A 72,076-nucleotide genomic window follows, 5' to 3' on the forward strand; every position below is an offset into this window, starting at 1 on the left:
GAGTTAGGTTGCGGTACAAAGACTCTTGATCCAAAATTTTAAACATATATTTATTTACATTATATTTCAACTATGTCATCTTAAAACTAAAGAAAAAATATATAAAATACGTATTAAAATGTATCTAAATATTTAAGTACAAAGCGCAATAACTGATATACGAATCTTAAGATGTACTCTGCATTTAATTTCTTGTCGAGTGTCTGTGACGCTCGTAGATGTCTGGATCATCAACATAGTCTGAAGGGATATCAGTCCAACCTTCTAGTCAAACTGCATCGTACTCTCGAATATTCATCATCCCATAAGGCATCCTCTCTGGATTGTAAGACATCTCAGACATCTCGCTAAAATTCTGACTCTGAGAAGTATCCTCGAGATGATGGTACGGTTGTGGAGGAGCCCATCCAAATATGCCAGTAGCAAAATCTGATCCGTAAGATGCTCCAGGCTGCATAGGGTAGTAACCACTAGAAGATGATACCTCGGATGCACCATATGCATATGGATCATAAGGTGGCTGTGGATAATAGGATCCATAATGCGAGGATGATCCAGATACATCCATGGATCCTACTCCACATGCAAGATCGTCCGCAGTATATATATATAATTAAAATATATGTAAGTATAACAAAATACGATAGTTTAATGATAATTAAAATAATTATATATAATTTTAAAATAATTTTAATAATTATTTTAAAACTTATAAATTCAAAATAAATATGTTATATGCTTCAAATAATATTTTTAAATTAACTAAAATATAACACTATTTTTATATATTTTTTATTTTATAATTAAATTTTTTAATTTAAATAATTAAAAAAATAATTTTTTAATTTCAAATATTTGAAAAAAAAATTGAAATTAGATTTAAGTAGCTTGAATCATTCTAAACATGATTCCCAAACTCTAATTTTTTTCCTAAAATTTATTTTTTTTAATTTTTAAATAAATAAATATTTAAAAATATTTAAAAAATATATAATTAACGAAAATTAACAATTTTGGTGTCATCGTGTAGATTTTTCAAAGATCTATCACATATAATTAAATCATACCAAAATCATAAGATTCTGGCATGATTTTCTCCTATTTTTATTTTACCTCATTTTTATCCTATTTCTAACAACAAAAATAAAAAAATATTTACTAACAAAATAATAGATTATCTTACCTCCGGTCAAAGATCAGCCTCTTCTCAAATCACTCCTCCAATTTCACGAAATTTTGTCTTTTTTTCTAATTTTTTGGAGGTCTCAACGATTAAGTTGCCCATGGCCATGGGTGTTCTCTGAGAACTCTTAAAGAACACCGAAGGCCTAGTGCTTTAATAAGCACCAGGCCCTCCCCCCATGTGAAGTGGGCCACGCCCATTTCTCTCCTCCCTCCCTCCCCCCAACCATGTGAAAAGGCCCCCACCTCCCCCCCTCCCCCCTTCCCCTATGTGAAATGGTCCCCTGGGCGGTACGGTTCGGTTCACCCCGAATCGACGGCGAACTGAGTTATATCTCCCGGTTCCGGGCGGTATGGGCTCGAACCGCACCGAACCGGATGGTTCGGTGCGGTTCGGGGTCATTTTCCGAAAAACAGGTCCGAACCGGACCGGTAAGGGACTGGTCCAGCTCGGTACGCCTCGTACCGGGCGGTTCGGCCCGGTACGGCAAACCCTGCTTCATTGTCATTGCTCTTTTAGTCTCTTCTTCATTTATGGGACTGTGTCATGAATATGCTCGGATGAGTTATATATCCTCTTCTACATATTTGTAATTAACATGTGTTTTGAATGCAATATCTGTATAACATATGCTATAGAAACATGTGTCTTGTTTGCTTTAGATTGTTGTATGTCATTTCAACTCTATCAACCAAGATCTTAGATAAATCTTTGACATGTAATGCATCATAATCTTCTTCTTTACACAAACAATTCTGAAGTGCAAACTTTATGATAGATTGCCCAGCAACTACCATCATGGATTAGAGTATCTGTTGCTGCAAACGCCATGACATTATGTGTTATGCTTGATCATGTGTCAAGACTTATTTACAAAAAGAAAGTTGGGAGGGGGGGTGGATGTTCAGTTGCTGAGAAAAAGAAGAATGCTTTTCTAGCATCTTAATGTTAGGATCGGAAGTGTAATTCTAACAATCAATCCCGCATATTAGATAGCAGGCTAATATCCACTGGTGTTTTACTGGTTGAGGTGCTGGTTAAAGAGAAAACCCAAATCATAAGGTCCTATTGAGTGCAAAGAAGGAAGCTTTATGACTTGCATCAATAATAGATAAAGAGATGAAGACCCTGTCAACATGATGTATAGCATGCAATGAAGTTCAAAATAGGAAAAGGTCTGCATTTGTATAGGAGGACCATTTAAAAAAAGGAGAATATAAGAATTTACATTTGAAGTTGTCAGAACAGATACAGAAGTGGTCTTGTTGGCAAGGTGGCAGTCTTAGTAGGGCACATTGCAAAAATGGCTTGCTTACTACATGTAGATTTGATTAGGCATATTGGTCTTTTTTTTTTTTTTTTGGTAAGAGCATATTGGTCATGATTGTGGTAATTCTTACATCAATTTGACTTTTCCACTTCTTACCACTACTTGTTACTTCAATTGGTTCCATTTGTTTCTTTAGCAGATTTTCTCTTGAAGCTAATCCCATCTTCCAAATTTCTCACCTTGATGCCCTTTTATCAAGGCGTCCTATACTATCCTCTGTACCTAATTTCATTTTGGGCTAAACTATAGACATATGCACATATTGCAAAGTATTGTTATTTTATTTTACTTTAATGATTAATCAATGAGAAAAAAATAAGGAAGGATTTCAGATTTGGATAAAACACAAAGTATTTGTCCGACTTTGGAATCTAAATTTGCTGGCAATGTATGATGACGAGCTTGCAGTGTCAAATATTGATGATTAACACAAAAAATGAAATCAGTACAAGAACTTTGACATTTCACTGATTTCACTTCAAGTTGAATTGACTAAGAAATAATAATTGAGTGGATGCTGATTTCACATGTATCAGAAATTGGAATAAATAGTATGGACTAAAAGAGTCAAAAGCATGAGGAAGGAGGATGTAGAATATCGAGTGGATATGATTTATCTGGTCATTAGACATGTTGGTTTCTGCTGCTCATATATGCAGTTGTGTGGGGTGTTGCTGGTTCTACGAAGTAGAAAGTAAGGATGCAATATTCTTGCTGTCCCTCATGTAAAGCACATAATTGACCGTTTTGAACTGTATGATATTACTTTATGGGAACGTGTAAAAGATTAGTTGGATGTCTTAGCTATGTCCATATGTGCCAATTTCAGAGTTGGTAATGTCTCTAAATGTCAATGCTAGAGACCTAATGCAGTTTCCATATACACCCAATAAAGTAGGGCACTGTATCTGCCTCTTCTTTTCTCCAGAAAAAGGGGAAAAAGAAAAAAGATGTCTTTGCTGTGTCCTTTTTGTCATGATCTGTTACATTTCGCTTCGTCTCTTTCAAATAGAGACTGCCCTACATCCACCACGACTTCAGCAACAAAAAATACTAAATTCCCATCAGATTTTGCTTCTGATGGCTTTGCATTTGTTGCTTACTCTTTCTGTATTCTTGCATTGATCAAGTTGCTCGTTGATACTTCTAGGCAGACTTTGATGGAAATGGATCGTTAAGCTGCAAATTAAGCTAAACCCAAAGGAATATGCTCTTTGGTCAATGTTAGTTGCTTGAGGAGTAATTAGATTTGTAAAAACATGCTGGCCTCCTCTGATGAAGTTCTTATTCATCAAAACTAGATTTGCCTTTAGAGTTGTTTTATACATAGAATGGGTATAGTTGTTTTGATTTCTAGAGTTTTTGTCTGAATTTAGTTCCTCATATTTATAAAAACTTCTTCATCTTGTTCTTTCTAGTTTTGCATGGTAGTGTGGACCAGCTGCATATGTTGACTACTTATCCTGTATGTTATCATTCTAACTCATCAGCACTCTAATGCCATCATACTGAGTGCTGGTTGAAATTTTCGGGTGAAAACTTTGTGATGGTTGTTCCAATGATGTTTTCTACCACTTCTAATGTTATGAACTTTCCCCTTTTTTTTTTTTTTTTTAATTTGGAGAAGAGGTGAATAGAGCAAAAGGCAGTGAGCTGGTTCTGTGGCCACGGAGGCTTACAACACCACCACCTCGGTTGGAGGAACTCAGTATCAGTCCTGAGAATTTTATTGAAGACAATGTACGTCCAGGATGGTTTAGTGCTACAACCTTTTGTTTATTTTCTTAAAATAATTCATGAACCATCACTTTTCATTTTCTGATCCTGATTGTCATCGTTTTATGCAGGAAATATGGCATTGGAGAGTAATGCAGTATTGGAAGCAGATGAAAACTCAGATAGAGAAGGATTCTTTTAGAAATGTAATGGATATGAGGGCAAATCTTGGTGGATTTGCAGCATCCCTTGCAAATAAAGATGTGTGGGTCATGAATGTTGTTCCTGTCACTGAATCTGGCAAACTGAAAATAATCTATGATCGAGGTTTAATTGGGACTCTTCATGACTGGTATGTATTTGTGCATGAAAGAAAAATGATCTAATAACATATTTTATATCGTTTTATGTCAAAAAATAAAATGTATTTTATATGGTAGTTATTGTTCCAAAACCTGATAAGTTCGCTGAAATCTTTAGTCACGTCGATGAAATCAATTGTGAGTTTATATGCAATCACAATGTCTTGAAGCAATGCTGATGAACACTCACATAGAGAAGCCTCAATTATACAATGCAAAATTAAGGATCCATAATTTTGATCATGGTCTACTAGAGTTTAAAATGCCTAAAAACAAGAAATTGATGCTTGATGTTCTGGTACCTATGGATTTCAGTACAGGTAGAAGCAGATTTTTGCGCTCTGATGAATAGCTTCTCTTTTACTCAGATTCCTTCAATATGACTGGGGAGAAAAATATATAAGTTGATGAGAAAATTGCTCAAATAGTCTGGGCTTTTTCATCATTTTGTTCAGCTTACTTAATATTTTGATTATGGTAACAACATTTGATATTCTTCTTCATATGATATAGGAATACACAGACACAAGCAAATATTGCTATTTTCATCAAAGAAAAGAAAATTCATGAAACATCTGGAAGCACATGACTGTAGTGGTGTCATTTCTGTTCAAAAGAATGAAGTATCCAGACCTGACCCGAATTATGCTTCTAGGCATGTTTCCTTGTTTGCCAGATTCATGAAATTAGTTCTATAAATGTTTCCTGTCAGGTCATTTTCAACTTCATGCCATGTGAAATTCTTGAATGCTTGTGACTTGTGTGGTTTTCTCTGCTACCAGATTGAGAATTGAATTTATTGTTTGTTATATTGTTAGTGCATGCCATTTCTAATTATGATTTCTTTTATCCAAATGCAGGTGTGAGTCCTTTTCTACATACCCACGTACTTATGATCTTCTTCATGCCTGGCTTGTGTTCTCTGAGATAGAGAAACAAGGTTGTAGTTTGGAGGATCTTCTCATTGAGATGGACCGGATGCTGCGGCCTTTTGGGTTTGTCATTATCAGAGACAAAGTTCCCGTGATAAATTATGTTCGGACATTCTTGACAGCATTGAAATGGGATCTCTGGTTGTCGGAAGTGGAACCAAAAGTTGATGCTCTGTCTTCAGGTGAAGAAAGGGTTCTGATTGTGAGGAAGAAGTTGTGGAAGGAGGATGATGAGATATTGTAGTGTTTTTGGACATGGTCAACATGTTGCTTTCCTTTTTTCCCTTTGTTCTTGTTCAGAGACCGGGTGGGAGGCTAAGTTATCTGAAGCGCTTTCTTCCTTGTATATCTTATCTTAAGGCTTTCCAGAGACTAGGTGGCTGCCTAGGTTTGAAAAGGGCCTTGCTTTCCCATGTATCTTGCAGCCTTAAAGTTTTGTAACCGCCCCTGCATTGCTCAAGTGTATAATATTCTTTTGCAGCGCTTGTCAACTTCTCATAATTATCTGTAGTATAGTAATATAATCAAGGTAACAGAAAGTGTTACCAAAGCTCAATTCCTTGTCTTCCATTGGTGATATTATAGCAGTTAAAAGTTGATGTAATATTTATCATTCAACAAAATTAACTTGTTTGTTTTCTGTGATGAAAATCTTACATTGCGACAAATAATCACATTCGAATCTTCAAATACTGTTTATTCTTGTTGTGTTTTCTTTATTGTTCTTTTGGTAGAAGATTGTATTCAAACTTCAAACAAATGCCTTGTAATTTATTTGTTTGTGTAATGTATTCTTAAATCAAGCTCGATATGTCTCATTCTTTAGTGGACACATATATTGCAGTAATATATCTTCATCATGGGCTGTGAAGTACCAAGCACCATCAAATAGTGTATGTATATGACACCGCGTGGTGGAGTGCAATACTTCATATTTACTAGACTTGATATATCATATAATGTTGATTATGTGATGCCATTTGAGTTGATATAAAGTTTCTTTTACTTTCTTGAGAGGGTCTTCGACGAGGTTCATATGACTGAAGGATCTGTGTTTTTCCAAACATTTTTTGTAGAGTTTTTTTTATGCTGTCTCTTATGAGGTAATAGTTTGTTCCTCTGTCAGACTACTGGCTTTGGCACTTTATTCAGATGAAAGGAAATGCGAAGAAACAGCCCACAGCTGCATGTTCTAATGCAAAGACAGGAGGTGCACTTCACAAATGGAGAGTCAATTGATTCGCAAGAATTGGGAGCGATGGGATGAACAATTGATTCACAAATATATCCTCGTCTCGTGAAGCTGAATTTATTACAAAGTTGTTTGCAGCACTCGTCTTCTTCAAGATCATATTGTGTGGCATTCCGTCTCTTCTGGGCAAATTACGGTTCAAAGTTTTTATCATGTATCATGAAATTTGGAGAAGAGTTCAGCTAACAATTCATCAAATAAACCTCTTTTTTTTTTTTTTTTTGTTCAATTGTTCGTCAACCATATTAGCCTAAGCACAGCTGGGGGCTCGGGAGGCAAACCTTTCGCGGGATGTAACTCACAGGCAAGACGCTCACGGGTCCTGCGTCATTTGGAAGGATGCGCTCACGGGTAAAGACAGTTGCCCTACGGGTGGAGAGTTTCGATACCGTAGGCAAAGAAATGGTACAAGGAGAGCATCCCACCAAATCAGCAGCGTCTCTTTTTTTTTTTTTTCTCGGAAGCAACATGAGGATGGTCGGACTGTCACGGACTGCCGTATCCAAAAGGGGTCGACCCTTCACCTTGTCCTTGTCTTCATGGTGGTGGGAGTTAGAGCTTTATACTTCCTATGAAGCAATGATCTATAAGAGTTTGGCTGGTTGCTTTTATGTTTGTACTCTGTTATAAACCAATACTACGACTTTTTTATGCTAAATAATATAACCTTTATGTCTATCTATATTTGGAGATGGTGTCATTGAATTTCTTTTCTCATTATGCATTCTAAATAGGGAAGCATTTGGATAGAATAAACTAGTTTGTAGTTTGACTTATGGTCATGAAACTAGCTTGATGTTATTGCTGTGGAGTTGGGGAGGGTGAGATTCCATACATGAATTTGTTGTCTAACATGTTATTCTTATAACCCCAACATGGATTGCTTCTATTTAGCCATTCCTTTTTACTTGGCTGCTTCTTTTCTGAAAACTGTATTTTTTTGTGTCAATAATCAATTTTTATTGATCCTATTGACGTTTTTTTCTTTCTTGTTTCCATGTTTCCCTGAGGTGTTGGAAGTTTCTTGTTGCAAACTATGCTTCATATTTTTGCCAAAGTGGCTGAGACTTTCTGGTCTTGTGATTTCGTCGTCTTCTGTATGAGTTTTCTTTGGGACTTGACGATAGCATGCCTTGGGGTCGCAATATTTGTTTTGTCTACCTACTTACCCTGGATGCCTTTGGACATTCTCAGGATTCATATTCGTTTCATCAAAATGTCAATGACCATCATGCCTTCCTAATTTGATCAACTTCATATTATCAAACCATCCTGAGGTGTAGTTGCTTCATAGTGTAGTAGTTGGTTTGCCGAACATGGCTGTTCATCTCCCTGTTTGCTGCTATGAAACTTGTTTCCTGGTGATATCCATCATCCATGGCAGACTTCAGTGCGAATAGTTGGGAGTCCTTTACAAAAATAATTTTTTAAAAAAATTATTTATAAAAATAATATAGTTTTTAATTTATTTACCTAAGTAATACAAATCCTATAAAACACCATTCCAAATGGCGTTTTATAGTGCCCACTTTACCACCTCTTTTCCACGTGGACGACGAACAAAAAAAAAAAAAACTCGCCATTTCAAACGATGAGTTTTTTTTATTTCTCAAAAAAATAAGAAAAAAATAAAAATTATATTTTTAAATTTTTTTAAAAATAAAAATTTTAATTTTGATTCAAATAAAAATCGTCATTTCAAATTAGTATCCTCATTCCAAATTACTTTTTTTAAAAAATATCTAAAAAAAAATAGGTGTAAAAAAAATAAAAACACCATAAAAAAAGAATTTAAAAAAATAAAAATTGTAATTCTAAATTTTAAGAAAATAAAAATTTTAATTTTAATTCAAATAAAAATCATTATTTCAAATTACAATTCTTTTTTAAAATTAAATTTTTAAAAAAAATATCCCAAAAAAATATCTTAAAAAATTAAAAAAATAAAAATTACCATAAAAAAGAAAAAATGAGAAAAGAATGAGAAAAAAATAAAAATTTTAATTTTGAATTTTAAAAAAATTAAAGATTTTAATTTTAATTCAAATAAAAAATATCATTTCAAATTACTTTATCCATTTTAAATTAATTTTTTTAAAAAAATATACCAAAAAAATTATCTTAAAAATTTTAAAAAAATATCAAAAAAATAAATAATATAAAAAATATAATTTTAAATTTAAAAAATAAAAATTTTAATTTTAATTCAAATAAAAAACATCATTTCAAATTACTTTCTCCATTTCAAATTAATTTTTTTAAAAAATATCCCAAAAAAATATCTTAAAAAATTAAAAAAATAAAAAAATATCATAAAAAATAAAAAAATAAAAATTATAAAAAATAAAATTATAATTTTTAATTTAAAAAATTAAAAATTTTAATTTTAATTCATACAAAAAATATCATTTCAAATTACTTTCCCCATTTCAAATTAATTTTTTTAAAAAATAATCCAAACAAATGAAAAAAATACTTAAAAAAAATGTCATAAAAATATAAAAAGGTTAAGAATGGGAAAATATTATAATTATAATTTTAAATTATAAAAAAATAAAAATTTTAATTTGAAATAAAAAATAAAAAAAAATAAAAAATGCCATAAAAAAGTGAAAAAATGGGAAAAAAATAAAAATTATAAATTTAAATTTATAAAAAAATAAAATTTTTTAAAATTTTTAAGAAAATTTTTATTTTTTTTATAATTTAAAATTTTAATTTTAATTTTTTCCCATTTTTATCATTTTTTCTATTTTTATGGTATTTATTTTTTTAGGTATTTTTTTCTTTGTTTGAAATATTTTTTAAAAAAATTAATTTGAAATGGAAAAAGTAATTTGAAATGATATTTTTTATTTGAATTAAAATTAAAATTATTATTTTTTAAATTTAAAATTATAATTTTTATTTTTATTTTTTTCTTATTTTTTTATGATATTTTTTATTTTTTTTAATTTTTTAAAATATTTTTTGAGATATTTTTTTTAAAATAATTAATTTGAAATGGAGAAAGTAATTTGAAATGATATTTTTTATTTGAATTAAAATTAAAATTTTTATTTTTTTTAATTTAAAATTATAATTTTTATTTTTTTCTCATTTTCTTTCATTTCTTTAATTTTTTATGATATTTTTTATTTTTTTAATTTTTTAAGATATTTTTTTTGGATATTTTTTTAAAGAAACTAGTTTGAAATGGGAAAAGTAATTTGGAATAATATTTTTTTGAATTAAAATTAAAAATTTTAATTATTTTAAATTTAAAATTATAATTTTTATTTTTTTCTCAATTTTTCTTTTTTATGGTATTTTTTATTTTTTTAATTTTTTAAGGTATTTTTTTGGGATATTTTTTTAAAAAATTAAATTTTAAAAAGGGATTGTAATTTGAAATGATGATTTTTATTTGAATTAAAATTAAAATTTTTATTTTTTTTAAATTTAGAATGATAATTTTTATTTTTTTTCAATTCTTTTTTCTTTTCTTATGGTGTTTTTTTTACATCAATTATTTTAAAATATTTTTTTAAAAAAATAATTTGAAATAGAGATACTAATTTGAAATGACGATTTTTATTTAAATCAAAATTAAAATTTTTATTTTTAAAAAATTTAAAATTATTTTTTTTATTTTTTTATTTATTTTTTTAGAAATAAAAAAATTTATCATTTGAAATGACGTTTTTGAAAACGTCATTTGAAATGACGAATTTTTTTTTGTTCGTCGTCCATATGGAAAAGGAGTGGTGAGGTGGACACTATAAAACGTTATTTGGAATGGTATTTTATAGGATTTACATTACTTGGATGTATAAGTTAAAAATTATATTATTTTTTATAATTTTTTTTTTAAAATTATTTTGATAAAAAACTTGAATAGTTGGGGTCAGTTTTATTTTATTCATTATCTACTTGTCATTTGTAGCTTCGTGAAAGCCATATTAACTTGTGCCCTTCCTTTGGGTGCCCGCTTACCGAGTTGGTGATGTAGAGAGCCATCACTTTCTTCGATTGGCTTTGAGTCGGGCTTTGGGCCCCGTCATTGCCCCAATAAAAATTCAACCCCGGCTTTGATGTCCTCAAAGCCTAATTAACTTGGTCCTACCCACTCCCAAACCCAATACCCCTTTCTCCCATGCCACCACCTGTCTCCAGCCCCCTTTCTTCGCTTAAATCTCTCCCTTTACGGTCAAAAAAACAAAAAAAAAGGGCTACTGGCTTTCGGGAGAATTTGGAATAACATCAACAATATTCCTTCTTCTCTTCCCAATGTTTGATTTTTATTGGGGTTCATTCATCCTCTTTAATCTCTTTAACTGATCTTGCTCTCTCTTCCAACATGTTAATTCTTTTATCTTCATTAATAAAAGCTGGGTGGCTCCTTTGGCCTCTCTTTATTATCCCAAAAAAAAAAAAAAAAGAGAGAGAGAAAGAAGTCTGATCGGTCCTAACCCTTTTCCAACCCTAGCCATGAGTCTAGTGTTTTATCTTTTTAATAAATCACATTCATCATGCATGCTAAGCAGCTAAGGACACTGATAGTTTAGCCCAGCAAACGTGGCACTCAACCTAATTTGCCATCTCTAAGTTCATTTTCCACTCTTAGATCCGTCCAAATGTTTGCAATCAACAGAAAGAAAGGACCCATATCCTTAACCTTTATTTGTCAAGGAAAGCATAAGAAGACTGATCTCAGACATCCTTGTAACAACACTGGAAGGATTCAAATACTTGCAGCAGCGTCAAATATTTTATAAGACCGGCAAGGTATCGGCAACAAATATTTTATATTAATTCTGCTTCTATTGTTCAATTGCCTTTTCCGAATGATAGAAAAAACATAACATAAAATAAAATAAATAAAAGATACAAAAAGATGAATCTTTCGTCCGGTTCCCTCGTCTCTATGGATTCCGCAGGTTTTTGCCCTCCCAACCAGCTTCTGTTCTTCGGTTCTCTCCCACCTTCTCCTCCGCCACGCACGGCTGCCCTCTCCTGCTTCCACCTGCCTTTTCCCCTCTCCTTCCCCCTCTTCACCACCTCCATCCCGTTTCCCCGACGAGAAAGGCTAGGCTGAGGATGCTCTGTCATGGTGGTATCTTAAGGTATGGGTGGTACTGGACGTCGACGGCGCGCAAGGCCTCGGTCGCACCCTCTCCGGCGGGCTCCGGGCGTGCCGGTGCCCGGACGAGAATGGCATCGGGGTAGGTTTCGGGCTCGAATCGAGGCTTTCGGTTCTTGCGGTGAGCTTCCGAGTCCCTGGCTTGCTTTTATAGGCAATTTCTTGAATGATGCATTCGATGGTGGATGGTTCGAGACATCGACGCGTCCTTGCATGCATTCAATACGAAGGATTGAGATGGTCACGCGTTGCAGCTACCAAAAGTGAGTCATTCTCGAACATTCCAGTGGTGGTGGTGATAATGATGCGCGGTTAAATTGGATATGGTAGAATCTCCTGGATGCTGATATTTAATATGCTTGTGAAATTGTAGATATGGTGTTTATATTGTGGAAAGGAGGTGGTGATGGTTTAGCAAATCTTTCTAAAGATTTTTTAAGAGTTGACCCAATTGTTTATGCTTCATGGAGTTTGTGAAATTGTTGGCCTGTAGAACTTTCATATAAAAGATGCATAGAATATTAATTGGTACAACTGCTTCACCAATATGATCTAAGACCTTGAAACCAGAACGAAGTGAAAGCAAGGTGTTTGATGTTGGATTTTATGGTCCTCAGTGGTGGTAATAGAATTATTCAGTTTGAGGCAGCCAATATGAATAACTGTTTAAAAACTAAATATCTATATAATTAATCTAAAAGATTTTAATATTTCATTGACAAGTATTTGATCTAATAGTTGCTTTATTTTAATTTATTCAAGTTACTTAGTAATATTTTCTGATTTGATTTTATAATTTAAATTGCTTGACCAATCCAAACAAAAATTCTTCGATCAGTTCTGCAGCTCATTTGCTTGCAAGGATATGAACTACTTCTTATGTTAATGTACGTGTACCATCATGACAAGTACAACAACTAACGAAAGTTAAACCTTTCTAAGGTAATCACGTGTTCATATTGTCGAAGTGATATTATAATAACTTAGCAGATTTTGTCAGGCCTCTCATATATTGTTATTGTATAAATTAGTAAACAAGACATCATTAGGGCAACAAGATTTTTTTTTTTTGTTTGTTTTTTAATTTTTTTGTGGATAGTTATCTACCATCCTCTTAAATCCACAAATAGATTTACCATCCGCTTTTAGTTCAAAACCCTCTTTTTTTCTTTTCTTTCTTTCTTTTTTTTTTTTTGGAAGAGGCGGGGGGTTGGTTATGTGCCTAAGAGTTGGGAAAAGATCCTGAATTGTAAATCACTGCTCTTTGCTCTGCTCATTAACTTTAGGGGAATTGAGCGTCACTTCCTCTGTAGAAGAATTATTGAATAGAGACAACTATACAAATTTATGAAAATTAATGTAGTTGTTGCATAGAAGTTGAATCTCCAATACCTAAATCTCTAGAAGAAAGACCACAAGAAAAGTGTGAGGTGATGATCACAAGAACATTGAGAAGATGTGGAATTTGATGATTATCTTGGTGGATTGCCTATTGAGATGAATCAAGATATCTATTTATCTTGTTTGAGATTCTTAAAAAAAAAAAAAATCAAAAACTTCTTAATTAAATGATCAAGGAAGAGATCCTTGTAGAAGAGAGATAGACCTAGGAAGTTCTCAAAATATTAGATAGAAATACCTAATAATTAATTTAGAAATCTTGAGTGACATGTTCATCCCAATATATCACAACATCACAAATAATATAGATTGAGAAAACATGGGCTAATATTTGTAGGTATATCATATTGTTGATTGCGCAATATTAATGCAAACTAAGTTTTTGAGATAAAAACCTTATGTGGAAGGGATATATAAAATGTAGAGGTTTATGCCATCCAGGGAGGAAATTCTTTAAGCAACCTGTTTACCTCGTCTAGCTGTTGGTCTCCTTTCTTTCCTTCTCTTTCTCTCTGCTCTTCCTCTAGAAGACCTTCTTTGCTGTGTAAAAGGGGCACAAGGTTGATTCTGCCATTGAAGCTTGGTCTGTGGCTTTGAGTTAAATGACCAACACTATGTACATCTCAAAGCTCCAAAATGGCATGCTGAGCTCTTAAGACCCGTTCAATGGTGGGATGGGTTCTTTAGGTATGGTTGGCATGGAACAACAGCTTGATAATGATGATGATGATAGCTTTGAGAACCTTGATTGAACCCTCTTTGGTGTGCTCTAGGTGTGTTGGTGCCCAAGTATGAATGACATTTGGGCATCCAGCTTCTAGGTATAATGGCTGGTGCCAAGGCCTCTGGTCCTTGGTTGTGCTTTCAAACCCTCAATTGATTTTTATAGACATTTCTTGATGATGCATTTATTATTGAATGTCAAGGTTCGAGAATCATGAACGTTGGTTCATGCGTGTGTAGATTTATGGTTGTGCAGCTATCAAAAAATGAGTCATTCTCAAACATTCGAGTGGCAGTATTAATTTCGTGCAGTTAAATTGAGCAGGTATTAATTCAGTGTGGTCGAATTCGTGGTTATCATTCTTAATTTCTTTTTCAATTCTAAAAATACTGTGTACATGTAGAGAGGAGCTGGTTGATTGTTTAGCTCATCTTTGAGGTTTGTTAACAGTGTATTTGCTAGTAATGGTTGATTAACCATCTATGGTTCGTAGAATATGTAGCACTTATTATTTATGGGACTTTCTGATAGAAAATACAATTTGCTCTAATTGATAGAACTCCTTGCTACCATACACGAGTACTGGTACTCCTTTTGGGATGATATTGTATCAACACATTGTATGCACTTCAATTGTGTCATCATCCTTAGGTGTACCATGCATCGCGATGGCATTGTAGCATGCTAGTATATGCCATAACAGACTGGTATGATTCTAGAGTATGGTAAGGTACTAGAATGACTAGTATTGGTACTTGAGCCCTGGCTTCAATAATAATATCTTTAAATGTAATAACATGACCTGAGCTATCTAATGCGCTTGGAAAGCACTGGTTTTACATCATGAAAACAGTCCTTCCATCTGTCAAAGATATTTTTGAAATAAATTGAACTTCTATAATAGTTAGAGTTGCTGCCATCCTTGTTGGATATGTTATGAACCTATTAAACTACATGCAAGTGGATTGTTTGCAATGTGAGCATTGAAATGATTTCGCGAAACCAATTCCACAAGTTACAGATCCTTAGGGAAGTCGTGGATATAACAATCTTACTATATCTCAGTAGTTAAATTTGTTCTCGCAATCTCAGTTACCCCTTTCTGAACCTAAGTCTAATTTGTGCTTGTTTTATCTTGACACTGTATTTGATTCTTTGTCTTTGTTTCTTCTTAAAGTTGTAGGATATCATGCATCATGCAGTAGTACGGTATGAAGGAAAGGACAATGCTTGTTCCTTTCTATGAGAAGAGTAAAGGAAGAGCTATTCTTTAATTACTTGGTTGGTGTGATTTAAACCACCCTCCAAGATATTTTTTTCCTCCTAATTTCCTTTTGTTTCGCCATGTTTTCCCATTTTTGAGTAACTAAGTTTCGCTCATCATTGTAAGTTTTTATGTTTCTTTCGAACATCAATTGATACCTTTTGGCAGAATAATTCTTATTTGGCGAAAAGAGGACAAATTCATTATTGTCAGGATTTTTTCCACAGGTGACATCTTGTAGGACCAGGTCACCAAACTACTGCAATGGCTAATCTTTCTTAATTTTATCAATACCAGAACTCCAGATGTAACACCTATTGGTACAGTCATGCTTTTCCCAGCTCATACCAGACTGCAAGACAGATACTGTGTTTTAGGAATTTGCTATATGAACATGATTTTGATAAGAGTCAGATTTTCTGCCTTGTGAATCTTGTTTTAATGCTTGGTCCTGAAGCCTGATCGCCGATGAAAGTATTAAGCTCCTTGGCATAATTCACATTGTTGATATACTATTTTCATACATCAGAGGACATGACTATCATGTGATTTATAAGCTTGATAACTCCATGTTTCAATGGATGAATCTTCTGTCATGGTGGCAAAAATCATAAGACACCATCATGGCTTCTTCGCTTGTTTATAGTCGAAATGCTAGATTCAACTGGCTAATACTAGCATGTGCTGCAAAAAGTTCCACTGCTGAGTCTGCAGTAGGAGCAGCACGCAACCTGTCTCTGCTCCATCTCAACCTCTGCTAAATGGAGTTATGATTTAAATTATTCATGGATCCACTGTACGATCAAATATTTCCATCTAGTCTTTCATGGATGAGTCACTCTGCTGCGCAAATTTATTAGGTTTCATAGACGTGCATATGTAAAATAAATGTTGATGCATACCTAGTAGCTACCATGATACCAACCAGGTGCTAACAAGGTTATCATGGCCTCTATTGTCCTTTATTTCTTCTTATAACCTGCTTATTCATATGTATATGTTTGTCGCTCTTATGTGTGTGTGTGTGTATTAGTGATTGTGATCCCCTTGTTATCCAAAACAAACCACTCTCATGACCCTATTTATGCCTCTTCTTATAATTAATTGTACGCAGTAGCTGCTTGCACGTGTTTTTGAATGAGATTGTTTTTCCAATTGAAAGGACTCTTGTTCTGCAGAAAGGAATTCTGTGCCGCGTTAGAAATAGAAATGATGAGAATTTAATTAAAAGAAAAATAGCAAAAGAAATGAACTTCCTGACTTACCCTTGACAGCCTATCTTTGAAGAAATTATTAGTGAGAATTGTTCTACTACATGTATTTTGTTATATCATTCAATAAAAAATCATCATATTATTTATTATTACAAAATGATTCACTGTTATTCAAATTTGATTTAAAATTTTAAATAAAAAAAAGATTCACTTTAATCATCAACTAACAGTTTTTGCTGGTTTGAACGAAAAAGGTCATCTGTTTTTTTTTGGATGATGCGATAATTTTTTATTAGATGATCTGAGATATACGTAGAAATAAAAATATTTAAATCAATAATTTTTCTTATATTAGAGTCTGCATTTAATAACTTGGAAACAGGGATGAACCAAGAATTTTGAGCTGCAGCAGGATAGGAGGAAATCCTCATCTGATTGGGATATTTGTCACAGGTTAGGCATGGGTGGGACAGAGAAGCAGTTTAAAGAAATAAACATGCTATGGGGTCCAAAGTTTTGGACATATCACGTGATCACCGCTGGCTATGTTTCCAAATCCTTGAAAACTTTTCTTAATCCTATCTTTATTCATCCACTAAATGTCCTTCCCGAAGCTTTTCTTAACTCTCCCCTTTGTAGGATTTTTTTTTTTTTTTTTTTCTCGCTCCTGTTTTTTTCCTTTTTTTTTTCGAGACCCAGTCCACCCGATGTCTGCAACCCACCGATCCAAACCAGAGACTAGCCGTCGGGCAGATTGAGACAAAGCTTGTGGGACCAGTTCTCCACTGCTTCAAAGCAAAATCTGACACCACTCGAAATTGACCCACCGCCCGCTTCCGTAAGTGGCAAGGGATGATATACCATCCATGCCCGGTGGCCACCTTGTCGGAAGTTAATTCTGAGATTTTGTTTTATGAACCGGCTCTAAATCTTGGGCATCTAACTTAACAGTACGCCAACTCTGATTCAATCCTCTGTTGTCACATATGTCCTTCAAGCTACTCGAGTTGACACATGGATGGAATCCATTGAAGGTCAGACTATTATTCTTTTTTGCTTTTGTGGCTCATAAATCGTGGGAAAGAGCTTTGGCAGGTCAGTTGTGTGCACAGCTGACCAAAGTTGCCCAAGTCTACCAGGCTAAGATGAGCTAATAACTCAAACACTGAATGATCGTGTGTATTGCTCTCGTTCCTGCTAGTCTTTGGTGTACTAAGATGAGGTTTTTGTGTGCACATAAACGGCTCTCTCTTAAGCATTGCTTCAAATTTTCTACCATATAATTTTAGCTATCCAACTAAACAATGATTGGTTGCAATACATGGCCGGCTCCACTTTCCATCTTAGCACAATCTTAGTGTCATCCCTTTGTTCTTTCCGAACCAAATAGGCAAAGAACACTCGTTCCTTAATTAATGAAGAACAGTAAGGATGGTTACAACTTGTCAGTGCAATGTGATATAGCACCACAGATCCCCCTAGGTATTAGTCACACAACAACAACTTATTATATTCTCTGGGAGCACTGGAGCTAGCCGGTCATATATGATGCTGGTCTTGGCATCTCACCCAGACCAAGTAACCAATAATTACAGAATAAACAAACAAAAGTATAATTAAGGATAAGACTGTGCGACCTAAAAGCACCAACAAATCATTGAAGCACCGTGCGGTCGCATCAAACTTTGCGACTTCGAGGGCCTTATTTTGAGAAAAAAAATAACAAATCACTGGTGAAGTGATTTGGACATTTATCTCTCTAAAACTTGATTTAGTAATAACTTGATTTAACCCCGAATACTGCTCTTGAATCGATGAAGAATGCAAGAAAGGATCGAACAGATTTTCGCAACCGAGTGTCACCTAATATTAATCACCTACGAACTATCACGGACTCCTAAAAAAACCATGATCCTGATGTTCTGAGAATATATAAAAGAGCAAAAGAAATATTTCCATGTGATGATGAGAGAGAAAGGCGGATACATAACAACCAAACCTCTTCGTTTATTCGTTCACACGAAAACAAAAGCGCAGAACTTCCAATCTTTCACAGCCTGTGAGAAAGATTTAGAAGCATAGGAAGAGGGCTAATCACAGATTAAGTTTCACGTTAAGCCAAAAAACCAAGAAGAGCAAACCAGCAGTACAAACCAGAGGGTTTTGAAACATGCTCCTAAGATCCAATATCAGTCCTCAGACACAAAAGCGATATAAACAAAGGAGAGGAGAAAGTGGGAGGGAATTTGTTAAAGAAGAGAAAGGAAAGTTGCTCTCCTAAGCGGTCTCGAGGGGTTTGGAAATAACCGAGTTGGTGGTGGACTTGTGATCACCTGAAGACACGGACTGGGAGCGGCGCATCCAGTTTGAAGAGAGGGAGCGGTGGAACCGGCAGCGGAACGAGCCCTCATGCGTCGTCGGAGAGCAGAGGCATTGACCGCCGCCGCCCCTCGGCGAAGGCAGGGACTTGGTGTCGATTTCCCTCTTGTTTCCTTCGATCTTCTCGGTACCGCTGGAAGCCATCTCTCTCGGTCCCGGAGCCGGTGGGTGTGGTGCAGGCTGTAGAATTCTCCTTTCTCCTTGTTGCCGTCTTTCTGGGTCCCTTTATGGAATGGTGTTTTAGATTGGATTCGTCTGTTGATAATTCCTAACCATTTTATTTTCTAAAACACTAGCCGTCGACATCTTTGGAATCTAACGTTGCCCCATCCTTTTCTTATTTTTTCCATTATTTATTTATTTGTTTATTTATCGGTACTTATCCCTTTTTTTGGTAGGAATCTATAAGAATTAAAATAAAAAAGATATTTATTTTGGCTGGCAACTTGATAATCCACTCTAATTCCTCTATAACACTTGGCAAGCATATTAATTAAGTATCTGAAAAATAATATTACTTTATTCATTTCTGAAACAATTCTATTAAATGGATTTTCTTAACACTTGAAAACGTATTTCCCATATTTATAGGCTTTTCAAGCCTCGTGTAACTTGCTCTATTATTATGAAAAATATTTTGAAAAAATAGGAATGCAATATTTAGAAAACTTAGGTTAGGACTTCTTCCCCAAACATTTTTATTCATATTATTACTGAATATATGAATTTATGCAAATTAATCATATGTATTCTCATATGTATATATGGAGCTTATGTATATATATGCTGGGTTTTCATTGAGCAATAATACCCAGATAGACACGTCTACAAATTAATAGTCCTCTCATATTCTACAACTACATCTTTAGTCATTAATTTTACTTGAGTACATTAATGTTGATTTGGCTTGAAATTTTGGCTCCTGGGTAGGGAAAAAGGATGTATGCGTAAATTCACCTACATATGGTTGATTTCCTGAATGAGTTTGCCGACTTTATCTTGAAACGAAATGCTTGATTGTTGCTAATATAGCATTTACTATCAAGATTTTCTGGACCCAATTACTTACATTTTTGCTTCTTCAGAATGAACAACTCATAATTGATGGTTTTAAGGGGTTCCATACGAGGATCTAGAAAATTTATTCAGATGTTGACACAGCATTAATATGTGGCCTTGCCGCACAAGTGGACCCACGCATACGCATCAGAGTAGAGGATAACATTAAAAAATAAAAAGGTTAAAATTATTAGAGGATGCCAAAGAGAATGGTAGTTCGTGATTTTGCTTGAGATTGCATCCAGGTGTCCCAAACTTGCCCCATACGGATCTTCTATGGTGTGCGTCAGCACTGCAGGATGTGGTATACCTGTGGATGGCATCCATCACAGAATGGATAACCACCAACGAGCACCATTGATGTGTGGCGTCCATCACAAGATGGACCACCACCAACGACGAGTGTACCGTGCATTGCACGGCCTGCAGCCATGCGCGGCCGTCCGTATTGTGATGGACGCTATCCATGGGCGCACTGCACCTGCTGCAGTTGGATTGATTTTTCCCACCACAGGATTTTTTAGATGCTCGAGAACGGGACAAGCGTCCAGCAGAAGGGATCCTCCCTCAGTTGGGCCCATGGCCTGGCCTGGTCTCCATCCGCTCCCTTCGACCAAAGTGGCAAATGCGTGTGAATGCGTGGATGGAGATGAGATCTCTAAATTTCTGATCTCCTCCTCCTCTTGTTCGTAACGGCCGTGGCAATTATGAACCCGGGAGTCGCCTTCCAGAAGTCGTCATCCGATTCCCACTACTCCCCACGCTTCCTTTCTTCCACCTTTGCTTGCTTTCTTCCCCCACCCAACCCAACCCACCATAAATATCACTGCATTGGCGGTAACGATATGTGGATCCCATGCATGGACTCTCCTCACCTCCGGTTCAATGGCCGCCTTGCTCCACAAAGACATTCTTCCCGATATATACGTATGTATATCCTTTTCTCTGATCTGTGTTTGTTTGTCGATAGCTGGCAGACCAAGTCAGAAGCTGCTGCTGATTATTATTTAAAGGTTAAGGATAAGCTCAGATGACTCGCTAGGCGGAGGGAGTTGGAGAGGCTTGGATTATAAATTGTTTTTTTCTCCCTTCATTTATTACCACACAAGCACGATTAAATTAGAATCCTGGACGTTCGAATAAAACAAAGGGTGATGCTAATGGAGGTCCCAGGGGTATTTGTTAACGCGTCTAGGTCATCTCAGGTTTGGGTGCGAAGTGTAATAAATGAACTATGAAGAAACCTGTCAATAAATTTCATTTTTATTTGTCATATAATGACTCTGGAATGGTTGTGCAGTTACTTTATGGAAGTATAAAATTTAAAATTTATTAAATTAGGGAGACCTATCATTAAATTTTACTCTCAATGCTGCATTCGTAGAATGGTTCCGATCACTGGGTGAAAGCATGAAATATAGGTCTTCTTATTAATAATAAAATACAAAAAAATCTCATCAAATTTTATTTTTCATGCTTCTTATAATAACCATGTAATGATTCCATGATCAATGTTATAACGTAGGAAGGAGGACATCATTAGTCCTGCAATAGGGATCCTAACTTATATAGAAACAGACCATCTATTCTAATTGAAGTATTTTTTGGATCGAAATTTGTAAAAACAAAATCGTGAAACTCAATTGACTAAAGCGAACAATATATCACATACCATGAGCCCTTGGTCATAACAGTGAGACCTAAGATAGAGGATCACTCTTACACTATAGGATAGAGAAGACAATACCTCATATACCGAGCAATGAGCCTTTAACACAATAGTTACTATACCAAAACTTGAAAATTGGATAATATTATAATAAACGTATTTTGAAATAATTTATATTGTGAGCCCGAAATGAATTTGTGATCACAATGGAGAAAGACATTGAGGGTCTATTTGGATGGTTGGATTTAAAATTTCATAGAATTCATAGATTGAGTCAATACAACCATCAAAACATATTAAATTATAGACTAAGCTATAACTATCCAAGGCTATTTTTCATGTGGATCATCCTAAATCTCATAGTCTACAGCTATCTTTTATCTAAGATTTTTTTCTTTCTATGAGATTTAGATTGGTCCACATGAAAGATAGTCTCGAATAGTTGCAGTCGTAGACTTAATCTAGCCTATAATTCAATACTTTTGATGATTGATCCATAAATCTTATAAGATTTTGGGCTCAAGCAAATAAATAAGTCCCAAGCCTGATTTCACGTAATAAATGATCCACAAATTGCTGTTTTACTATTGTCATTTTTGTATTTTACTTAATGTTGCTAGCATATCTTTTGCAATCATTATATAAAAACACAAATCTAACACCGTCATAATCAATAAACCATAGAGGGACCTGCTAACCAATTTTATTTTTCTTTTTTCATATGGTGACTATAGAATGATTCCATGAATAAAATTTCTGTCCTAAATCAAATCATGTCCTTCAAACTTAAACAACATCTAATTTAGCGTCCAAAGGACTTGCTATATGAATAAACACCTAGTTTCCTCATGGAATCCTAAATTACTACTCGTCTACTCTTACGCGCTTAAAGTCGGCTGTGCTTGGCGACTTCATCTTTGATGGAATATTTTAAAAGAAAAATTTAATATGAACCAACACCTAGAAATGTCTGGATAGGATAAAACAGAAGATTAGACAGAGTTTGGGGCCCTACAATAGAACTTGGGATCATAGCTGTTGGGTATAAAATACCCATAGCCGAAATCCTCAGCAGAACAGCTTCGCCCGGACTCCTACGGGAGCCGAGCTCCGCCATCGACAGCAGAACGGCTTCGCCCGGGCTCCTACGGGAGCCGGGCTCCGTCATCGACAGCAGAACGGCTCCGCCTGGACTCCTACGGGAGCCGGGCTCCATCATCGACAGCAGGACGGCTCCGTCCGGATCCCTACGGGAGCCAGGTTCCACCCGGACTCCTACGGGAGCCAAGCTCCGACCTTAGTCTCCGACCTCAGTATCAGCTGCTGGAGCCCGACTCCATCCACGACCTCGACCGAAAGGGGGACTCCTCCCGGACTCCTACAAAGGCCGAACTCTGACCACTGTCGAGCCTCGATCAACAGATCCGCTTCCCTTGGCAGATCACGATAACAACCATGATCCTGTTCCACTTCCTGTAGCGGATTTCGTGCGGCTCCATCACCCCCCGCGGCGGACCCATTACTCTCTGACAGGCTGTGTCAACAGCTATGATGCTGCTTCGCTCCCTGCGGCAGGTGCTGCACGATCCCACTACTCGCTGACAACTAGCGGCAACGGACGCCGCTCCACTACCTGCAACAGGCCCTACGTGGCGGGCTATGACGATGGCCACGTGTCTGCTCCACTATCTTTCGCAATCAATTCCCCTGACCATGGGCGGCCCACTACCAGGCGGTTACAAACGTCGCCATCAATCCGTTGCCTCCTCCGCCTATAAAAGGGGGATCCAGATACGTTATTCTTTAAGCTCATTCTTCTTTATCTCAAAACTCTGCTAAATTCTCCGTTCGAGCACTCCATTCTTGTTGAGGCAGAGAACTGACTTGAGCGTCGGAGGGTCTTGCCGGAGCAACTCCACCTCCGGTTTAGACTTCCCTTGCAGGTCCCGGCGGCGACCGCGGCTTCCCCGACTCCAGCTTCTCCGACGCAAGCGGATTTTTGCACCAACAATAGCCTAGTCAAATCTAGTTGCTTCACTGTTTCATGCCCAAACCTATTCCAGATTAAATAAGAATAACAATTTTCACAAATTGGAACCTAATCACAATTAAAATGAGGTTAGCAGTTTTTAAGCTAACCGTGGAGCCTGTAATATATGGACTGGGCTGGACGGGTTTGCTTTATTCTGAGACACATGTACAAATCTAATTTTATGAACGGGCGGCCCATAGAAACATCATGGACGGCCTGATTGACAGTATCTGTGCACTCGGGCGTCATCAAATGTCGCACGACATCAAAAGCTAGAGCGTCAAGAAACCCTAACCCCAGGCGGTCAGGCCTCAATCTCTCTCTTCAAGTCTCACGTTTTGCCCGGACTCCTTCTCGCCACCTCTGAGAATTCTCCATTGGAAATTTTTTTTTTTCTTCTCTCTCTTTTTCCTTGGTTTTTGATCGAAGAAGAGGATGGCTTCTAGAGTTTTCTCGTCGATTTCTCGGAGCACCATAGCCTACCGATTGATCCTGGCTTCCTCTCGGCAGGAGTCGCTCCGGAATCTTTTCACTGGCTTCCATTCTCTGAGTGAATTGCCCACGATTTCTTCCGTCAAGGTGAGATTTTTCTGACTTTTTGGGGTTTTTCTTTTTATTTCCAGTCTCTGGACGGACAAAAAATTGATCTCGTGGTGTCCTTTTCTATGGGTATCAATTTTATGTTAATTGCTGGCTTTCGGATTTAACGGTTCCAGCAAGGGGATGCGTATGAATGTGTTTTAGATGTTTCTTATATAGCTTAGATTGGTTTTTACCGGATATTATCTTTTTGTCCTATTAGGGTTTAGGGTTCTGTTTTCTGGGCCTCCAATTTCTCTGTTAACTTTTTTTCCCTTTGTCCTGGACCTTTTATGTTTTCTTGATATAATTTTAGATTCCTGTTTGATAGTTATGCCTATGTAAACGGAGGGAGGAAAATAGTTTTATGCAAAGCTTTTTATTTAAACGTCTAAATGCACATATTTAGTAACTTTGACAAACAATTAAGGTGACACGGTCTCATGCTATACCTTTTCTTTGGTTTTGTTGTTCGTTAGGCATTGTTTGCGTCATAGCTTTTATCTGAAGCTCATAGATCACGATGTAATGACAACAACTTGGGATTTGCATATAACTCACCTGGTTCTGCTATGGAATAATCTTGTCGGTGCTAAGAGGACAACATATGAAGTGATTTGTGTATGGGGTATGCAAAGAGAAGCTATGGCTTTTTATCCAAATAAAAATAAAGCAAGAGTTAGTGGCTCTACAAGTGGTAGGTTTGAGAGCTCATAGCATTTTGCAGAGATATGGGAAATTGTATCTATTGTCAGTGTTAACATTTCACAGATATATAGATTTTGACTTTCATACATAGTTACAATTGATTTAAAGATCAATGCCACATGTTTTCGAAGATGACAAAGATAATTTACTTGAAGCTGGTCTTACCTAAGTCATAAACATGAACAATGAGTAAAACATAAGCAGTAGCTGTCCATCCACCCCGCAAAAGAAAAGTTCATGACACTATGCATTGCATTTCCACACTTTATGGATTAGTAACATATAAGGTCCTCCAGTACCAAGGCTAAAATTCTACTTTGATAGGAATTTGTAGTCAACACTGTTCAAAAGGCTTCTAATACTTCTAAGGGACACTTCTCGCCAGTTGCCACTACACCACAGATATCTCCCATGTAAACTAGATGCTATGATGAAAACTTGCACATTCTATGGTATTTAATGAATTTTATCATGACAATGTAATTGCTAAACATGACTCTTTGAAGTGGTTGGATTATATCTTAGCTGTATGCCATTGCAGTATGCTAGTCAAAATCTTTGTTAGGGCTATTATATTGAAATTTCATGGTAATAGTTGTTGTCATATTGCTCATTGTTTTTATTTGATATTTTGGAATTGCATTATTACTACTGCGACATCCTAAAGCATCTTTTCTTTTCTCCCCCTCCCCCTCCTATGCCAGGATGCTCCCTGCCGGTTGAGTCAAATTTTGAGACATGCAGCTCTCACGGATTCTATGTTTCAAAGATTTGGCTTTGCATCCTCGGCATCTCCACAACCCACTAAGGAGGGAAACCAGTCTGTGGACCACGGTAATGCTTCGCAGAATACATCAGAAATTGGAGCTAATACTGCATCTACTGAGGCTACTGATGATTCTACTGCTCAAGAACCAACACAAGATGCAGGTCCTATTTCTGAAAACAATGATTCAAAGACCAAGTCTAATAAAAAGAGGAGGAAGAGTATTAAACGAACTGCCTTTTCTGATTCAGATGCAGAGCCTGAACTATCTTATGATGACTTGGTAAAGCTAGTTGCTGAGAGAGAAGAGTTACTGAAGTTAAAACAAAAGGAAATCGAGAAAATGCAGGATAAGGTCTTACGCAGCTATGCTGAAATGGAGAATGTTATAGACAGAACAAAACGTGAGGCAGAAAACTCAAAAAAATTTTCAATACAAGTATAATCTTTGTTCTTTACCCTTTCCAATACAAATACTCCCAATATGTTTATTTTTCCTTTATAAGGGATTTGTATCTGTTAAATATGTTTCTTACTATATCCTGCATTTCAAAAAATATTTCATATAGAACTTTGCCAAGAGCTTACTGGATGTTGCTGACAATCTGGGAAGGGCTTCATCTGTTGTCAAGGAAAGCTTCTCAAAGATCGACACATCCAAAGACTCTGCTGGAGCCATCCCTCTCTTGAAAACTCTACTCGAGGGTGTTGAGATGACTGAGAAACAACTTTCTGAGGTAATGTTCTGCCATATTTGTTTACTTATATAGGAATTGCTGATCAGATTTAGTAAATCACTATTTAGAGCAGAAGCTTCTAGTACTTTTTACTTTTCCTTCAGTAATCACCATGCATTTTCACTTTTTGGGGCAATCATATTTTATTTTTCTGTGGAAATCATGAAAATATTCATCTTTTGGTCTCTAATTGCTAGAGAGTTTTCTTACGTACCGATCAGCATTTATGACATTATATGCTGTGCCCTCTTCCTTTCTGTAACTATGATGGTAAATATCTGGATGGTTGCTGGCGTTGTTACAACAAGCAAATGAAATTATCTTTTTTTCCCCCCTTTCACTGAATGGATTAATGAAATTAAAAGTTGCAGCATGGACCAGGTGTGAAGGTGTTTGATGTTGGTTTCTTTATAATTGTTGTGAATATCTGGAAAGGGCCTTGAGATCCTTTGGCATATCATTATTTTTATTTTTTTTTTTTGTGTAATAGAAGGGTCAAGATGGGGGTTCAAGATCCCAATCAGGATATTGGATTAGAGATTGTCTAGGCTTGGTATGTAGAATTTAACAACTTGCTGTACAAGTAATTATTTATGTAGAATATAATATTGAAATGCTATTTCCATGTTTCCAACCTATGACACCCAAATCATAATGTAGCAATCATATATTTCATCTAGGTCTGCTCTCACAAATTTCTCTTTATTAAGCTGTCAAAAGCAATGTTTAGAGATCCTGTAGATCCGCATGACCGGTCATGCATGTCCTATACTGGGTTGGGTCACCCAAAAAAAGTATTCTTGAAATCTCAATCAACTTGGCTCATGCAGTAGAACCGTTCAACCCTGAACAAGCCAAACCACCTTTCCACCTACTCGGGTTGAGCCAAATTTTTTTAAAAAAAATGAATAAAGAAGTGGGAAGGGCTTTGGTTTAGATTTTTTTTTTTTTTTAAATTATTCCATAGTGTATATTAGTTCCTCCAAATCGTGGAGGTTACCATGGTTATGGTGGATCGTCAAATGGGCAGGGTCACTGGTGGAGTTGGAGGATGGGTGATCAAGCAAGAAGGGTCCTGGTTGGATCTGGGTGGTGTCGAATCTTGTGGCAACAGAGTCTAGGTGGCTGAATCTTGCAAGGTCAAAAGCATGAAGGCCATTACTTGTAGTCTTGGAGGTAACAAAGCCTAATATCTTCATCTTTGAGATGAAGTGCCTTAGATCCTGCAATTTTCCATCTCCGTCTTCTGATTTAGCAGTAGTGGCAATGAGACCATGATAGATTAGATACATGCCTCAATGGTGGATCGGTGGAAGCAAGAGCGAGGGAGGGGGTTTGGTAGAGGAGGTTGAGGCAATTGGGGTGACAACAAGAGCGGAACATTTTTTTTTTTAAGGGGGGGGGAGGGGGGAGGTGGTATGTGGGGTGATTCAATTGTAGATGCTTTGAGAAGTGGAGAAAGAAAATATGGTGTGTGGGGTGGTGGGTTTCCCTTTGTTTAATTGAAGTGGCTGACCTGCGGTCAAATCGGAACCTGTGACCTGGCCAACCGGCTCTGTTTGAGTTCACCGGGTTTAGAATATTGATCAAAAGTCCCTTAGTATCACATGGGAGTCATCAGGCATCTAGTTTGCCATGCAAAGGGATATGTTGTTAAGATTTCTTTTGACTAAATATTAAAAGAGTATTGCTAACTTAGTTTCCTAAAGAAGACATGCCTTGACCTTTTTTTTCCATGGGTGCCAATTACAAAGATGTCATCTTCTAACTTTATTTCCTTGTCTTTCTTTTACATTTTGGACCTTTCTTTCCTGTATTTGTTTGCCTCAGAACACCCAAGCAAGCTTAACTTTAGCGATAGCACACATTTACATGGTTGCATGTATGTGAATATATATATTGTATAGATATATAGTCATATATAATTTAGATCTTTACATGCATGTATGTGACAAAAAGCCTTCCATTTAATGTCCTGGACCCAAGCTCCAGCCTTGAGTATGATGGTAAGAATGCTAAGCAATCTCTACTGCATGACCTAAGGCAACAATTATATTTGTTTTTTTTTTACTTATATTAAAATTTTATGAACTACAACATTTCTTTGGGGTAGTTTTATTTGTTTGCATTGACTGTACTTGTCTAAAGGCATGTGGAAAAGTTCATTTATTGAATATTAGGAAAACATAATGATAATACAGACAAAACAGTTCAAAAATCTATCAGGTGGTTTTATATGACGTCTGTAATTTGGTCAGTTGCTGGGGGTGCTTGAGCAATAAGCTAGGTCCATCTTCTAGGTTTGCCTGGTCATTTTGGCAAGTTCTACTATCATGTCCAAGTAGATATATAGATGACAAGAGCCAATCTGACATGGCAAGATAGATTGATGGGCGCTTCTAGGAAGCTTAAACCATCTGTCAAGAATGATACCATCCAACAATTTAAGTCTTGGTACTGGGCCTTGTGCCGGTACTTTATCAGTATGTTTCAATATATTCTTATATTGATGCATGGTAAACCATAGGAGTTGGCATGGCAAATAGTACCGTGCATCATTATGATGGGGACATACCAAGTCCCTGTACAAATATTACAATCATATCAGGTCGGTATGGTATGCTTGGTACTAGTTGGTACAGTTTGGTATGTAAAATGCTGGTCATTTATTACTCTAGGGATGGGATTGAATGTAATGCTGTAGGGACTGCATGCTTCTAAGAATTGAATTTTTAACATCTAGGTATTTTGGATGGAAAGATGCCATATCCCTGTCAATTGAAGTATTAAGAGCATCTCATTGTTATATTAGTATAAAAAAATTATCTGAGATTTATTGTTTTATAGTAAATTGTTGGGTTCTGCTTTGGTTACTTGTACGGAAAGTGGGAGGACACTGTTCAAAGATGAATTTTGAGGTCTGGCTCAGTTTTAATTTACAATGTGGATATTTTAAGCTAATTTCATTTGGACCAGCTAATATATGTTTCTGATGTTGGAGTTTTTCCTTTCAGAAGAAAGATCATACATTATGTGCCTTCCTCTCGTTTCAAGTTGTCATATTTTATCATTATTCTTATGCATTTCTATATGATTGTGCTTAATAAATTTTTTTTCATAAGTGATAGAAAGTCATTTGATGTTGACCCAGATTTGTCAAGTATTCTGTTTTTTTACTAAGTTGTGTGCATTAGATCTTTTTTTTATTGCTTAGTGGCTTATCAATATTCTCTTCTTTCAGGTGTTTAGGAAGTTCGGGGTGGAGAAATATGACCCAATAAATGAGCAATTTGATCCAAACAGGCATCTTGCAGTTTTCCAAGTACCTGATGCTTCAAAACCACCTGGCACTGTTGCTGCTGTTTTGAAGGTATGCATTGTATACATGTACTTTAATTTGAAGCAGCCGACTTGGCAGTATGATTTATATACCAACATAGGTGCATGTGCTGTGTTGTAAAATGAGTGAAATGCACAACATGTGCACTATTAAGCCATTTATACAAGGGTTGATTAAAATATAATATTGATACCTGCGGCTAATCTATGCTGGAGGAGCGTGAGAGTAAACAAGAGATTGACCAAAATCTTGAAGAAGACCAATGTGTGAAAGATGAGCATCATAGTATTAAACATTTGAAGTTTGCCCTTTGTGCTAAAAATTTAGCATGGTGGTCCTACTCATGTTGCTAGAGCCTGCTGAGGTCAGCACTAAATAAATAATACCATTTTCTTTTAATCCCCCCTTTTTGATTATAAGAATATAGATGGCAATACCTGTCACTGTAAATTAAAACCTTATTCATCTATCTAGCTTGCTTTGATCTTTCAATGTTCTGAGTCAGGTTGCTGAGTGTTAACGCTGGTCTAATCTCTGAATTGGGGATTGCACCAACGAGCACACCCCTCTACTTAGCAAATAGTGGTCCTATATTCGAGTCTTGGTGGTGCATTTTCGGGTATTTGAACCTAGGTAGTTACAGTGTGAGTTGGTCTCCCTCCCTTTCTCTCTCTCAAAAAAAAGGCTGACCTTGTTTCCTATTGCAATCATAATATTTGGGGTTGGCTAGTGCTGATATAATTATTAATACAAATGAAATTATCTGCTTGTTTCTCTTAAGCCTTTTTCTCTGGCAGCAGTTATAATTTTCTAATTTTTAATACACATGGAAATGAAGCTTTGTCATAGTTTGGTGTCATAAAAAATGCGCTAAAGCATCAATTTTTGTTATCTACGGTCATTGTAAATAAGACTGGAGTTATAGGTCCAAAATTTTGTTCAAGATGTGGAGGGTAGTAGATGAAGCAGAGTTGTGGCTTTGCCATGCTGCATGATGGCTTGTACACGTGAGGCTCAGGGAAAATACATGTAGGCAATGAGTTAGAAAGACAGGTAACAAGGAGGGTGTGCATGTGCCAAAAAAAAAGAGGGTGTGCAGATTCATCAGATGATTTAGTACAGGCTAGTGTCTTTGAAGCTGATGCATGGCAGACTTATAAAACAAAGTTAGATATCTATAGCAATGGAAGCTTGGGATGGTTGCTGATAGTGGATAAAGTGGTAGAAGCCCATTTTTCATGTTACTTTTATGAGCACAAAAAAAAAAACTAACAAGGTTCATAGGTAGAGGACCTTGGTTTTGTGTGGAATAATTATAAAAGAGGTGGGGTGATTCAGGACAAGTTCAATGGTAGTTTTTAAGGATTTGAAGAAGCTAGAGAAGCCTTTTAAAAAGAATAAAGAACTTAGAAATCAAATTTACCTGTAATCGTGTTCTTGTGTGTTGAGACAAATACTTCAGGGTAATACAGTGGATCTGGGTAATATATGTGGATGATATACAAATTGTGTATTGTATATCACTCTACATGCTAAAAATCGCAAATTGGCACTCTGAGGCGGAATCTGCTGTAACGTGCCATTGTACTGTGTCTTCAATCAGAGGTTGTAACCCAAAATGAAGAGGAGACTATATTCAGCCAGTTTTCTTAGTAAGTGCTGAATTAGAGCTGATGCGTTAACCACTAGAATATGTTAATCTTTGATTTTGCTGTGTTGGTCTTTCTATTATGGCAATTCTTAAGTCTGACAGCAGAATAAAGTACTATAGGCATTAGTCCTTGTTTTTTGATGGTTCCAAGTGCCAAATTGGTATTCCTTTTTTCTGATTGCACCTCCATGTTTAATGGGGAGCCATGAGGATGTTGGTGGTAACTACCATGCAGTTTCTTCTTCAGTGTCTTTGTGCTTATAAGTTCTTTAGGAATTAACTATTTCTCCTCATCTTGGTTCATTTGATTGCTTCAAATAGCACCCTTTCAAGCATGTTCATCATATATTTGATTCGGTTTGAGTTTAGTGAAGTGGTTCATGACCGTCCGTATATTTTGTTTGTGATCACAGGCTGGCTACATGATATATGATCGCGTCCTTCGCCCAGCTGAAGTTGGTGTAACTCGAGCCTTGGACAATGAGACAGATCAAAGTTCCAGTGCATGAGCTGTATTCTGCGCAATTTTCCTGTTATGCGTTATCCGATATTTTGTATAACCTTATAACCAATAGCAAAAACCAAGTCAACTTGTCATAGATCAAGTTCGTGACCTTTTAGGGTAGCCTGGAAATTTGATTGGTGCTTTTGTTTTGAAAAAAGAGAGAGAAGCTGCAGATATTACAATGAGAATTTGGACTAGAAAAGCAGACTCAAGAGATCTGCCGTTTTGTCCGTTGTTTGGAGAGTAATCATCAGATCGTGACGTTGATATTGCAAATGATATTTAGAAGTTATGCAGGGTGAAACAGGCATAACCCCCTTTTTTAATACATTTTTTTTATCATGTTAATATGAAATTTGATTTAGATGAAATGGATGGTGGCTAATCTAGTTATCTCTGTGATACATTTTGACCCTATGACCAGAAAAAATTAGCAAAAAGACAATTTGCAGATCAAGGTGGGGGTGATATGGATACAAATTCTTTTAAATTAAATATGCTAAAATTTATTCTCTCTCCCTATGTGTGGGTGTTTGTGTGTCCCAACGTGTGATGGCGTGCATGTATAAAAATAGGGGGCATTTCTCTATCTGGTGCCCCAAAGTGGATGGTGGAGATTCTTGTTAGGAGCGCTATTTATCAATCCAGAAAGCAATCGAAGTGGCAGATATCAATCGAACGGGCATGCTTCCCGTGGTATGGATACAACCGGCAAAATCAGTAGAGCTCGTTACCAGGAATTTCACCAGAGCCTTTTTCAAAGAATTTACAAATGCTTGAAAACAAATATTCCAGGTCGCATGAGACAGTCACAAATGGAAGCAGTGGGACCGAGCCAAAGTAGAAGAAAATGCTATTTATTTAGTCTTTCAACCACTAATTAATTATGTTGAGCAGCAAAACAGCCTTCTTCCCCTACTTCGTGTTTCATCGTGCAGAGTCATCGCGGCGAGGCGTGCAGGTCGGGCTTTCACCAGTCTCTTGGCTGTAGAGAAAGTTACAAAGTCAGCGATCGGTATTGCAGGCTCTTTTTTAAAAAAAAAAAAAAAAAAAATTGTATAAAGAACAAGGCTGTGAATCATACATACCTATTTCATAAAAGAGCTCATTAACATTTTGTGCTGTCTTCGCTGAAGTTTCGATAAAAAATAACCCATTTTCTTGAGCATATAGCTCGCCTTCCTGAAATGTAGTCGAAAGTATCATGCTGTCCTTAATTGTTACATATTATTAAAAAGATGCAATGGCAGTCCTACATAGGTCATACACCAAAATAATGACTTCTTAACATTTAAATATGCATTGCAAGACTATTAAAACGTAGTATCTCCCATTGCCATTCATCGGCTAATCTAGAATATCCATTCTAACCACATAAAGTAATATGATTACATGGATGAAAAGGCATTCACTCTTTGCTGGTATTTGAACCCGAGTATCTAGGAAAAAGCAGAATATCTGATGGAAGAACAGGGGATTAATCTACTTTCATTGGGACATTTCATAAAGCTATCATACATGCTTTATTATCAAGCCATTTTAAAAAAGAGAGTATATATATGGAAACATAGCTCTCTCCAAAAGGGGATAAGGTTGCATATATTTGACCCTCCTTAAACCCGCAATGGCAAGATCCTCGTGTAGTGGGATGCACTTATATATCAACCAAGTATCCTTTCTAATATTAACTAGTCATGTCCATGTTCCAAACACAGGATTAGAAACTAGTAAGGCCAAGGAACTACTTTGGATTACTAATACTCTAAGAAACAAGATAAAACATGGCTTGCTTTCTTAGTACTAAGTAATTCATCTTGCTGAACACCATGGATTCAAAAACCACTAGAATGGGATAGTATGATCGGCACCGGCACAACGCTGGGACACAAATACCATCTATAATGGTATACATCAGTGTTACTGATCGGGCATTCTATGTTTATGCATAACGGCAGTATTGCATCAACAAATATCGATAGGTACTGATGAATGCCAATATTGCACTAGTGGTACCAATGCCATACCTCCATGTTGACAGAAAAAGGATACAGAGTTTAAACCCCATTTGGCTAAGCTTTTGGAGGGCCAAAAAGTACTTTCTGATCCTCTAAAAGTATTTTGGATAGTTAGAATAGTGTTTAGTAAAAAAAATATGAAAGCTGTTTTAGTTTTATTAAAAAGCTGAAAATATCTATATGAGAGAAACTCTATTTTGAAGCTTCTCCCAAAAATACTTTTTAGGTTATATTAGGAAGCTATTTTAACTTTATAAAATTTTATTTTTTTGATGAAAATATCCATGAAACAATCTCATAACTACGTTTATATCCCTATAAAATATAATGTACGAAACAACTTTTAGGAACTCTAACACAGAAAAAGAACTCTAATCGTCCTCAGCTCCTTCCTTTCATCTTAGGATAGGGATATTTTTTCTACACAAAAGGAATCCTAATCTGTCTCGGCTTCTTTATTTCTCTACACAATCAAGGTATTTTTATTTATTTTCTATTGATTGTTTATGATTATAGATATTTTTTTAAAGTTTTCTGGATTTATCTCTCTTAGCTATCATTTTTTTTTGGATTTTTTTCTCTTTCCGTGATTGTTTTTTTCATTCCATATACTCTTCATCTCACTATTTTGGCGTCTTTCCATCTTTTCCCTTTTTTTATGCCTGTACTCCATCTATCCATCTCTATCATTTCTCCCTATGTGATGAGAAGAGGAGTCTACAGTCCAAATCTTGCATAATTTCTTTCTCATTTTGACTGGTAGCCATCCAATTGTTTTAGTATATATCTAGTATATATGAGATAGAATGTGGAATATTAACTGTGAGTTTATTCCTTTTTAATTATTTTTTTATTTTTATATATGAAATAAATAAGAACCTACATGATAGAAAGATGGAGCCTAGAGTCCAAATCTTTCGTGATTCCTTTCCCATTTTGATTGGAAGCCTAGGGTCCAACTTTTTTTTGGTATAACTCTAGTATATATGAGACATGATGTGGAATGTTAACCACGAGCCTATTTTAATTGTAAGTCTATTCCTATTTTAATTATTTTCTATTTTTTATATATGAGAAAAATAAGAACCTAAGTATTAAATAATCATATTTTGTTATAAAAATGGAAAGGATGTAGAATGCTATGGAAAGGACTATTATGGTTTGATCATCAAACACATGTTAAAGTTCCACGGTACTTTAAAAATGCAGTTACCAAACAACAAACAGCTTTTTCTAAAAGCTCCACTTCCCAAAAGCTCTATTTTCCAAAAGCTCTATTTTTAAAAGCTCCAAAAACTCTACTGTCAATAGTAATCTCAAACAGGGCCTTAGTATTGCTATTTAGAACCTTGCTGAACACCATCAAGTCTGATAAAAGGAAAATACAATCTTACTTTTAAACCTGTTGCAGTCACGGGTCAAAGGGTCGGATGGCTCGGATTAGTCCTTTTAGTCAAGAGGGAGTGTATGTGCATGGACAGGAGGTATTTCCACAGACAACGTCAATGTTATAGTCAAGGGTCAAGGGGTTGAATGGCTCGAATAGTTGGGTAGACTCCGCGCTCGCATATGTGAGATATTGTCTGCTTTGGCTTTGACTATTTTTTAGCTTCAATAGGCCTTAGCTATGGACTTCGATAGGCTTTGACCATTTAGAGCCTCACGATTTTATCCTTTAAAAAGCACCTCATATGAGAGAGAAGGTTCCAATCTATATAAGCATACTCCTTCTTGACTCATAATCGATGTGGAAATAAAGATGCCATCCTCCCATAACATTAGCCCTCCCAGTCAAGAGGGAGTATATGTGCGTGGGCAGGAGGCGTTCCCACAGACGGCGCCAATGTTGCAGTCAAGGATCAAGAAGTCGGATGGCTCGGATAGTTGGATTGACTTCGCACCTGCATACATGAAGTATTGTCCATTTTAGCTCTGACCATCTTTGGGCTTCAATGGGTCTTGACCATTTGGAGCCTCATGGTTTTATCTTTTAAAAGACACCTCATATGAGAGAGAAGGTTCCAATCCATATAAATCATACTCTCTCTTAACTCACAACTGATATAGAACTAAAGATGCCATCCCCTCACAACAAAATCTATCCACCAAATAATAATTAAAAGGAAAATTGATAATCGACCTTCATTAGGACTAACTTTTTGTCCGAGATTGAAGTGATTGCATTAATCTCAGTTCTATAATACTATCCAACAAGTGCTATGAGTAGCTCCTATTGGTTGGCATATTAGTTAGTCTCCAAGTATCAAAACATCTTGGATTTCTATTCTATCTGAACTGAAGGCTCTTACGAAACTCATTAAAAATACATATGCCAAGCAGTCTCAGAAGTAATAAAGTGCCTCATGAAACCATGATGAAAAATTATTGTGCAGATCTACTGAATGGCATATAATATTACTTGTCACCAAGGTCAGTTCTCTTTGTTAATCATTTAAAAAGTTATGGATGCCTCTCTTATGTAAAATCCAAACTCCAGTGGTTCCCGGTCAGCACTTTTAAGCACCATTTTTTCATTGCAGTTTTTCCTTCCTTTTAAACTTAACTGGTACCAAAAGAACAAATTAGAGTTAAGAAGAGTAAAGAGTCAAATCTATGTACCTCATTATCCACCTGCCTCTTTGTTTCCAAGTCAGCCTTGTTAGCCACCAATGCCATCACCAAACGTGGATTCCCTATAATGGAATCAACTACCATTAAAAATGGAGTACTTAGCAGAAAGATAATAACTAATTTAGTGAACATAAATAGGTAAATTTAGTAATATTGGCAGTATGTGCATAAATTCAAGAATGTTAAAGACAGCATATCTACAATCATGGAAGATACAGGATGATTAACCTTACTTCCTACTATATTTGATACATTAGGCAGCCTGCTTCAGTGGTTGCCCTTTATTCAAGGATGGGTAAGATCATTAATTAGTTATATTGATGTTCTAAATGTTTAAGGCCCAGAAAACATTGTAAAACAGTACAATTGCATATACACAGCCCAAGACAAGCTACAAAAGACATTATTTGACAGTGATACACACACACACACACACACTACTGTTTTACAATGTTTTCTGGGCCTTAAACATTGAGAACATCAATATAACTGGTCACTAATGATCATTACCCATCCTAGAATAAAGGGCAACCACTTGAGCAGGCTGCCTAATGCGCACGCGCGCACACATATGTATGTATGTTATGAAACAAAATGATTGCGTTGCTTTTCCATATCCAAATTGCAGGTGCAAATAGAAGTGTAGCTTTAGACAGGATATTTTCATTAAACATGAACCACTAGTTAGTGGAGTATGGACTATTTAAATGAAGCGCCCCTGGAACTTGGTTGAACATGAATCAGCAAGTAGTAAAGTAGGAATTGAATTTATTGAGATGCTTTTACATATCCAGAATTGCTGGTGGGAAAGCATAAATAATTTAAATCACCATAAGTCACCTTGTCTTTGAAGTTCTTGAACCCACTTCTTTGCTCGAGTAAATGAATCCTGGAGGCAAATACAGATATGTTTCAAATCAGAAGCAACCATTAATGAAAGCAATATGAATGTAAATAGATACTCACAATTAAGTAAGAGGTCACCAATTCTGCTTATATCATTAAAAAATGCTCACTTAAAATGTAAAACAAGGCCCCAAATTTTTCATGAAGAGACTCCGAACACAATCATTTCTATTTTACAAAAGATGGAAGAAATAAATGAAGAAATATCCAACTGAATAAGTAAAAGTTATGTCGCAGAGATGTGGCATCTTTGATCCCCACAAGCCAAAAAAGAACGAGGGAATAACATAATAAGCATTAACATATCAATTGAATGTTGCAGAAAAAAAATGCTCCAAGCACAGCAGATGAATGCTTTAGAGATGAGAACATTGAGATAGACATGTGGTGGATGTAGAAAGCATAGCTTAGAAAACATGTCCTACTGCTACTAATATTAATACTACTAGTGGTTTTGCTACCAATGATGATGAAGATGATGCTGATGATTAACAACAAGATCACTATAACACTTCTTTTCTTTTTTAAGAAAAGAAAAGAGTTCCAGCTTGATAAAAAACTCACTCCTCTGAGGAAACAAAACGATCATTATGATTTTCTTTAAAACAAAAGCATACCTATATCAGTTTCTGGCTTTCTGCATTTCTAATACTGATATCAGTGGTGAAATGATTTGATTTCTAGGTACTCATTCTCAAATTTTTAATAAATGACTTACTGTGCTGGAGATGTCATACACAACAACAGCTGCAGCTGCACCACGATAGTACATGGGAGCCAAGCTGTGGTATCGTTCTTGCCCAGCAGTGTCCCATATATCAAATTTTACAGTTGCTTCATTCAGTGATAGTATTTGAGAGAAGAAAGCTGCTCCAATTGTAGATTCCTGGAGACACACTTAATATCAGGTATCTCTTCACAGTCAATTATATACAAATAAATCATAGCAGGAGTCAAAAAAGGAACTTGAAACAAACCTGACAATCGAAATACTGGCCTTTGACAAATCTCAGCACTATACTTGTCTTGCCTGTTCCCATATCCCCAAGAAGCACCTGGATGAATGATGGTTGTCTCTCATATACTAAGTATATATCCAATACTAAATCACTTGGACAAAGCAACTTTTAATTTAGAAGTGTTAGGACCCGGTATATATTGTTTACCCATCCCTAACAGCTTAGAACCTTGGGATCTGGTGGTTAGTGAACTTATATCAAAGTTGGAGGTAACGAATTCAATTTTTCTTTGGTTCACCCATTTATCATCGTGAGTGTTTTCTTCTCTTGACTTACTTTCAGTTATCATCTTAAGTTGCTCATGGCCAATTCATGCTGTTAAGTACATGGTCTGGGCTGCATGCGGACAGGTGTTATGGCCTGATATATGTTGCTGTCCCATTCCCTAAAAGCAGAAGCTATTGGGTCTAGTGGCTAGTGAACAGAAACCAGGGTGATCTTGAGCAATTACTCCAATGTAAAAGAATGATGTAATAGAATTGGAACATAGCATTAAGAAAATCTATATTTTCTCTTAAGTATCATATTTTCAAGTAAACAATTCAAGCCACATTCATCGAGGTTGTGGATACAAGAGAAACAAGTAGAAATGATAAAAGTGCAACTGTAATTATACAGTATATCCTTAACCTTGTGATCCAACCAATGCTACTAGAGTTCAGAATACCCACTCATAACTAAAGACTGAATCCTTAATCTTTGCATACTTCTTATTACTGAGGAGTGGAGAACTCACTCTTTACTTTTCCATTTGTAGGAGGTTATTTCATGCACCCAGCTCATGATCTAGGCAACAATTTACTGACCAGAGCATATAAATCATCAGGAAGTCACCTCTAGCTTTGAAGCTTTGTACTAATAAATATATAGAAGCAACCCACAACAGATGGTCAAAGAAGTCCTTTCAGTTGAATAAATTAATCCATGCATGAGCAAACACCAAACTGCAAACTCGTACTTTTTTCTGTCTCTGAGAAGTTGGACCAATCTATCATTTTGGACAATACCAACCAACTTTTAGAAGATGAAGATGCAAAGCTGTCTACTGTAAGGAAAACTATACACAAACATATGCACATGTAAGGCGAAAAGCAAACCTTGATATGTTACGCTCAAGGACACTTAGATCCCAATTTACATATGCAATCAATATTTGGCATACAGATTTTAACAACTTTAGAGTTATTTGAGTTAATTCTTTGTTCAGTTGGTAACAGAAATTCTATCCCCATATCATCTGGTGATCTTCTCTAATTTAATTGAGAAACAAAATTCTTTTCTAAATATAAATCAAAAGATCTGTTTAGATTTTACATAATGAATGGGAATATTCAACAAATATTCTCATTTTATTTTTTTCCAAGGCAGGTTTTAAGTTCAGCCAAAAAGTAGGATCCTAAGGTTTTTCTTAGGGTGGCAGTTGGACTCAAAATTTTCAAACTGACGGTAGAACAGAGAAATATAATGGATTACCCTGATCATTTAAGAAAAAACACAGAGAACGGTATGTGTTCTGGCATCAGGAAAATGAGATACACATCTCAATTGTCCTTGCAAAGCAAACATGACGATGCATTTACTAATTTTACATACAAATATGAAGATAAAGGACTATCATATGATTTTTTTTTTCATTGTGGAGTACCACTGACAGACATCAGAAAACTAAGGCAACATAAACAACTGGGGTTCCTGCTATCCTAGATGAAAAGTATATGCTAGAAAAGGAAACTGGACTGCTTGTTGGTACTTCTGAATTTCTACAACTTATAATAGAAGTATAGTCTCTTATTTTTCTAGGAAAGATCGACAAACTCCTGCCTATTGCTTGACTTAGAGAGACCTCACGAACTAATGGAAGGCAGTTCCTTTTAGGAAAAGAAAGATCGGAAGCAAGACCTACGGTTACAGCTTCATAGCAGTTACAGCCAGCCAAAGGCCTAAGCATTTTAAATTCCTTTTGTCCTTACAGATGGTTAACTTGAAAAATTATAAAAATATCATGTTATAAATAAATGATGTGCACAAAGAGTATAAAAATATCCAAGCAAACTTGATCATAAATATAGAAATTGTTTACAGAATCACTCAACAAATGTTATGTTGATTTTACAGATTAAGACTCTACTACAAGAATAATTGAAATACAATTGTTTTCACTGAATTAAAAGAGCATTCAAACATGAACATGATAAAAAGTTTATATTTATAAAATGTATCTAGCAGCTAACAAGATAGATAAATGGATTTATAGATATCAACCTTCAACCAACACCTTTTGCAGCTATCGGTTTGCTTTTGTACATTAAAATGAAACCTAATGGTTGTACAATAAAACATATAATTGCAGATGGATAAGACCAGTTTCCAGACATTTTGAAACAAGTACATACTGAATTTGATATTTTATATCAGCTAGTTAGGCCAAGAGTTTCACTACTTTCTTTCAGATGGAAAAACAAGACATGCTAAAGAGCTTCTCATAAGCATAAAAGATGCTGCACCATCAAAATTATGTACTCTACATATGCAGGGTAAATTGGTCTTATAAGTTTTATAACATCTTTACAATTGTCTAAGTTTTATGACATCTTTACAGTTTTCCAAGTCTTATAAGTTTTACAATTTTTACATTATGTGCAGATTTCATAGGAGTTGGCATGCTATGGGGGTAAAATAATTTAAAAATGTTTAGGATTAGGATGTAAATTCCTGCACATGACAAACAAATAGCAATGAGAGCTAGAGATGGGGGCACTAGCACAAATAGTGGGAAGCTTGAGAAGCTTGTTATTATACATCAGATGAAGAAAAGCATATTTAGATGTTTCTCACATGCATCTGAAGACATAATTTTTGACCAACAATTGTTGTTTATTTCTTTATGTATAATTAGCAGAATAATGGGAAAATTGATAAGTTATCTAAACATAAGGTGCTAATGCTAGCCAAATGCCCTCCATGTCCAATAGTTTTAGTTTAATGCACCAAATATTCTCAACAAAATGTTTCACTGATGTCGTACATAAATACTATATAGCATTTGGAAAGAATCATTCAGCCTGTAAGCAAACCAAATCTTATCCAAAGAGGCCGCCCAGTGACATTGGGTGCTTACATAAGACTATTCCACACACAATTTAATGATGAGGCCTTCAAATGCAAAAATCAACTAATAGTGATTTATCTCACGCTCCAGAAAATTAGTCACTTCATCTCCATGTCTTCTTCATATGCATATATTACATCCTTGTCACATAAGGAAGGAGTCATTTGTTATGTGAACTATAAGGAATACAATAAAGAGAGTAGTACTAAATGAGGAGTGTTAAGTGTAGACAGCTATGGGATCAGTAGACTTAGATTTGGAACAGTCAACATTCTCATTATATGATCTGCAAGAACACCAAAAGGTGGAAAGTTACTAGTGAGAGGTCCCAATCATAGGAAAGCACCCAGAAAACTTATGAATACAGCTCTGAGGATGTAATATTGGTGATGAGGTAAGACTAAAAGTATGACATGACAATGTCGACAGAAGCTGTAAGAAGAATGATCAACAACTCAAGAGCAATATGCGGCAACAAAGTTTTTTGTAAACAGAATCACAAAAAGAAGAGATATCATCACAATCAAAAAGGAGCATCTCAAGCTTACTTGAATGCACGGATTGTTATCTGTGCTGAAGAATACAAACTAGACTGCGCTTGCAGCATGTGGCACTGGCATGGTGCTGGTACATGCCAAGTATTATCACAATGCATCACTAGCACACAATCCATTCTCCAATATTACATGATAAACTTGAGTTTTCTTTCCCCTTTAAGAGGTAAAAAGACAAAAGAAGTAGAAAGAAGAGATGCAAGGTGAGTAGGAGAGAGGGGAGTATTGGTTATCTGTCGATCAAATCGTAGTCCTTCTGATACCTTCATATGTTATTACTGTTAAACATAATTGAAGGAGTCATGCAGACTTTTTTTCATTTTCATTACTCTTGCCAAACCTCAAGTTTCACTGAATGCCTGAATTCTGAAATGCCTCACTGCAGAATTGTCGTATATACATAACAGAAGTAGAACGAATATTAGGGCTACCTACCCAGTAAATCAGTGATGATATTGAGACTCATTTAATCTATGCCATGATATGAGCTCGGCTAAGGCACAAACGTCTTTCTTTTTAGGATGACATGGAATGCATAATCAAGTAGAGTGAAATCAAAGAAACCAAATTGGATCCTTTCATATCAATCTTGTTTTCCCTTTTTTTTTTTTAGCCATTATTTCTGTTCCTCTCATTCATCTTTTTCGATTTTTCTTGTCTTTCTTTCCTTCTTCGCCTAATCTGAGACAATATCTAGAGTCGGAAAAGAAGATGGGGATGGACATGATCTTCAAGCAGTATCTATGCAGCTCCCTGATCTTACATTTAGTGAAATTGCCCCTTTTCCGGTTATCAGCCACCGCTTATGATATTCCATGGGCTTATTACTTATCTCTAGTTTTGCACTGAACTGAGTTGTCAGCTTCTGATTGGATTCATTTTTTCCAGGAGAAATCCAAGTGGGATAATTCCCATCACAAAGCAGAGAAAAATATCAAGTTCGACAATCTCCAGATGTGAAAAGAATCACAGATGGTAAGCTAAGTTTCTTCTGGTTCTGAAAAGTCTAACATCCTATGTCCATGATGCAGGATAGGTGCTCCCACCTTTATTCGATATCTGATATATGATCTCTAAGACTATTAGGAAAACTGAATAAATCAGAAATCTGGAGTGCTGGTATTTTTGTGCATTTGAAGTCAAGGCAAATACTAATCCTAGTTTACATCGATGGCCTTTTTCTCTCATCTCAGTTGTAAATGGAGACAAATGGACAGAGCCTGCTATAGCGAATTGAACATGATCATGCTAGTACATTGTTTTGGAAACCAGCAGAGCACTGCAAGTAACAATGACAATTGACCATGCATATTACCTTAATCTGACTGAGCATTAAATGTTTGAGGATGAATTAATCCAACGTTACAACTCAGCACAAAATGCCAGACAGGACTCATGCATGAACAGTGATCTCACCTTCCAAACATAGATGATTCGTTATTATACTTATAAATAAATAAAGAAGACTATTCTTTGCACGACATTTTCAGTTTGGGTAAATTTTAACATAAACATTTGCTCAAAAAAAAAAAAGTATTAACACAAACAACTTGCCTTATCCGAGGCAAGAAGCTAACAAGTTGGAGGTGCCTCAGATCCAGGGTTGACAAGTTTTATCATCCCAGGCAAGACAGCAGTTCCACTGATTGCAGATGCAATCATGTCTGCAGGAAGAACTTGGTAATATAATCCAAAAAGACATAAGCAATTCCTAAGGTAAGCAATTGATATGAGAAGGACTTTTCTCCTCCCATGATCCAACCCTATTCGATCCGTGGAAACCAATATTGTAGAACAAGGGATAGACGAAGAAGATGATGATGATGGTGAATGCAAATAAGGAATTCAAAAATAAATAAATAAATAAATAAAAGGGAAGACGTACCCACCAGCTTGGCCTGTATGTTGTTGCTGCTTCCCATCCTGGTGGCGGCTACGAGATGATGAGAACTCCAAAGAAGAAAACTATCCGATGAGAAAAGAAGAGGAGAGACGAATCAAAGGAGGAGAAGGACATGATAAAGAAGAAGATCGTCGGCAATTTGATTTTGTTTAATACCGAAGGAGGAATGGTAGGTGCCCGCATCCCGTCGCTCGCTCGCTCTTGACCGTTAGGTTTTCTCGCGTGTTTTGTTTTCTTACGTACATGAGCCTCGACGCTATGGGCCGCAGTCCGAGGCAGTGTAGCCCGTTTAAAACCGATTCAGGCAGAGGATGTGATGCCCTCGTGAGGATGTCTGGGGTGCCTTGAGAGGGTGTGCGTCTCCCTCGGGGTTTAGGTACATCGGGGGGTGAATAAAGCAGTCTTGTAGTTTTTAAGGAGATGTTTTGTGAACTACGTGATATTTTATTAAATTTTTTACATGTATATTTTTTTAAATATTTTAATTTATATAAATTTTTTTTTAAATTGATATCTATATGTATATCCTGATAAAATATTTTTTTACATGTATACACACGTCATATAATGTAGTTAAAAATTAACGATTTAAAATTAAAATGACTAAAATATCTTTATAAATAGATATATAAAAAAAATATATAGAAGTATATGTGCGAATAGTAATTTTATGAGGATATTGATACATGTCATAGTACACTAAAATTAGCCTTACTCACTACTATGTAGATAGGGTGAGTCGAGATCGTATTCGCAAGGATCTTAGTTGATTGTTTCGAAAATGCAAAAAAAAAGAATAATAGATTGTAAGAAATTAAGAAAGAAACATAGAAATTATAATAAAATTATTTTTCATTAATCAAATAAAGAAGCGTATATAAAAAAAAGAAATAAAATTATGATACAAAATAACTGAACCAAGTTGATCTTCTCGCTGTACCCGATGGTGATGTGCTTCTTTAAATCCTTTCGTCTTTGTCTTCCTCCGTGCAGACAACAACAAAATGGCTAGAAGGTTTGGTACAGAAACTTCAAGGAAGAAAGGTAGACGGAGTATGGAAATATGGGAAAGAAAAGATAGCGGCACTAAGATTAGGACCTCTCCTAGATTTGTTGGAAGACGTGCTAGGGTTAGTACCTCCCCTAGATTTATGGAGAAAAAAAGAGAGATGGGGGCAACAGCTCAGAGAGAAACTTAGGGTTGGCTTGATAGGAAGAGAGAAAGAGAAAAGGTTTAATGGAGGAGATGATCTCCACAAAGGAGCTGATGTTTTGAGAAAGAAGGGCTAGGGGTGCTATTTATAGAGTAGGGAGGTTAGGATTTTATGAAAAGAGAGGTGGGAGCATGAATAAGGACCCTTGGATCTTCATATTGATGCTCCTCTGTTGATCTTTAAGTCATGTTCGCACTAGAATGGGAGCTGGTTGTCTGGTTCACTCAAGTCTGATCTAATTTGAGTCATATGAATCCAAACTTTTAATTACCTGCAAAATAGACTAGAGAGCATCAAATTTCAATAAAATAACATCGATTATTATAATATTTAGTGTCTCTAGCAACTTAAATTAAGCATTCATCAGATATCATACAAATTTGAATATTTGGAAGGATATACATACAAAAAATTCAAATTAGATTTTTTTTACGTGTAATATACCTCTCTTAGTTTGTTATATTTTTTTATTTTAATGAAAAAAATAACATACACAACTAAAATAATAAATATACTTAATTTATTGATTTAAATAAATAAAAAAAATTATCAAATGATAGATCAAAATTATTTTATCTAAAAATTAGATAGATCTTAACCATCTATGTTTCCTCTAATATATAATAATATATTTCTAAAAAAATATCTAAATATGATATTAGATGGATAGCTTGTATATTTGCATAGAATAGACATAATTATGAATTTGGGTATTACGTAACAATGATAATTTATAATTTTATTTTTTTATTTTAAATATTTTTATCAAAAATATCTTTGTGAAATATATAAAGTATATTATATTGTTATAAGATAGATACAGTCATCCCATTTTATCTAAAAATAAAATATAATATAGTATTCTAATGTATAAAATATTATTTGATATCGTCATCATATTGTTATATCACGTAATATATTACTACATTATAGAGCAAGAGGGCCCGATATCCACTTAGATGAAATAGATAAAAATTAGATTAGAATTTCATATATATATATATATATATATATATATATTTACATGAATACATTCATAAAATTACTATTTATATATATATATATATATATATATATATATATATATATATATATATATATATATATATATATATATATATCTTTATAATTTTTTTTTTACACATCTATCCACAAGGGTATCTTAGTTATTTAAATTTTAAATCTTTGATTTTTTTAACGACATTAGATGATGTGGGTATATATGCATACAAAAGAAAAAAGAAAAAAAATGATATAAATATATACAAAATAAGTATTTTATAAGGATATATATATAAATATCAAATTTAAAAAAATATTCACATAAATTTAAATGTTTAGTGGATGAACATGTAAAAAAATCTATTTTATTGTTGGACATTATTGGATGTATTTATACCAAAATATTCATCATTGAATTTTCTGGCATCGTTGTTTTGCCGCTGGAAGCTAGTAGCAGCCGGCAAATCCCAACAGTCCAGAAAAACTTCCTCTCCTTGATCCTTGCATGCAGCTCTAGAGTGGCTCAGATATTTAAGAAGCTCAGCTTAAACTATAAACCTCAACAACAACGGACCCAACTAGTAGCAATAGCAATGCCAAAGTTGACCAGCTTGAGATCCAATTAACTGAGATGATGAAAGCCTTGAGACAATTGCAATATACTGTGGCATGGTGCAGACGCATTGCAGACGCATCCTGCTTTGCAAGCAGCAGTAGTCCAAGTTTGGGTTAATGATCGTACAAGTATAACACCGGCCATCTGCACCTCGATCATCGTAATCCTACTCGAAATCAATAGCCCCATAAAGATGCGCTTGACAAATTTTCCATCCAACCGTAGAGAACTTCTTTGGGAAGCTAGATCTAGTTACTTTTTGGGATTGGTTTATCTCCATTAACAACAATTTCAATTGGAATCATCTCTCTGACCATAAACAACTCCAGGTTGCTGAAGCAAAACTCAAGGGCCTAGCTAGCTCTTATACGGTGGCCCACCATCAAAAACAACCATGCTCTTTGTGAAGAGAATAAAACTCATGGATCTATCATGACGTAGGACGGGATGAAGATAAAACTGGAGGCCTTCAAATCCTATTTGAAGTCTTTCCACTCAAATCCTCCTACTCCATCCATCCTGGAGTACCAATGAAAAATTTGATGTACTTACCCTCTTAACTTAATCCGGGACTGGTTGAATCTGTAATGGCTTTCGCCTAGAAATCCAGGATCATATGATGGTGGTACAAACTAAAACCTTGGATGATACCTACCGAGCAGCCAAACAAGTTGTGGAGCAGATCGCTCTGTCGCTCACGAGTTCTAACTCTCCAAGCGGAAGGGTTGAACCCACGCGCATGTACCCAAAAAAAAAAAAAAACCAAAAAGAAAAAGAAAAACACGTCCCAATACCAGCCGTACACAAACCCATTTGCTCCAACTCTCAGAAAAGGACTACCTCATAATGGGATTGCCACCAACCCACCATGTTAAGACCTCATTTGTGGTCAACCCACGGTTCCCCGCTAATGGTGGGATAATTGGATGTTGTCGAAAGGATGGAGCAGCGGTTCCAACTGCCAGACTTAAACACGATTGATGGGGAGAGCGTGAGTGGGATAGGTTCATGCTCATCCAAAGCCTCATCATTGGACCAAGAAACTAGCATTGGAACACCATTAGGACAACCACACCACCTCATAAAAACAAAAGCTTTGCCGCCCTTCGGACCACGCCCCACCTTCCATTCGTTCCATAAATTAATTTGCAGGCTTCCGTTCTTTTGCTTGGCTTATCGTATCGGCAAAGGCTTGGGACAGGGAATCTGGTTCTCTCGAAGAAGGACCTGGAAAGCAGATACGGTTTGTACAAAAGGAACGGGCCTCACTTTGGTTTTCTTTACGATGGGACGGATTCAAATTTTCAAATGGAAGAATGGTCCATTGGTTGAAAGATTCGAATGCATGACTCATCCCTCTGGTCCTTGCGATGGCTGTGACCTTTCGAAGAAATTTTGGTTGTACCGTGCACGGCATTGGCCCTTTTGACAACCATGCCCAATCAAAGAGGACCAGGTGAAATGGACCGTCAGAGATGCAGGCGTCAACCGTATGATGTACCGGAGATGGGACACCATAGTCGCATGAATTTTGAATTAATAGAAGATCTTTTTGTTGGCTCTTGCGTAAGTTGCGTGCTACTCAAAAAAATTGTCTTGTATATTCAAAAAACATGGAAAGATTGACGATGTTTATTTTAAAATGAATTATTTAATTTGTGATTCACTCAAGAAATACTTGCCGATGGCAATCTAATATAAAATTGCTACCTGTCGCATTCAGGGTGTGATTTTGCGTGTGATTGTTGTGTTCCTTGCAGATTTTACATGATACTAGCAATCAGACCGTGCGCATTGAAAAGAAACAAATATGTACTCCTTTGTATTACCAAAAAAAATAATAGAAATCAACAAGTGAATAAACTAGTAAATATAAATTACATTACATTAAATATAAATAATTATGTAATAAAATAAATTAAAAAAAAATAATTTTGGTAAATAAAAAGAATTAAGGTAGAAGCAATCTATGTATCAAATAAACTAGTGAATTAGATAAGAACATGAATTTTAGTCCCTTAAATATCTTGCTAATAAAAATAAATAGAATAAAAAATTAAATATATATAAATATTAAAATAAATAAAAATAAAGTGAGAAATAATTTTTTTGAAATATAGAAGAAATTTATGAATTGTTGGTCTTATAACAGAGAAATTATTGGTTGGAACCATCCTACTATAGATATCTTAAATCATCCAATAAGAAACTATCATATCATCTATTGCTGAAAAAATGTGCATTACTATTCAATCTGATTGAAAATTTTAGATGAAAAAAATTTTATTATTAATTATAATTTATTAGTTGAAATTTTTTTTGAATATAATTTTTTTTAAAATAATATAATATTTTTTTATTTAATGATCCAGGATATATGCAACAAATGATTTTAACCAATAATTTTTCCTCACAACAATGACATTCTACTGTACTTCAAAAAAAAAATCCTATCATTTGGATAATAAACATGGGTTGATTATTATAGGATCATATTTTCTATCAATCTGATCGTAGAACTTAAAAATCAAATAATATTTTTTAAAAATAAAAAATAGAAACAGTGTTTTATGCACATCATTGTCATATTTCATGACATAAAGAGTGCAGCTTTATTTTTGAAAGTAGGATGGGGTATAAAGTGTTTTTTTTTTTTTTTTAATTTACCAAAAGCAAAAGAAAAAGGTTGCATCTCATATATTTTAGTATGCACAATTGTCATATCCGTTAGCTTGCGGAAAGAGATGGGGACGGTTTGCACCAGACTGATGATGGTAGATTCTTTTGTTGTTCGTTTTCGTGTGACATCACGATTGGTGCTAAATCATGGCGCAGCATATGACAGCTCACGGTGAGCTTTCTCATCATCATTCGCTTGTGAATCGGTGATCGGCGAGAGACAGCAAGAAAGTCATGCGATATTTGCGGCGGAAGAGCAGACGGCAGACAGCCTCACATGTTCCTCCCTCCCCTCTCACTTCCTGGTCCACGTGCGATGTCACGTGGCAGCCTGCAGTCAGCGCGATTTGCTGCCTGCTGTTCCCCAGGAGATTAATTCAAGTCTGAATCAACTTCTTCTGTTAGCCCATCTTCTCCTTCTCGCTTCTGCCGTAACTCGCTGCAGAATATCCTCTTGAACTGGTTGGTAGCCTGACACGTACCTCATTTCTCTCGTTCTTTTCATCTACAAGGCAGCTAAGATTCAAAGAATCATGTTAATTTTAGTTGATAATTTTTTTTTACTCTACTTGGTTAGATCTAGTGAGACCACCAAACTAGTTTCACTCAAAATCAATTCCTTTTTATATATCTGAATACTATTTTAGCCATTTATCTCAAAAATAGTTTAAGATATAATGGTGTTTAGATGGATTAACAATAGCCATCTTCAGTACAATATAAAACAGGCACCTGTAGAGGATCCCAGCTCTATAAATAAATCAAATATTTTCGTTTCTGTAATAATATTCATATGTTTAGAAATGGAGGAGATACCGATAAGTAAAAATTAGATGATGAAGAAGTAGGATCCGAAGGAGGATAAGGCTCTTTGATGCCTTGTTCAAAATTATGATCTTGGTCGATAATCAACAAGAGGATCCAAAGGCAGCAAAGTTATGCCGATTGTGATGGTCGAACCATAGCTCACTAATAGTGGAAAATTGCTTGTTCATAATGAAGGAGAATGAAATAATTATACAAACCCATTGAGGACTCAGCAACAAATGGGTTGACATTATGTGCCCCTTCTCTAACGACATCTATTTCATTGTTCTAAACCATTAGAATAGTAACATCAAGCATCGCCTCTCAATCTTTTTTCTCTTGTTTCCTTCTCTTTAATGGCGATCATAAGAGATCTTATACAAATTTATTAGAATTGCATTGCAACTATTTATTCGCCTCATCTCAACATTTGACAGTGACATTGGAAACAACAATAATTCGTTCTTCTTCCACTATCAATGAGAGTAGGAAAAATGATTTGATGAGGTTGACACCGATGGTACTAGAATATAGCTTTGTTTTGGATGGACTCTTATTAGGAAGAAGGCAACAACAAAGATAGTGATGGAGGCAATTTTGAAGGAGATGATTCAAAGAGTAATGAAGCAATATATAGCTACAGGGGATGAGATTTGGATGCATGATGATTTGGAGGATGCGAGGACTTGTATAGTGAAGGAGAAACTCGCAGAGTGAGAGGATGTGATATGCATTTAAGTCTTCAACGGAAGGTTGGCAAGGATACAATTTGTATTAAGTTTTTATCAAAAATTATTTATTTTTATTTTTTATTAAGGCACATGGGTTTGAGTTATTTTTTTTTAAAGGGATATAAATTTAGTTCAAGTGAAAATTTTAATATTTTATATGCTTGATTTAGGAAAGAAGCAAAAATAACTTTAGTTGAGTGATTACATCGACATACATATTTCTCAGTTTATAATATTCATATACAATAAATATTTTCAATCTTAATAATTTATAAATTCTGTTCTAGCAAAAAAAAATTTTCCTTATATATATATATTCCTCCGCATAAACTGGACGCTGGCACGCCGGCAGTTAGCGGTCATATGGTCGCCGCCAAATTATTATTCCTCCAGCTTTACACAAAAAAATATAATTTCTCCCGTTAGTTCTCTTGCCTCCTAAGCTACCTAAGACCGGGACCATGTGACGCCGATGCCATCCAGCTCAGCAGTTTCACGTCCAAAGCAATAGGAAAATGCTTCGGTGCAAAAGAAACAGTGGAAATCTTAGGAGGAAAAAAAAAAAAGAGTGCAAGAATTGGAATCATTCACGGATTTTATGGTCCAGATGTTGTTTATCCGATCGAATCGAAAGCTTTCCTTGCTCTCGAGGCGGAGAGTCGCGCTCTCGCTAGCTCGGGCCCTGGTCTTTTGCCATGAGCGGGTGGGGGTGGTGGGTTCTCGACGCAGCTGGGCCCCACCATTCGCTCCACGCCGCACGTTTAAATTTTTATTTACAGTTGGTAAGGCATCGATCAGGCCGCCGGCTTCTTCGGGAAAAGGAAAATCGGCCCCGAGTTCCTAAAACGCCCCGAGCAACGTCCCGCTGGGTTTGCCAATCGCCCGGCCCTAATCAGAGGATCTGGGGGTAGTTTCGGAAAACGACTTCAAACGGTCACATAGAGAACTGGATGTGGATCGCGGAGTGGTGGACGCTGCGTCAACGTCGCGATGGGAACGGTGAGAGAGAGAGAGTGGGGGTAACTACTAACTTACTGGCCTCCATTCAGAAAATTCTCGATTATTGATACTTCGGTTTTTTTTTTTTGCCTCTCTGAATGGTTCTTAATACTTCGCTCACTAGTTCTCTCTCCTCTTCTTATCACTATAATAAGTTAGAGAACTTTAGGTGACAGAATTTATATCAGATAGAGATCCCTTGCCGTTCTCTCTCTTAATTTAGTTATCTTTTGTTTTAATAATTTAAATTCCCCGTACAATGAAGTAATAAAAGCAACAGCTTTGTTGTGCTAGTTTATATACGTGCGTCCGTTTACTTGGGGGTAAGCTTTTCTTTTGTTGTTGAAGAATTTAATACATCAATAATTAATAAGGGTCTTTGCTTTTCCTATCTGTCTCCTCGCCTTCTACAGCTCACCACCCCACCACCACCACCACCACCACCACTTCCACTTTTTCCGTGGCCCCCCACCCTCGCGGTTTCTTCAGCTCCTTCTTGTTCTCGTTCGTCCTTTGCGCCCCCCTGTCTCCCTCCCTTTCTTTCTTCAGTTTCTTGTGGCTTGCACGCAGCTTTAATGGTAGCCGTACCACCACCGCCACCCTGATTCCTCTCTCTTTCTCTCTCTCTCTCTCTCTCTATATATCTATATCTCTCCTTCTCCATTCTCTCGTTCCTACAAAACATATACATATAGAAGAAGGAGAAGAAGAGAGGGAGAAAGAGGAAGCGATGTTCGACAACCTGCTCGGCCGGAAGTTTTCCAACAAATGGTGATCCTTTTTACGACCTCGTCTTCTTCTTGAATTTTTGATATTTATGTGGTTCTTGTTGGTCTAAGACTGTTAATGGCGCTGGCAGCAAGCACGCGATGAAGTGCATAAATTCGCGGATAGCGATTATCAAAAACAAGAAGAGGGCGATGGTGAGGTTCCTCAAGAAGGACGTGGCCGATCTCCTCGCCAGTGGCTGCGACGACGTCGCCTACGGCCGGGTTGGGTTTCCTTGCTCTTAATCTTTCTTGCCTCTGCTTCTTGCTTTTACGTCATTGAGGTGAAATGGATTTCCTTGGTTCGACAAATAAAGATGCATGTAATGGAGCTATAATAATAATAGCAATAAGGGCGATTAAAAGGGGACGTCTAGTTTATTGCCGATTTCTGGTCTTCAATCAGCTAAGATACGATGCAAGTAATGTTTTTTGAGGAGATTTCTTGCCCTCTCCTCTCCCACATTTTAATTTCCGCTCCTCTGTGTCTTTTCTGACGAGAATTCATAGCTCTGCTCCCTTTTTGAGTGATCTACCTCGTTGTGATTTCTTAATTACAAACAAACGAACAACATTTCAGAGGTATCATTTTAAAACGGGTTTTGTTTTCTTGCCTATTGAATGTCTTTGCCTTTGAGCAGAAGCAAACAAATATAATTTGCGCGATTTTCTGCAATCAGATATCATGGTAAAAGAGTTAGGGTGTATGCTGAGTTTGAATTTCGAAATCAATTCATTTATGAGGTTGTTTTGTTTTCTGACATCGCAATACATAAATTAGGCTTGTGGGGTTGCTTGCAGGTTGATTTAGTAGTACAAGTACTACTTTTGCACTGGCAAATTAATTTTGAGCCAAATTCATTACCTGTTCCACCAGTGCCTGTCTTCAGATCGTGTAAGATTACGATAGGTTTAGAGTAGCTTGTCTTGGATGCTGATGAAGGCCACGTTGCTGAAGCTGATGGAAATGACTTCAAACTTGGGAAATCATAAGTGTACTCTTTGACTTTTAGAGGTATATGACTGAGTTTCCACTAAGGTAGCTCATCCAACCCACCAATTGGACTTGTAGTTCGATGGTAGTTGCCTCTCTTTCCCAAACCTCTGCTGGTCCACACAAAGAGACAGACAGAGAAATGGGGGAGGGGGGTTACATGAAATTCCGATCAAAGTCTGGAATTTTAATTTGTTCTTGCGTGACTTGATTTTACAAGGTCAAAATATGTATTTTGTTCTTAAGGTTGAGATATATATAAAAGTTTCTTTTTTAAAAAAAATCAAGCTGTATGATTGATTGCTTTGGGCCCCGCTACTCTTTGCATTATGGGCATATTGAAAATGACTTCTCCATTACTTTTTCTTCCTCCATTTCTTCTCATAGCTATCGGTTTGATATATTTTATAATATGTTTTTAAAATTTATGGATCTACTTTCTTTAACAGATTGATGCTCTCATTGTGGAAATAAATCACGCATATTGCTATGATATGATCGAGCAATGCTGTGAAAGTATCTTAAAGCAGCTTCCAACCTTACAAAAACAAAGGTATCCACGGTTTTACTAGCTTCAGTTCGGACAGAATAAATGTTCATTTCTAGGATTGCCTTTTTGATCAAGTTACTTCTTGCTTCCAGCTTTTTGCTACCAGTAATATTGAACTTTGCATATTTTGATACTCGTGGATTAAACAGAATCTATGACATTATGATAGAGATTCCAGCCTACCTGTCTCACTCAGTGAGCTGATTATAGCAATCTTAAAATTGGTTATTCCTACATGTGCACCACGGGATCATGATTGATATTTTCTTGCGACCATTCTAGCAAGCCTATCCCCACATTCTGACTGTTATCTAACTACACTACTTAAGAGTAGTTTGTAATCATCTTAGGATGGTAGAGTGTTAGGTTCAGTAGAGTCAGGTGGTGTAAGGTGTGTTGGTGCCAAAAACGATATAGGGTTAGAGAATGAGAAGATCCACATGTAGGAAGATTCCCCCCCTCTTTCTAGAGAGAAGATTAAAGGATGATAAGATGAACAAAGAGGAAAGATGGTGGGATGGGGATGAGAGTATCCCAAAGGGCTAGATGTACTAGATGGTAAGGGGGGAAAGGCAATTAGGACAAAAAACTAGGTTTGAAGTATCAAAAAATTAGAATTTATTACTGTTTGCGGGTGACTAGACAAAGTTGAGTGATTGAAGTATATGTTCATCTTATGTCAAAATGTTGGAGGAATCTCTAGCTAACCAACTGATTGAACGGGTTTTTGGGAAATTGAACTTCTTGAAGTCCAATAAATTCAGAGAGAATTGTAAAACCATGGAACTAAGAGTCAATAATTCTCAACTTCTTTTGCTATTGATAAACTTGCTTAGTTTCCTAAGTTTGGAGTTGATCTTATTCTTACCCACTTTAACAGTATATGTATGTATTCCCCTTCTTAATATGAGAATTCTGCAAGAAGATCTTAGGTTTTTTGCACTACAATTGGGAAAAAAGGAAGAAAGATAATTAGCAGACATTTTCATAGCTGGAAGTAGTAAGTGGCTCAACCAGTGAAACGGAACATGAAGGAAATTTAAAAATGTATGATTGTGATTTATAACCAGAAAAGAAAGAAGAATACAAATGTCATGTTTATCAAAAAGACTAGCTTAGCTCTTTTTATTAATTTCAACTCACTCCCTTCTTTTGTGTTTAACATTAAATCCTAATCCTTTCTCCTCAATATAGCACCACTGTTACAACTTTGCTACCATGTTTTGCATGGTCAGTTGGTCACCCTCCTGGGATGGAGTTGTTATCTTTTGGCAGTGGTGGTGTTGGAAAGGTTTGCATTAAAGCAAATACAGAGGTTGTATTAATAGTGCCATGCTGGGTTCTCAAAGATGATGTTGTACCCATGGCAACAACAATGGAAAGGTGCATTGAGGTAAGGATAATGACGAGGGGAAGGGGTTCCATGGATAAGGACCATAAGGTATTGGCAGTGAAGGGCAATGATGGTGATAGTGAATGGTGGCAGAATGGTGGTAGCCGGAGTGAGGGTGGGTTGGTGATAGTGGTGATTTGGGCCATGATAGCTGCAGCAATGGAGTGTAATGATCTGTATTGTTGGAGGGCAGCACAACAGTGAGGTTTAGGATAGCAAAGTGTGATCACGGGGATAGTGAATGATAACTACAACAATGAGCTATATTGGTGGAGGGAAGCACAACTGTGTGGGTAGGATAGCAAACGTTATTGAAGGTGGGAAAGTTTAGGTGGTCTAAACACAACAGTTAGTCACGTTGTAGAAATTATTTTGTGGTCTGATTATTTGTTGACTCAATCTATTGGCATGTTCACAAAGTATTCAGTCACAAGGTTTTCTATCAATTATGATTTCTCAAGTGTTCCTGGAGCTTATATATTAAGACAGCTTTTGAAATTGACAGAAAGCAATAGCCCTACGGTCAGACGGCTTTGTTATTAGCTTACCACTAGATGCTGACATTGCTCAGGAAGGGGTCAATAATGTTAGCAGGCCTAAACACCCCTGCATCCCGGACCATGCATGTGAAGGCGTAAATGAGTCAAGAATGTCTCAAGATAAGAATGAGTAACAAAGTGCAATTAGGGAATGGACACATGAAGATCTGACATATGTACTGCATACATATATTTATTTATTTTCCATTCCGAGTTATGGAAGTAGCAGATGGATAGGGTTTCAGATTTAGAATGAAAAACAAAAGGCTGTGTATCTGACACTTTTGATTAGTTGATAATGATGTGGTTAGTCCTTGCTCATTTTCAAGGAGTTAGAAAGTTAGATCCTGAGCCTTTGAACAATTGAACTCTTAATAATATTACTCCAAAATATTTAAATTATGCATAATATCATCAATATTTGCGACCCTTTAACACTTGGATTCTGGATGGTGCTAGCTTAAGAATTGTGGATAATTATGTACTCATGAGGATTCGTTGTTTAAGATTTTATATTCTTAAACATTTTGAGTCAATTTTATAAAAAAGGTTGGAACTTTGCTCACAGAGATCTGGATATATGGTTTCACTAATTCATATATCACCAGAAGATCTTTCCAGCAGTTCAAACAATTGGTTTTTTCAAAAGCAAAAAGACGGAACTAAGGTATAGGATTGGTTCATTCATTCAGTATGCTAACTAGGTACATGGAATTCTCTAATCTGTTGCCTGATGTTACACCACAGTTGCTTTGACACTCAAGTTTGAGCGGTAATGGAGGTTGGAGATGATTGTAATTCTGTTGCATACCTATTTTTGAGGCCTCATAGATCTCCTTCAGGATGGAGGAACCACAATTTTTTTTTTTTAATATTGGAGTATCGGCATATTGATTAACTTCAATCTTATATATTTTGTCTTTCCTGTTTACAAGTATATCCTGCACATATCTCAGTACCAGAGAGCGCTTATGTTCACAAATCGCTTGGTTCTGAAATTCTAATAACGCATGAGTTCATTTAACTAAAGTTTTACATGTTTTAAAGGTGGTTACTTGAAAGTCGTTCTTTCTTATTTTATTCTCATTTCTATTTGGCTCTTGGTTATGATAATGACAGACTGACAACTTATCTATCCATTCTTTGTTTAATAGAGAATGCCCTCAGGAGGCTATGGAACCTATGTCAACTCTACTTTTTGCTGCAGCCAGATTTTCAGATTTGCCAGAGTTATGTGATCTCAGACATATATTTACAGAACGATATGGAAGTCATATGGAGTCATCTGTCAAGGCTGAGGTACCAAACCTTCTGTCTCACTTAAACTACATCCAACATTTTTTCAGTTTTATTTCTATCTCTGATAAGCATGATTTCATTTTATCAGTTTGTTGAGAAACTTCAGAAGAAATCATTCTCCCAGGAAAAGAAGCTGCAGTTGATGAAAGATATTGCTCAAGAGTTCTCTGTAACATGGGATTCCAATGCTTTTGAACACAAACTGTCTAATCTATCTGCACCTAAATATGTAAGCTCCATATTCTTGTGCTCATTTTGTTTCATATCCACTTTTGAACACTTTCCTTTACATTTGGTTCATACAAAACTATGCCTCCTAGAAGTGCTGGATAATACTCATTGGTTCACTATTTCCCTGACTCTAGGACCAACCTAAGAATGGTATGCGTCACCACAGTGCAAGTCAGAAGCCATCAACCAGGTTGCCCAATGGAGTTGAGGAGGAGATTTCATCGAAGGGAAAATATGAACATGCTCCTGTGAGTGTGTGGAAACAAGAAGTGCGGAAGGAGCCCAAAGATGTTCATGTTGTTACAACAATCAAAGACGGCTTCTCACATGTCCCCATGGAGAGGACTAGAAATGCAATCGCTGATGAACCAGAGAATAGGGAACCAGACTTCTCTAATGCCGCTCTTCCTTCATACACTAAACCAAGAAGAACTCAGAATGGAACCTATAATCACGATCAGCTTAAAGATGGTCTTGCTCATAAATGGACAGGAAAGGGTCAAAAGGCACTTGATACCATTGGCTCTGATGAGCAGGCATTTGGCATGAAGAGATCTTCAAGTGGTAAAGCTGTGAATATGGCTCCTCCTTACACCAAATCTCATGGTGAAAAGAACAACAATGGCTTAATATATGATCAATTGCAAAGGGTGGAGGAAGATCATACTGGTAGAGAGAGGCAGCCCGTGAGGCCAGTGAATAATGACAGATTGATCAACATGCGTCCACCTTATGTCAAATTAAAAGTCAATGACCCTTCCTCCGACCCTGATCAAGTCATTCAAGATTCTAAAATCACTGATCATGACAGATATGATGGCAGTGAAGACATGAAAGGTGGAGTGTTTGTTGGTGAGAAGTCCAGGCAGAAGCCTGTTTCTGTTAGGAGGAAGGTCGCCAAGCCAACAGTAATTTACACTATTGACAGTACCATCGATGAAGAGAAGATCATGATCCAAACTGGAGGTGGTAGAGGAAGTGATACAGGTAGGAGGACCACTGCTGCCTATGAAGTTACAGGTGATGTTAATAATAAGAAAATCATGGCGAGGCGCCCAGGACCCCCAGTGGATGATGAGATGGACAATGCTATTGATTATGGCAAGCTCTTGCGTCGAACCCCGAGTGGCCAAAGAAGACATGGAAGCAGGAGAAGTGCCGTGGTGAATGATGGATGCGGTGATGAGGAGGAAATGATGATGGATAAGCTCCTGATACATTACAGTAGGAAAGGTACGGCCAGTGAAGCCAGCAAGATACGGATAAGGAGCAAAGCTATCCCCGTGGATCATGTCGAGCATGAGATTAAGGATAAAATCCGTCCTGGCTCGAGAGATTCTGTGCATGTTCCTGATAGAAGTAGCTCACTTCCCCCTGAACTGACAAAGCCGGAAGCAGGTGTCAAAATGCATACTCGCACTGCTTCTATGCAGCCTGATATGTTGAGCCCTAATGGTGGGCGTGTGCATCCGAGGCTACCAAATTACCATGACTTGGCTGCTCAGTTCAATGCCTTGAGGAGATCTTGAGCATCTACAACGTTTGATCTGCAATTTTTTTTTCTCCTCCTCACTGCATCTTTATATGGTGGCACGGTTTCTCCATTATAACACAGCATGATGTTCGCTCTACAGGCCCTTCCTGCCCGATCTAGTTGTTACTCTCCTATCCCTTCTCAAAGCATGTCCAAAATCAAAACCGTTGATGTAATGTCAGATTACACTACTGCATTGATGTTCCCTTTTGATTTTCCTCCATAATTCAGATGATCATCTATGTGCATATGCTGCGAACTATATGTCAACTTGCTTTATGAAATTAGATATATTTCATGGGTTGCTCAAAATTCATTGCCCTGATCATTCCCTGGTTTTGATACTTCCTTGTATCATGCCTCTTTTCTTCTAGTTGCAAGAAGATAGTCTCCGGTGAGATCACTATTGGCGTACGCGAGCCTCACCTAAAGCTGGTTATTCAAGTGCCCCCCCTCTGTCCCCTTTCTCAGCAAACGAGGAAGGTTGAGTTGGACTCCCAAGACTCGCATCCACCGTCGACGGAAAACGCTTCTCTTTCATGGGGAGTAAAGAGAGATGAGAAGCATGAGAAGTCTGGCAAGGGGGGCAGCACTGACCGTGGATCTGAGCCTCTCTGGTCAACATTCTTTTCCTAGTCCTCTTTACCGACCTCTTCTTCTGCTCCCATTTCTGTTGCTGGAAGCAGCGATTCGAGACGGCAGCTCCCAACACCAGCAATGCAGCAGCAGAGAGGGCCTTCCAACTCTACCTCTCTCGAAGCCCCTCAGCTTCCCGTTCTACGCCCATGGCATCCTCCAGGAACCGACAACCATCCCCAAGCTAGAGGAAGCGGTGGCGGCGGCAGCTTTGCCACCAAGACAAACAGAATGCCGATCCTCAATGCCATACAACCATTATGAAGAGGAGATAACAAAGGTGCCACATTGGAGATGCCAGACGCTTCACCTTCACATTTGGGACTTGAAGAGGAGACGGAGGGTCCATGACATCTCGGCTTTCATTCGAGAGTTTATCGAGACGTCGGTTCGTTATATCTTCGAAGAGACAAATAGTATCACAGGTTAGACTGTCTCTTTTGTTGCCGAGCATTTTGGAGACTGAATTTGATGATACAGTCAGAGATCTTTAAAAAATTCTATTGGCACTCATATATTTTGAATATGAATACAGTCAAAAAAATCAAAAAAAATCTCAAAATTTCTGCAGCATTTTAGCGATCTTAATCCAAACTTCTTCAGAGCATTTAGCCATAAAAAAAGCCACCCAGTCAGTTGCATTGCGAGAAACTGACAGGATCTCTTGCCACCTCTGTGAGAAGAAAAATGTTTGTTTTTTTAATCAAATATTGAGGTTTTCTGGGATCTCTTTGCTAAAAATTGATTTTGGATGTAAGTGTTTGGAAGGAGAGAGGCACAGTTTTACAAGAACTAGGATACAGTCGTTCTGTAGCTATAAGGTTCATGCATGTGGTTCACATACTTCAAAAACTTGGGGCCAACCGTGTCAAATCTGCTTTTGCACGTGCTGGATGCTTTTAAGGGTTGCATAATGTATGTGGACAATGGTCCCCTCGTTATCTCAAGCAAATTAATTAGTTCAAACATTAGACAAGCCGAAAGAAGCATGTGATCAAGACTAATACATTGCACCGACGTCGTGGAGAACCTTCCAATGTTGCACTAGAAGAAGTGCCTCAACTCATGTTGAGGTTGCTATGTAGACTGTAGTCCCACCATGGCCAAATAGAATTACACCATGAAGAATTCTCGCAAAAGAGAACATGCACTTCAATTCAATTCACCATATTGAAAAGAGAGGAATACTGAGATACTTATAATGTTCGAGGACCCTTACATTAATAAAAGCTCATAGGACCCCTTAGCATGATTAAAACTCAAAAAACTTGCAAAAGAAGGCTTCTGAAAATAAAATCTCCACCTGAAGGGTGATCTAGATGCTAAAGATCAACCGAGGGTGGCCTAATTGCCATAGTTGGGTACAGATATTATACTAATTACCATCTAAAGATCCCTAGGTTGACATAGACTATAAAATCAATTGAAGATAAAGTTTTTGTCCTAGATGATGTGGACTTGTCACCATCAACATCCTATGAACTGCAGGATCTAGCCATTACTTCATAGCTTCAGATTATAGTGATATAAGCAATTTTTTGGCCATCAACTTTTCATCCAACTTTCAATTGAGACACTTCGATTTGTATTGGAAAGCTTACTCGATAACAAATGCATAAAAATAATTTTTTACCAAAATTACACAAACTTTATTAGTGAATTTTTAAAATTATTTGTATTGATGATACCTCCTAGCACTATAAGTATTTAATCATCTTGACATGTGTGAGTCAGGTGCATTCATGCTAGGCCATCAAGTTAGGCTCTCGCGATTGCTTGTGATGCTTTGGTGCTACTCCTTCGGCCTTGATAAAACTTTTGCGTTAGGTATTTTCCTGCTCTACATCGATTCTATTATTTTATATTATTTGGTGCAAAATTATCTTAATATATGGAGAGTTTGTTAATCAAATAGTTTAGAATTGTCAATATATAGAAGTCAAATAATAAGAAAATACCTGAGGATTGTTAGAAGCTTGAACATGAGGAGATTAACTAGATCTATGGATCAATTTTGTACTATTATAGGTGAACACCCTTTAACCATTCCACTATGAGTACCTTGCTAATGTGCCTCTCTTTTAGAGAGAGAAGTCTTTCTTCAATACATAAGATTTTTCAAAACTTATGAATGCACCAAATCTAAACCATTAAGGGTATAATAGGCAATGTGACATTATTATTGGTATAACTAGGTAATCTTCTTTTATCCACTCGAGAGCCACCAACAAGTTAGTCTAAGAGAGAAAATAAAGTAGTGCATATAATCAAGAGAGAAAATAAGAAAGAGAGAGAAGAAAAAAAAAAGAGTGTGTAAGAGAGATTGAGAAGAAGAGCGTAAGTAAGAGAGCAAGAGATACGGAGAGAGCAGGAGTGACCATGAGAAAGAGCAAAGTAGAATATGAAAGAGAATAAGTGGGAGAGAATGCGAGAACAGAAATAGAAATAAGAGAGGGAGCGAGACAAAGAGAGCAATATATATATATAAAGAGAGAGAGGGGGGGGGGGCAAGAATATTAGAGATAGAAAAATAAAAACTTTGAGAGAGAGGAGAGAAAGGGTGTGAAAGTGATTAAAAGAGACCGCAAGGGATTATGAGAGAGACAAAGTATGAGAAATAGAACATGAGAGAGAGAGGGGGCAAGAGAGAGAAGAATCTATCAGAATTGGTTACCATTGTTTGATATAATAGACTATAATTTTTCAAATTCTATATTTTTTAAATTCAGATATTTGCCGATATTTGACTGGTTATCCATGAGGTATATATGCTTTTCAGTGAATTCTAAATCCATCCCCTTTACTTTATAAATATGGAAGGTAATTGAAAAAGTGAAAACCAAGACCTTAGAGACATGCTCATCATGCATTTTAAGCCAAAATGCAAAGTAGATTCATCACATGCTCAATGTACCTTTCTTTTAGTTAATCATGTGCACAGCATACACGTACCAAGGGCTGAGTGATACTTTAGCTAAGCATATATTGTATTTGATTTGATTGATTGATACCCAATTGCAGTTCATTCATGATTTGATAAGTTAGATATTACGGAGCTCCTCTCACCTGCAAATATACATGTGAGAGATATTACATGGAATTCGATGGGTTGGTTATACATATATAACAGGAAAAAGGTTCCAATAACCATGAATGGATATCTAAACAAAGCATACGATCAATGCATGTGGATGATTTCTGGATATGATCGATGAATAGCTGTAGTTTCAATAATTAAAGTGATATATCTGATGAAAAGTTTTTCTTATGTCCTTTTCTTAATAACATTGGTCGATAATTAAATACTCTCAATTTCAGCTTCTGAGGTAACCCCTTACCACGCCCCTTCTCCATTTCTCTAAAACATTATACACAAAAATGATCAAGAGGGATGTGTTGCAGCAAGATATATCTGCAACCTCACAGAAACACATCTAATATTCACCAATTCTGGGGGTGTTAGATAAACACATACATATACGTACATACGTTCAAAATACTCAATTTTTGGATGGTCACTTTTAGTTGGATGCATTAAAGTTTCCAATTAACAAATAGTAGCATCACATCTCTTCTTTTCAAAAAAAAGAAAATATATTTAAACAAATTAGCCTACCATCAAGCAGTCAGTCTTTCAATACTGACTACTTTGCTTCTAATTTAACTTGTTTGGTGAGGATCTATATTCACTATTTTAAAAGCGACTTCCTCATTTTGTTACAAGTGCCACATAGACATTTGTAACCAAATTAAAAATGGTACCGTTCATGTATCAAGATCAGTCCAGCACACGAAAGTCAAGAATTTACGGTTATTGGGAGTCAAAATCGAGGCGAGGAAATGTCTTTTCTCTCTCTCTCTCTCTCTCTCTCTTTGGAGCCCTGCTGTTTGTGCCAATTTTTTTTCGCATCCGGTTTTAGATGCATCCAACGCTATCCTTCGGTTCTTCCCCATGTTTTAGTTTGTACCCGCCGGTGGCGCCCACAGTACTACTCTAACTACTTCTCCAACGAGGAAATGTCTATCACTTTTCGACCAGGTCAGAATTCTCAGCCCCAACAAGTTTTCTCATTAAAAACGGTGAGTATAAAGAGGGAACCTACAAAGCGTTCATGCTTGCAGGAAATTAATTCGTATGGAAGATGAAAACAAAAAAAAAGACAATAGAAGGAGGCTAGCTAGCCAGCTTAATTTTCATCTCCCAAGAACCTAATCTAAATAATTCATCCCCCACCAGTTAAATGATCACCACCAGAATATTCCTGATGAAATCTACCAGAAGCACCTCAGCATGCTGATTAGAAAATGGAAGAGGTAGTTCTCATCGTCTAGCAGATCGTCGCGGACCAACCGCTCCAAGCTGCGGTTCCTCGGCAGCACACGGCTGTAGTACAGGATGGTCGTCACCGACGCCGCCGGCCGACTCACCAGCAACCCCACCAGCCTCACCACAGATCTAACAAACAGCGGCGAAAGAGTCTGCACCCAAGCACAAACAATAATTAGAGAATGGCTTCTTCTCTATTTCATTCCTATTCTTCTTAAAATTAAAAAGAAAAAAGACGTCTATTCAAGAGCATGCATCAGATGATGGGTATACATCAAACTCCATCAAAATGACACACGAATACAAGATCCCTGTCACCACTAATGCGCCCACCCCCTCCCAGTGAAAAAAAAAAAAAAAAAGACCATTTCGAAATAAACAAATTATGAGTACAAATGAGAGAGAGATGGTACGTACCATGGTTTGGAGAAGAGGAGAGGAGTCGCAGTGGGAGAGATGATTTTTGTTGGGAGATAAAGACGGATGGAGAGGAGTGGCTATGGGCTGGTAGCTGGAGAAGTTGCTCTCCTCCCCTCCAACGGCCGGTCCAAATCTAATCTCAGATTCAGACCTGCTAGTCTTGGTGCATGGACAAAGGGGAGTGAGAACAATACTATCCATACACATATATTTATATATAGACTGATAGAGAGAGAGAGAGAGAGGAGTTAATTACTAGAGAAGAAAGAGAAGGTCGTGTCGTGTCCTGGAAGGGGGGAACGACAAGTAAAAAAAAAACAGTCGGAGATTGGGGAATCCGGGAGGCGGATGGTCGGTTTTGAGGTGCATAGGAACTATCGCAGGTCGCAAACGGTTGGCGGCTGCTACGACGGGCGCCCATCGTCCACTGCGTCTCTCTTTCTTTCCTTTTCTCCCCCATTTTTCCTTTATTATTTGGTTTCATGTATGAGCTCTGTTGCTTTTTAAAAAAAAAAAATAAAAAAAAAAAAATATATATATATATATATATATATATATATATATATATCTATAAGCAGGTCTTTTCTTTCTAGTTTCAGGCTAGATAGGTACGGTAGCACCCGGTTTTCCAACGGGCAATGGCACGTGAGATGCGGGTGCAAGAACGTGCGGTGGTTGGTGTACCCTCCCCGAACCCATATATTTTATATATATCAATTAAAATATGCGGAAGAATTAGATCTCCTTTATGGATCCGCCGATGGGTCCCCACGTGCGCTTCTGTCTATCTTTATACGCGATCGTACTCGTTCGGTCTTTCATACTGAATGAGACTTGCCGGATCACCAAAAAAAGAAAAAAAAAACGTACAATTTTTAGCAAAAGGTATAGGCAATGTATGCGGCATACCGTATCATGGACAAGCTCGGGTTAGACAAGATGTGGTTAACACTAATTTTTTCTTGAGATCTCTTATGATCCGGAGATCGTTTGGTATTGTATCATTTCTAATATCTACAGATACTGAAGACAAATGTAGATGTCACATGAAGCCCGATTAAGTCCTTTAAGCTGCTTGAATGCTATGAAAATTGTTGTAAAAGATTTTCGACCGTATATGAATATAGCTTAAGTAGACTGGAGACCATATGAGCAGTGTTCCTGTAGAACAAATTCTGATCGGAATTGACTTCGACGATGATCTTACGACGATCAAATCAGAAATCTAATGCAACAAAAGAGAAAAAAAAAATCATAAGAGAGCACAAATATGGTGGGCACGTACGTATGCCCGTCATGTTTGTACCCTCTTATGATTTTCTCTTCTTCTACTCTGTTGCATCAGATTTTTGATTTGATCATCAAAAAATCTTTATTGGAGCTAATTTCGATCGGGACTTGATCGTTGGAGGATCGTCATCGGAGCCTATTTCGATCTAAATTTATTCTACAGGAATGCCACTCCGGTAGTCTCTAATCTACTCTAACTGTATCTGCACATAATCGAAAATCTTCTATAATAGAAGTCATTTCTCTTAATATCACCACAAATTCCTCTCAATCTTCTCCGGTGTTCTGGACCTATCATCTTTTGCTATTCTTGCATAGTTTAATTGATGATTCGAAGATTTATACTCAAAAAAACTTTGAAGTTAATTATAGTCTCAAAGTATAAACATCCTCCCAAAACTCGATGGTGTATTGCCTAGGACTAGAACGAGAGAAACGGTATCTTATATAACACAAATTCCACCATTTTTGGGACAGCTAGAAATATTAATTCCATGATCTTAGGATCCCCAACGATTGTTCATGATTGTAGATCCTATGACTATCCAAGATTGTAGAGTACACAAACATGAAAATACATATGCATGACTAAGTTGCCTTATAAAAATATAGAAGGAGAATCTCTTAATTTTAAAGAGCTTAAGTATCAAAAAGGATCCAACAATGATGATGCAGATATAAGAGCACATTTGCTTAACTTAATTGCCAATGCTCCTCCTCATGCTGGCATTTATAGAGTAAAAATTTTTTGCTCGTGTATTATTATGTGAAATTATGCTACAGTAAATTCTTTAATGAAAATATCTGCCAATTGATGTTGAGATTGAATAAAGGAAGTGATGTTATCATAAAATGCTAAATTAGATACAATATGTAAGCTTGGTTGTCACAATTTGAGTTGCATCAACTATGGATGAGCGACATCAAGATGTAATAACAAGTATCATTATCATACAAATTTTCATGTGATGTTATCCATAGCACAATATTTTGTTTCAGCAAAAGAGCGAGAAGCAATGATTTGTTTCTTGGTTCATCATGTGATGGACAATTGTTGAGAAAAGTAAGATAAGCAATTGCTGAATGCCTAGTTATGGGATCATACGGTGCGAGGACTGTTGCGGCCAATCGCCTCGTCGCCCGATCGCCGGAAAGCGTGCACCTGCAAAAGGAAGTCCGCACTGACCGGAGGCGGCTCCGGCGGGGACCCTCCGACGGTCAAGTCAGAGAGGTGACTGGGCAACAGTGAAATGTAGACAGAGAGCTCTCAGAGGGAGAGAGAGAGAGGAGCGAGCCTGCGTATGTGGGAGAGACGGGCGGATCGATCCCTTGCGCTGTTGCCTTCCCCGGTATATATAGTGGAGCGCGGTATGGCGCCATCATTAATGGCGCGGACAAGTGAGGAACTGTCAACTCACTGTAGGCTGTCAGAGCCGCCGTGAAAACGTCATGTCGCCGTGTAGCCGTCTAATCACCAGGGTTGACCCGGCTCTCGGCGGGATAATGCCCCTAGGTAACTGTGCCGCATATCCGTGTCAGAGCTGACAACGTCTGGCGGCCGTACGGCGGTTGGTGGAGTCGGCCGACCCAAGGTCGGTGGCCAGCAGAGTGGCGTCGGACTCCTCCGTCGGTCGGCGAGCTTCAAGTGGGTCGGCTACCGGACCTCTGGGTTCAGTCGGTCGGGAATGGACCGTGGAATGGCCGCGGTTAGCCGCTGATGGCGTCCGTTGGCCTGTCGCCCGACTTACGATCGGCCAGTCAGAGTCGTTCGTCGGGCCGTCGGTTAGTCGGTTGGGCCGCCAGCCGGTCGGGCCCTCCGATAGTCGGTCGGTCGGTCGGGCCGCCAGTCGGTCGGGCCCTCCGATAGTCGGTCGGTCGGTCGGGCCGCCAGCCGGTCGGGCCCTCCGATAGTCGGTCGGTCGGTCGGTATCCCCCAACAGTTGCCCCCCTCCACTCCTAAGTCGGGTGGAGAGCTGGCCGATGCCTTCATTCGGGTAGCAAGGCCGGGCGACTGGGAGTGGATTTGTCGCATGTGCAGATCCGACCGTACCGCCGGCTGATCCGTTGTCTGACACCTCACGAATCCCAAGTGATCCGAACGTCTAGTCGATGCCAGAAGTCGCGCCGGCGTCCGGTGTCAGACGCCGCGTCTTGTCGTCGTCAGTCGTCACGTCGGTGTCAGAAGATCGGGTGCCGGACGATACGGCGTCAGTCGATCGGATATTCGGCGCCGATCGCGGGTGAGGCGTCCCATCGAGAACGCGGACTGGCGCGGGCGGCCGACTGCGGAGCCAACCCCCGCGCGCCGCGTGTCATGGTGGTTGGCCGGCGTCCGCTCCGGCATTTAATAAGGGCGGTGCGGGCGTCCCGGGGCGAAGCGCGCCGAATCCTCAGCCAACCGGCGGGCGCCACGCGTCGCGCATCTGGAGGACTTTGGTCGGCGCGGGAGCATCTCGGCCGTCGGTCGGCCCTATATATATAGGACCTCCCGGACCCTGACCCACATTTGCCATTTGCTGGGGAAACTCTGTCCGGGCGATTTCTCGGTCGTCGCGGGCAGAGCTCTTCTCTACTCCCGGAGGGTCCATCGGGTTCGTGGTCCTCCTTCCCCTTCTTGTTTTCTTCTCTTCTTTCTCTTCTTTCGGTTCCTGCACAATGACCAGGAAACCGACTCAGGGAGCTCGGTCGGGGAACCAGACCGACGACACCCGATCGGCTCCGGAAGATGAGGCCTCCTCGCTTTCGGGGCCGAACGTCGATCAGCTTCGGGAGCACTATCGCATCCCGGAGCAGTTTCGGCTCTCCGCCCCAGGGGCCGGCGGTCGGGTCAACAACCCTCCGCCTGGCGACCTGGCGCTGTATGTTGAGGACCTTCGTGCGGGTCTTCGACTTCCGATTCCGGAGTTCGTCCGGAATCTGCTTGATTACTACGGACTCTGTCCGGCACAACTGGCGCCGAACTCTGTCCGGCTAATCATTTCTTTCGCGCTGTTGTGTCAGCTCTTGCCGACCAACCCTCGCGTTTCCCTCTTCCGGGCCTTCTTTGTGCTCCGACCCCACCCTAAAGCCCGAGGGTGGTGGCTCTTCAACCCCCGGAAGGGTCTTGCCTTCATAACCGGTCTTCCATCGTCCATTCATGGATGGAAGAACCAGTTCTTCTTTGTTTCCACTTCCTCCTCTTGGGGCTTTCCTTCTCGCTGGGGTGTACCCCAAACTGAGGCCAACGACAACAGTCGGGTCGACGTGGATGACCGGGAGGACTTCCACCGACTCAAAGACATGTCGGTCCCGAAGCAGAGGGAGCTTGTTACCGAGCAAGCTCTCTATGACGCCGGCCTGAGTCTGGTCCCCCGAATAGGTATCGCCCGATCCCCCAGCTTTTCTTCTTGTTCGGCTTTTAGGGTAGTCCTGGTCCGGCCTTTGACATTGGTAGGTTTTGCAGGGACACCGCCGAGGATGAGGCCGACCGATGCCGAAATTCGTCAGTTTGCCGCCGCGAGGAAGAGGCCAGCGTCGGGGGCTGGCCCTTCACGCCCTTCCAAGAGACCAGCCCCAGTCCCGCCGACCGTGGAGGCGTCGGCGACCGAGGGGTCGGAGCCGATCATAGCCCTTGCGGCTCCGACCGTCCGAGTCGAGGAGAGGCCGACCGAGGAAGTGGCCGAAGGAGTGTCGGCGGTTTCGCCGCCGGGGTGGAGCCGGATGTCGTTCGGGAAGCCGAACAGCATCCGGAGGCGTCCGCTGGCGCAACGGGGGGCGCTGGGTCGAACTCCAGCGTCCCATCGCTGCCAGCCCCGTCGGTCGGGGCAGCTGATCGGGGGAAAGCCCCGATGGAGCCCTCGGAGGAGGAGAGATCAATGCCCCCCAGCGCATACTACCCTGAGGGTGCGTCGGCCTTGGCCGACCACAACCTTGCGAGGAGGTTGTGCCAGGGGATCCTCCTCCCTACCGACGTTCAGTCGTTGCGGTCTCGGCAGGTGACCGAGATGCTGTCGCGGTTCTACCCGTCGATGGTGGAGGTAAGCTTCGCGTCACCTTTTTCCTTAAAAGAATTTTCGCTTGCCACATAATTCTGACAAAGCTTCTTTCCGTCGGCAGCTGATCTTCACCATGTCCGAGTTGGAGGCCGGATACCGAAGGTTCGGCGACGTTCGGGCAGCCTTCAAGGAAAGGTCGGCGGCGACCGAGGCCGAAAGAACGATGCTGGTCGACCAACTGCAGGAGTCGGTCGACCGGGAGGCCAAGTTGACGGACGAGGTCTCCCGGCTTATGGCCGAACTGAAGTCGGCCAAGAAGGAGGCCAAGCACAAAGGTCGGGTCGTGCGTCGTCTTCGACGCGAACGGGACGGTGCCACCTCCGAACTCCAAGGGGAACGCGAGCAACTTCGGGCCAGCCTGGGGAAGCTCGCGGAAACCGAAGAGGATTTGTCCATCGCCCAAATCGACGCCGAAATTGCCAGGGCCGAGGCGGAGTTGGCGAGGGAGGAGCTGGCCCATACTGAGGACGAAGTACGGTCGGCGAGGGAGTCGGCCGATCGTGCGGTTGAGGACTTCCGGGCCTCCGACCGGTACAAGGAGGAGATGCTCGAGTCGGGCTTCGCCTCCTACCGGGTCGGGTTTGAGGACGGTCGGGATGCCGTCCACGCCTTGTACCCGGAGGTGGACGTCAGCCGAGTCGCCCCGCTACTCGCCGAAGAGGAGGGAACCGAAGAGGAGGCCGACCATCTGTCGGGAGGCATCATCCCAACGGAGGAAGCCGTCCCGGAGCAGGAGCCGACCGAAGGTCCCTTGCCGACTGAAGGACATCCTTCTACCGTTGACCCAGCGCCGCTCACGGTCGACACGCCGATCCTTCCCGATCCTCCGTCGGTCGAAGAGATTAATCAGGACGAATGATCGGTCCAGCCGACCGTCTTCCTTTTGTCTCTTCTTGAAAATACATGTACTCGGGCTTCGGCCCGACTTTGTAATGTTTTTTGATCAATGAATGAAATTGTCTTCTCTTTTGCTTCTTGTTTGTAATGTTTCTTATTGCTGTAATGTCGAACCCTAGTTGCCAACTTAGAGAAGTCGCCAACTCGGGTAAGTCGGTAGGACTCAACCGACTTGCACAGCTCCGAAGTAGCTTGTGTCCCGACTTTAGGTCGGTTTCCAATAATTGTAGTCGCCATTCGGACGCATCTGTCAAGTAGGGAGCCGACCGAACCTAGTGAAGGTTCGACGGCCGGACCTCCGTAGATGCACTTAGTCGGTCATCATCCGGCGCAGTGTCGGGGGCATGATAGTAAGTCGGGTCCCCATGCTCTTGCGTCGGGTTTCGTGTCTTTTGACAGACGATGGCAAGCCGAGTGTCGTTCAGCCGCCCGTAGGTCGGTCGGCGAGTAGTGGGTGCGACTAAGGTCGCGTCATATGATAGACGGTGGTAAGCCGAATATCCCTCGACCGGCCGTAGCCTGGTCGGAAGTCGCGGCAACAGCCGCGTGGGCTTTTAGCCTTTCTTCGGTCGGGGCCCGATCGGCCAGTCGGCCGATGGATTCTGCCCGAAAATTCGACCGTAGAAGGAGTATGAACCCCCGTCATCGTAGATGCATCGGTCCGTGTAAGGGGCCGATGTGTCGTCGGTGCCAGGTCCGCGTCGATGCATCGGGGCTGAGCGCCGATCAGTAGTCGAAGGGTTAGAACTCCGATTTTTCAAACTGAACTTGTATTCCAACGATTGAATTACAGAATTCACTGGCAATACAGCTTCAAGTTGTCGGCGTTCCAAGTCCGGGGAATGGGTTTCCCCTCAAGGGTCTCCAGTCGGTAGGCCCTCGGCCCGAAGGTGTCAGCAACCTTGTAGGGTCCTTCCCAGTTGGGAGCCAACTTTCCTTGGTCCAAGGGCTTTGACACCTCCGCCTTCCTCAAGACTAGGTCGCCAGGTTTAAAGAGCTTCGGTCTGACCTTGGCGTTGTAGTACCGGGCGACCCTCTGTCGTAGGAGGCCATTC

The 72,076-nt window shown here is 38.2% G+C and overlaps 4 protein-coding genes across 8 annotated transcripts in view; 3 read left to right on the forward strand and 1 right to left on the reverse strand.

Annotated features, from left to right (window-relative positions):
- Window positions 1–6,079, forward strand: part of LOC105052825 (probable methyltransferase PMT9) — an 8,468-nt gene extending 2,389 nt beyond the window's left edge. For 2 of the 4 annotated variants that reach the window (XM_010933765.4, XM_010933767.4), the window contains exons 5-7: window positions 4,141–4,253; window positions 4,361–4,581; window positions 5,452–6,079. In XM_010933765.4, the coding sequence (XP_010932067.2) occupies window positions 4,141–4,253; window positions 4,361–4,581; window positions 5,452–5,767 (650 nt within the window). In that variant the 3' untranslated portion in view covers window positions 5,768–6,079. Of the gene's footprint in view, window positions 1–4,137; window positions 4,254–4,360; window positions 4,582–5,451 lie in introns of all 4 variants that reach the window. The other 2 variants (XM_073244354.1, XM_073244355.1) reach the window with 1 other exon arrangement.
- Window positions 6,080–23,885: 17,806 nt separating this feature from the next.
- LOC105052824 (grpE protein homolog 2, mitochondrial) lies at window positions 23,886–32,251 on the forward strand. Of its 2 annotated transcripts, XM_073244761.1 has the most exons (6): window positions 23,890–24,218; window positions 25,631–25,856; window positions 25,944–26,131; window positions 26,262–26,429; window positions 29,671–29,799; window positions 31,834–32,251. In XM_073244761.1, exons 1-6 carry the CDS (start codon window positions 24,075–24,077, stop codon window positions 31,927–31,929), a joined length of 951 nt encoding a protein of 316 aa, XP_073100862.1. In that variant the 5' UTR covers window positions 23,890–24,074; the 3' UTR covers window positions 31,930–32,251. The 2 variants fall into 2 exon arrangements, with proteins under 2 accessions (XP_010932064.2, XP_073100862.1); XM_010933762.3 differs by having other exon boundaries at window positions 23,886–24,218; window positions 25,631–26,131.
- A 344-nt stretch (window positions 32,252–32,595) lies between these two features.
- Window positions 32,596–44,346, reverse strand: LOC105052823 (ras-related protein RHN1). The gene is made up of 8 exons (XM_073244763.1): window positions 44,219–44,346; window positions 44,049–44,124; window positions 38,455–38,532; window positions 38,196–38,363; window positions 37,412–37,460; window positions 36,560–36,633; window positions 33,014–33,107; window positions 32,596–32,910 (listed from the first exon to the last, which is right to left on the reverse strand). Exons 1-8 carry the CDS (start codon window positions 44,305–44,307, stop codon window positions 32,810–32,812), a joined length of 729 nt encoding a protein of 242 aa, XP_073100864.1. The 5' UTR covers window positions 44,308–44,346; the 3' UTR covers window positions 32,596–32,809.
- Window positions 44,347–52,595: 8,249 nt separating this feature from the next.
- LOC105052821 (uncharacterized) lies at window positions 52,596–59,729 on the forward strand. The gene is made up of 6 exons (XM_010933757.4): window positions 52,596–52,881; window positions 52,970–53,102; window positions 54,321–54,424; window positions 57,508–57,652; window positions 57,741–57,881; window positions 58,018–59,729. The coding sequence occupies exons 1-6, from the start codon at window positions 52,841–52,843 to the stop codon at window positions 59,410–59,412; spliced, it is 1,959 nt and encodes a 652-aa protein (XP_010932059.1). The 5' UTR covers window positions 52,596–52,840; the 3' UTR covers window positions 59,413–59,729.
- The last annotated feature ends 12,347 nt before the right edge of the window (window positions 59,730–72,076 follow it).

Source organism: Elaeis guineensis, chromosome 10, assembly GCF_000442705.2.
Source record: "Elaeis guineensis isolate ETL-2024a chromosome 10, EG11, whole genome shotgun sequence".
In the NCBI taxonomy this organism is placed as follows: Eukaryota; Viridiplantae; Streptophyta; class Magnoliopsida; order Arecales; family Arecaceae; genus Elaeis; species Elaeis guineensis.

Bases quoted from the DNA above. Each gene is read 5' to 3' on its own strand.
- LOC105052821 (XM_010933757.4), top strand. From the start codon at position 52,841: ATGTTCGACAACCTGCTCGGCCGGAAGTTTTCCAACAAATG. The intron at 52,882-52,969 runs GTGATCCTTTTT...TGGCGCTGGCAG, and splicing joins CGGAAGTTTTCCAACAAATG to CAAGCACGCGATGAAGTGCA. The intron at 57,882-58,017 runs GTAAGCTCCATA...CCCTGACTCTAG, and splicing joins ATCTATCTGCACCTAAATAT to GACCAACCTAAGAATGGTAT.
- LOC105052824 (XM_010933762.3), top strand. From the start codon at position 24,075: ATGGCTTCTAGAGTTTTCTCGTCGATTTCTCGGAGCACCATAGCCTAC. The intron at 24,219-25,630 runs GTGAGATTTTTC...CTCCTATGCCAG, and splicing joins CCACGATTTCTTCCGTCAAG to GATGCTCCCTGCCGGTTGAG. The intron at 26,132-26,261 runs GTATAATCTTTG...TATTTCATATAG, and splicing joins CAAAAAAATTTTCAATACAA to AACTTTGCCAAGAGCTTACT.
- LOC105052823 (XM_073244763.1), bottom strand. From the start codon at position 44,307: ATGTACGTAAGAAAACAAAACACGCGAGAAAACCTAACGGTCAAGAGC. The intron at 37,461-38,195 runs GTAAGTCATTTA...ATTTGCCTCCAG, and splicing joins TGTATGACATCTCCAGCACA to GATTCATTTACTCGAGCAAA. The intron at 36,634-37,411 runs GTGACTTATGGT...ATTCCATTATAG, and splicing joins TCAAGAACTTCAAAGACAAG to GGAATCCACGTTTGGTGATG.